Source organism: Erpetoichthys calabaricus, chromosome 13, assembly GCF_900747795.2.
Source record: "Erpetoichthys calabaricus chromosome 13, fErpCal1.3, whole genome shotgun sequence".
Classification (NCBI taxonomy): Eukaryota; Metazoa; Chordata; class Cladistia; order Polypteriformes; family Polypteridae; genus Erpetoichthys; species Erpetoichthys calabaricus.
The window spans coordinates 130,568,728-130,640,816 of record NC_041406.2 but is presented as its reverse complement, the minus strand read 5'-3'; the positions used below and the strand labels follow the sequence as shown (position 1 = coordinate 130,640,816).

Below are 72,089 nucleotides of genomic sequence, written 5' to 3'. Positions count from 1 at the left end.
ATGGATGGATAAATACGCTTTTTTGTGGGGTCCACAACAATGGCCAAACTAGATACAACTATTGAGATTTTTTTTTTTTATTGAGGGATCTATTTTTTTAACATAATGGCTACAAAGAGTGGAAACTTTTTTTATTTTTGACCATTAAAAACAAATTGGCTAACAAACGAGCAGAGACTGGATAAAATGATTGTTTTACCGCTAGCATTATTTTTGATAAGGGGTACCCCCAACGAATCAGGCCTAATATCCCATGAGACACTATATTTGGGTTCCCTAAGTAACTTAAAAATTACAGATTGCAATTCTCAATAATATGGAACAAAACTTTTAAGTCTTTGCACCTTTGCACCTGCAGGTAAAAGCTGTTTTTCCTAGCACATTTTTTATGACAGCGCTTGAATTTGAGCTGTGCTAAAGGTCTGCAGACAAATGAATCATCCGACTCCTAAGGAGAAACAAGCCATACCAAAGAAGGGATCAAGCCGTGGACCAGGCCGTCGACCAATTGACTACTGGATAACATTCCAAATTCCAGTCCAAGGGATCACAGGTTCCTGCTGCTAACAAGTCAACTGTGCTGGTGACCACTGACTTCAAAAGATAATCGTGGGTCCAGAATCGTAGAGGGCAGTCTGCATGGCATCCAGACCAGAGCCTCATTCATTAGTTGAAGAGTTCCAGGATATTGATATCCTTTGCTTTGGGGTATTGGACCCCAAGATCTGATTCACACATTTACTGTGCAGGGTTCTATGTTCTTTGCCAGAGCCCACTTTAACTGTGTTTGATATTCCTTACAATTCGTCCACTCAATTTTATGACAGTTGTTGACCAAGTACTTGAATTCTTCTTGCCCTAGTATTTGGAACCACAAACTAATCTGTGTTTTCTGCAGCAACATCTTTTAAGGAAGATATGAACCATGGAGTTGTGGATGGTATAGAAGGAAAGGCTAATTATCTGCAAGCACAGCAAAGCAAATTAACTCCTTTTCATAAGCAATATGTATTTATTGAATATTTTTGTAACTATTTTATTAATGGAAATACTACACAATTATTATTTAAATTGTTTAACCTGTATAGCAATTGGGGTAGTATAACTGAACAAGTTTAGAAAATGTGATTAGCATAATATAGTCAGCACTTAGAGTAAAGAGTAAATATTTTTAGATAGATGTTTCTAGTACATCTGAGTCTATTGATACTTAAAAAGATTTTAAGGAACATTGTTTGTATGTAATTTGGACTGTTAATCAAATTTTAACTCATGATTTGCAGCATTACCAGTTAAAAGTCAGTCCAATTTAAACTTTCTTGGTTATTGGTTTTAATAATTGAATGAATAATAGAGTTTATCATAAAGAGAAATTTGTTAAATCTGAAGAATGGCAGTAAACCTGAGGGACTGTCAAGTGTTTTGGGAATAGAGACACTCGGGACAAAATGTCTAAATCTATTGATATAAGGTGAAGATAAAGTTTAAATTATTGTTTTTTTTTCATGAAGGATGTGAATTTTATTGTGTAAATAGTAATTGATACAGAAAGATGGAACAAATACGAATATTAATGTACTGTATTCGGAATTTCGCTTTAGGATTAGATGCAACATCAGGACAGATTTTATATTGGGTTTTAAGATTTAAATGTGCTAAATTAGATGCAGGGTATAGTACAAACCTTTAAATTTTGTAGAACATGGTATAAGGGAAAAAACGTTTGTGGGATAGTGCTAAGTGTTTTTAGGAACTGGGGTAATTAGGGCTACATAGACAAATATAGTTGGTGGTAATACAGGACAAATAATTATTATGACTTTTTGGGCCTAAGTAATATAGAAGTTAGCAAAACAAAGCAATAATTCAGCACAACAGATATGGAGTGTCTTATGCAAGGAGTGGTGAGTGAGCAGTTTGTGAAATTGGAAAGCCCAGATACGATACAAACCAAAGATCCCAGCTGGTGGCAGAAGACTTTAACATCAATAAGAAGCTTGAGTACAACCCTTGCAATTTTAACGTGATCTTGACATGAGCCAGAGGCTTGCATTAATGAGAGTAGTGCTGACATCTTCTGAAGGGAGGATTGACACCTTCTTTTAGCAAGATAGCAAGATGCAGCAAAAGTCATCATCTAATTTCAGGCCACAGCAGGATGTAAATTGGGAAACTTTGTGAATGAGAGCATGAGGATGCGAGCATGGTTGTTTGTATAAGGATTCTATCTCTGGTTATTGTTGTACACATCACTGGCACCATAATCTAGGGACTTTGGATGTTTTTAAAGAAAATATTTGGGCTGTCTGTATCACCACCAACAATAACATTGATGAAAAATATAGGACTAGGTACATTTCTGTGAACCATGATAGCTAATATTTGTTGGATAAGAAGGAAATCAAACAGTTGTTGACAATGTTTTTATCATTCTACATGGAAGTTATGACGTTATGGGACACAAATCTGAGATTTATAGGGGAAAACATGTAATGCCAGTACACTCTGAAGAAAAATAACTTTGATACATGTTGTTTTTGACTTGATTTTCTATGTTCACTATTATTGATTTTATTAGTTGTTATTGATTTATGTGATTTATCTTTAGGTATTAATGATTTGCACTGATTTCTGTTATTGCACAAATGCAGCCAACCAGGAATCTTTTACTTCCTTTTAGCCTCTACGGGGGGACATATTCAGTACACATACATTTTACAAAGATTAGGAATAGGGTTATAAACCCAGCCACAGAGGATGCACAAACCAGTGTGTCCCAAGCCCGGATAAATGGGGAGGGTTACGTCAGGAAGGGCATCCGGTGTAAAATTTTGCCAAATCCATATGCGGACAATGATCCTCTTTGGCAACCCCTAACGGGAGCAGCCGAAAGAAGAAGAAGAAGGAATAGGGTTATAATAGGAAATTATTTCTTACAGTTTTAGTGAGACTTCATGTAGTCTCAAAGGGAGGAATGTGGAAGAATAATTTTAGGGTAACATGGCATTCATCTTTAAGAAATAGCATAAAGGTTTAATAAATGTTGGAAACGAGATAAAGGTCAAGTGAACAACAAAATGTACACTGAAATATAAGAATTGGTTTAGGAAAAATACTGAGATGGTCAAGTAAATAAAGAATGTACCAGAAGAAGGTTTGATGTAACATACAAAATGTACTGAAGGATGACTAAGAGATGACTAAGAAATCAGCAGATGTCTTATAAACTACAATGGACAGTTGTTATATGCACAGAAATTGCAAGGGTGGTGTCTCATCTCAAATGGTATAAGAAGAACAAGAATATAATATAATAGACTTTTATTTTATATAAATCATTTGGGTGTAAACCAATGAACCAACCAGAGTAAAATGTATGCATTGATTGACATCCATCCAGTTTCCAACCCGCTGCATCCGAACACAGGGTCACGGGGGTCTGCTGGAGCCAATCCCAGCCAACACAGGGCAGGAACCAATCCCGGGCAAGGTGCCAACCCACCACAGGACACACACAAAGGACAATTTAGAATCGCAAGTCCACCTAACCTGCATGTCTTTGGACTGTGGGAGGAAACCCACGCAGACACGGGGAGAACATGCCGACTCCACGCAGGGAGGACACGGGAAGCAAACCCAGGTCCTCAGGTCTCCCAACTGCGAGGCAGCAGCGCTACCCACTGCGCCACCGTGCCGCATTGATTGACACTATATGCAAATTCAACAGTTTATAAAATGAACCTCTATTCTTTGTTTCTCTGACCATTCTGATCATTCTGACCATGCTGTAACGGACTGCTTTTAAAGAATGCTCCCACCAAGGCATTTTGCCGAGGAGTAATTAAAAGATACAATGAACAGCTTTTCTCCTGCCTGATTAATGAATTGTCCTTTTAGAGGATGTTACTTTCTTTAAAAAGATGTTAAATTTAGACCACAAAACACCACTGCAGGACAAGTGATGGGATGTGGTCAAATGTAGGCTGAGGTTGGATGACCGAGTATTAACATATAAGGAAAGTATGACATTAGGCGGGCATTTAATTATGCAATTTGCTAATAATGATATTGCTTATGTATTCAATAAATTAGTAATGATATTGTTTCTTTATTCATCACCGTATCATCCTTTATTATAACAGAATTCAGGAGTAGATCTTGTAATACAATGACTGTCTCACGACTGCCTCTACTCCATCTCGCTCTCATCTCTGTGAACCTCAGTCACAGTAGGACACTTCGCCTGCTCCTTGCAATCGAAGTGGGTAAGTGACATGATTTTCATGTCTGTAAAAGTAAAAAATAAAAGATATTTAAACTACAGCTAGCCTCAGACCCTCCGCATCCAACAGCAACTAACAATAGTGCATGGAGCTTTTCATGACTTGAGTTGAAATCTGTTACCTATCAAAGCAACTTCAGCTACATGAAATTGTAAAATGGACTTAAAAACATGTTTCATTCACACTAATAACAAATACTGTATAATTACATTATATTTTCACTGTTACTTTTGAATATGACTCACTGTTACAAAAGTGTGTATTAAACAATATTATGATAAACTATGAATTGATTCCTTATGGTGTAAGATAGGTTCACCAGCCTGTTACCTGTGTTCAGGGTAAGGAACGTTGGAGAATATCTTAAGCTGTCGCCATAAGGCTCTGGGGTAGGGCTGACATCGATGGCAACATGATCAAGTGCCAGTATATATGTCCACCAAAGTGGTGGCGTTTATCAAAGAGTGAGAGCAGCCAAGGCAGCCATTAAAATGCATTGAGACTAGTCTGCCACACACAGCACAGGATGGCATGATATCAGTTGACCTAGAAAAGCAACATAGAGTAGCATCTCACATCATCCAGACCACACTAAGACCTGACATCCTCAGCAGTTCAGATGCCACAAAACACTTCATCTGTGTTGAACTTATGGTTCCATGGGAGGAGAGGATGTAGGAGACCTGTGAGAGGAAGAAGCAAAGTACCAGGAGCTGGTTGAGGGTTGATGGCAAGGACGGAAAACAGGGTGCTTGCCTGTAGAAGTGGGGTGCAGGGGTTTTGCTGGGCAATCCCTGTGGAATGCCTATAGAACCCTTGGCATCATTGGGACAAGCAGTGCGATAGCCAACAGGAATAACTTGGAGCCTGCAGAGAAAGTCTCCAGATGACTCTGGCTCAAGAGAGGAGACCCATGAGGCTATAGTAAGTCACTTGGACACTGGCTGAGGCCTGCTCAGCCTCAATTAGATCGCTTGGAAGAGGGTGTGTTATAGTTTGAAAGACCCAAAACACTCAGTGACGCCAGGTTCTTTCACTGATGATGTGTCCAAATACATGCATCAAATGATGTATCATGTAACTGAAAAAGTAAAAATGCTCTGACTTTTAGAACAGCTAACCAGTCTCTAAACGCACCTGAATGCACAGTCATACATTTTCTTCCTTTTTTATTTTCTGCACAATGAGCTGGCGACCTACCGTTGTTACAGGTATCCAGGATCATTACTATATCACTGCATCATGGGCTATGCTCAGCAGGATGTTAGCGTGTTGTTAAAAGCACAGTCCACTTGAAATCGTGAGACTCCATAGTTAGACGTAAACCCTGACTGTGTATCATTGCTGCAACCTACAAGTAGCATTTTAAATTCATCTGGGAGTTGAAATGGCATAAATTGCACCCCAGGGTCAGGCGTTTGCAACATAACAAATGGTCAACAGTGTGGCTTGCTGTAAAAATGTTGGACTTGGAAACACAAATCTGCGGATTTTAACCTATCCCTTACCTTATTTTATATATGATGCTTACTGAGCAAATATATATACAGTATGTAGGGAAAGGTGTTGGCTGAAAGAGAACAATAAGTATGTGTGTCAGAAACAAATGCGCTTTTATACAGCAGATCTCACTAACACGAAGTAATCTGCACCGCAGCAGACATACAATCTCATCAACAGACAGAAAATGAAGGGCCCCATCTTAAGAAATTATGTATAAAGTATGATTGATAGGCAATGCTGGGCTAATCTGCATATTCACAGAGATTTCCAGCCTTCTTCTGATGGCCCTTGGCAGATAATAACTTGAAAATGCTAACTGTACAAGCACTCAGACACAGACAGATTTCAAGATTGATTATTTCCAGCAGTGAATTTCTATTGAAAGGACTTAAGCTGCTTAACTTCTTACACCTAATATGTTGTGCCACCTTGTGGCGCTGATAAAAGCTCCAGGATCAGTTTACAGATTAATGTCCATTTTGGAAAGGAACAAAGTGGTGTTATTTTGTAAAAGCTCATAAGAGACTTCTAATTTGTTTACTTTCCATTGTGAATGGTTAACAAAAGAACTATTATTAGTGACGCAAACAGGTCTATAAACTGTCAACATTTTTGAGAAAGATTGGGAATTACTGTTTAGCTTTTTAACATTTTGCTTCATCCATGAGTTGAAAACAGAATGCATGAAGAAAGCCCCCCTCTGTTTGCCTAAAGAAAAATCACTTTAGACTCATTTAACTGTTTTAATAAACGGAGGGGGCACTCTGGGCCATTTCTGTGCATATGCTGTCCAGGCAAGGGTGTAGGGTGCCCTCTAGTGAATAGGATACATTACTGCAGCCTTCTGCAGAGATGCCTATCTTTATTTTGTTTAGAAAAATTTGTCCGGACTGGACTGGAGCACAAAGAAGTGTTTATGTTGTGCGCCTCAGCAGTGTCTGCACTGTCTGCACTACGCACAGCGCAATCTATCAGGCATCTCGTGCAACGTGCGGCCTCCTTGCTACCTGTGTGCTGTGCCCATGGCACATCAACCCCAGCAGTTAGCTGCTGCCAGGACCAGGAGTCACGACTCGCCCCCTGGTTCTCCTATATGACGTGCAGCCTGCCAGACAGACACACAGCTGAGTCCCGGTCCCTACCTTCTTATCTTCAAGTGCAGTGCCACAGGATGAGTGACGGCCAACCCGGGTGCAGTCCAGACTCCAGTGAGTGAGTCCAGGCGGCCTCCACTTGTCAATGCTGCCACCCGTTTGTCTTTTTCCTTGGGTCGGGAGGTACTAAGGTGAGAAAGTGAGCCAAAGGAGAGGAAGTCTTGGAGGCAACAGCACTGGCACTGCATCAGGGGCTCAGTGGTCACCACACCACCGGGAATTTTTAACCAATACATACACACCAGGGGGACATTACGCAGGGACACATTGAGTACTGTAAATCATTTAAATGCAAAGTGGTTCTATTTTGTTATTTTATTGTTTACGTTTTGTATGTTTTAGTACATACACAATTTAATTGCAAAATACTTCTATTGTTATATTATTATTATTTTATTATTCTGTTTACATTTATTTTTAATTAAATAAGTGATTAACCTGTGTTAGTAGCATATTGTGTGTGTGTCCGTGTATGGTTGTGTGAAAGGAGTAGGGGTACAGATTTTCTTGCCGCGGCAACAAATTCAAAAAAGCGTATACCATCTATTTTTCTAAAATCAGATTCTGAGAACATACCTTATCACAGCAGCAGCAACCATCTTTAAGCAGGTTGCGATGATTAGACTCTCCAAACACAAATGACGCGTGTCTTGTTCCCGACTGGCATCATCTCCAGTTCTTTTGTTTTGACCAATAATTCTGGAATAAATACCTCTCCACTTACTTATACTGGAAAAATCTGGTTCAGAAAATGAATGGATGAACTATGTCAACAAACAGCTCAAAATCCCATCGTTGGGATAACAAAATCAAATGGAAGAATAGATTATCTAGAGATATTGCCCATTAGTCCCTGATCTTAGAAAAATGGAAGAAGAATGGATGGGTGTTTTATGTAGACAACAAGCTCAATACACTATGATTTTGTAGATTAAATAAATATTTGGATGAATCACAGTATTTAGACAAACCGCCTAATCTACTCCCCATGATTCTTGGTATTAGATAAATCATCTGGATGGATTACTCGGAGAAATAGCCTGATGTTCTCTGATTAAGGAGATTAAATAAAGTGTAAGGAAGGATGAATTATCCACACAAATAGCCCAATACACCATATAGTTGGGGATTAACTAATACAGATCGGCGGATGGAAAGATTATTCAGGAGAAAAACTGAATGCTCCGTGACGCTAAGGATTATCTCACCATAGTTCCTTGCTCCTCATACTGAGGTGTCATTTCCTCGGCAGGGGGAGATGTCCAAGGCTGCAAAGCAGCTCTAATGAGGTTAAGGATGGAAAACCTACACTGAAGGACCTCTGCCTATAAAGAGATCAGGTAGCCAGGGTCCAGCTTTTCACTGGGAGGTCTCCGGCAGCACAATGACTTATTACTGATAGATAGTGTATACGTATTTAAACCTAATAATGAAAGAGCTTATATTTCACACAACTACTAAACTAAAGCCAGTATTCAACTTCGATTCGTGGGGCATTTGGATTTGCTTATAGCAGCCACTGATCTCATCGCCAGGTTGTGACAATTTATGCAACTGAAAATCGCCCCATGTCACATTTGCTAACTGAGTGCTGAACCTTCCAGCACACTCATGCTCGCCCCTTTCTGTGACAGCCAATGACATGCTGCCTGGTTTAACAGATACGGTGAGTTCAGTTGCAACCTCTGCAATTTTTGTTCTTTTTTTCCAATCTGTTGAGGTATGTAAAATACAAGACAACAACAGACGAGCCTCTCTTCTGTTTGTGAGGTCACAAATATGTGCCTCCCTTATTCCTCATCTCTGAATTTTATGCGTTAAACTCCCAGATAAGCATTCATTGGTTGTCAGCTCTGATGTGCACAATACTGTACCTGCCCCTATAGCTAAAGACAAAACCAGGCTGATTTTGTTGGGGTGAGTCAGGGGGCATGCCACATTACTTGACCAGCTTCACAGGAGTGTGCTGCCGACAGCCTCCAACTTGCTAAATTTATGTAAATGAAGTCTACGACTGAATATCACTGGAAAAGTCTTGTAATGTGATATGGACTGAAGTGGTCAGAACGGATGACTTCATGGAGATACCGCATTCATTGTCCACAATTGTCTACCAACTGGATAATTGACATGTGGATTATGAGATACAAGTAATTTCAGATTTACTTTTTATTATTGTTTTAATATTGTTTTCTGTTTAATGGTGTTTGCACCCACTGGTTCCAATTGAAGCCCATACTACAAGAAACTCTGTTACCTCTGTTCTTCATGATGGCATGAGACTGGACAACCAAGTGACCTAAATAGCTAATATAAAAAAAAGCTCTTTGGTAGCCTGAGTGGCTCGCCTTGTGGGTCATAACTGTACCATTATTGGTTCTCGCATCAAACTCTGTCTTAATGTTTGAAACTGATCTGCTTAACTTATCATTACTACAGTGATCGGGTCTGGCTTCCCACAGTTTTTTGATTCGTTTAAACACTGATGAAATTTTGTTTTATATAACAGTCATTTGCCTGACTGTACACCGATTCGACCATCCATTTCCTGAGCCTGTGTTTTACAGTACCAGGTCATACGGAGTGGCAGTCTATTCCAGAAGCAATAGTTTCCTAGGCAGGCAGCAAGCATATAAGCTGATACACTCAGAACCACACTAGGCCAGTTAATGTCACGGACCAGTGTTTCCCAAACTCGATCCCAGGGACCCACTGTGGCTACAGGTTTTTGTTCTAACCAGATTCCTAATCAGTGACAACACCTGACAGCACTGATCTCATTTAATTAGCTGGTGTTTTTTTCTTTTATTCTACATGAGCTGTATATACCCGGCGTTGCCCGGGGCAGAAGTAACCTAATCGGTCAAACACTTACATATATACCAAAGTAAACCTAATCGGTCAAACAGTTACATATATAAAAAAACCGAACCTAATCGGACAAACAGCTTCATATATACAGAAGCGAACCTAATCGGACAAACAGCTAATCTATATACATAAGCAAACCTAATTGGTCAAACAGTTACATAAATACAAAAGCAAACCTAATCGATCAAACAGCTTCATATATACAGAAGCGAACCTAATTGGTCAAACAGTTATGCATGTGCAGAATGATTTTACAAACATTATGCGTGTTAACAATCATTAAAAAGAAAAGATTGAGGAACTGTTCTTCTATATGTGATGAAGCCACTAATAAGACAGATTTTTTTCAGGACCCAGCTGTTTCATAACTAAACTACTGCCACCCCAAAGTAATGCCTAATAGTGGTTTTTGGGGTAGCTGTGGAATAAAAAGGGTGTTTTTTAGTCAGTAAGAATCTGACACTACCCTTCAGTACGGGCTGAAGGGTGCCTATGTAAGGTTTTACATCCTTCCCGTATGGACAAAAAACATACGAAACTTTTTTTTCATCATTACAGATAATCTCAGTCAAATCGAAGTACGCATTCTCAATTTATTTTTATCTAATTTTTACTTTTTCACAAAGCCATCCCATGCCAATTTGTATGAATAAACTTTTGCTAGAGACTTAGCAAAAGTTTATTCATGCACATATTTTAATACGGATAATCTATCTCTAATCAAGGTTCTCATTTTCATTCTAATTTAAAATAATAATAGATACTCATTTTTTTCTTCTGTTTTAGAAAAACCAATCTATGCCACCTACGTCTTCGTCAAGTCAGCTTCATCCAGCTTCATCACATATAGAAGAAGAGTTCCTCAATCTTTTCTTTTTAATGATTGTTAACACGCATAATCTTTGTAAAATTATTCTGCACATGCATAACTGTTTGACCAATTAGGTTCGCTTCTGTATATATGAAGCTGTTTCATCGATTAGGTTTGCTTTTGTATTTATGTAACTGTTTGACCAATTAGGTTTGCTTATGTATATAGATTAGCTGTTTGTCCGATTAGGTTCGCTTCTGTATATATGAAGCTGTTTGTCCGATTAGGTTCGGTTTTTTTATATATGTAACTGTTTGACCGATTAGGTTTACTTTGGTATATATGTAAGTGTTTGACCGATTAGGTTACTTCTGCCCCGGGCAACGCCGGGTATATAAAGCTCGTATATATATATATATATATATATATATATATATAGCAAAATACCCGCGCTTCGCAGCGGAGAAGTAGTGTGTTCAAGAGGTTATGAAAAAAAAAGGAAACATTTTAAAAATAACGTAACATGATTGTCAATGTAATTGTGTTGTCATTGTTATAACTGTTGCTGTCTTTTATATATATATATATATATATATATATATATATATTATATATATAATATACACACACACATAAACATTTATATACATATACATATATATACATATCTACATATACACATGTACATATATATACACACACATACATAAACACACACATAAGACTTACTGAGTGAAACGGGCTTTCATTGACAATCATGTTACGTTATTTTTAAAATGTTTCCTTTTTTTTTCATAACCTCTTTAACACACTACTTCTCAGCTGCGAAGCGCGGGTATTTTGCTAGTATATATATATATATATATATATACAGTGGTGTGAAAAACTATTTGCCCCCTTCCTGATTTCTTATTCTTTTGCATGTTTGTCACACAAAATGTTTCTGATCATCAAACACATTTAACCATTAGTCAAATATAACACAAGTAAACACAAAATGCAGTTTTTAAATGATGGTTTTTATTATTTAGGGAGAAAAAAAATCCAAACCTACATGGCCCTGTGTGAAAAAGTAATTGCCCCCTTGTTAAAAAATAACCTAACTGTGGTGTATCACACCTGAGTTCAATTTCCGTAGCCACCCCCAGGCCTGATTACTGCCACACCTGTTTCAATCAAGAAATCACTTAAATAGGAGCTGCCTGACACAGAGAAGTAGACCAAAAGCACCTCAAAAGCTAGACATCATGCCAAGATCCAAAGAAATTCAGGAACAAATGAGAACAGAAGTAATTGAAATCTATCAGTCTGGTAAAGGTTATAAAGCCATTTCTAAAGCTTTGGGACTCCAGCGAACCACAGTGAGAGCCATTATCCACAAATGGCAAAAACATGGAACAGTGGTGAACCTTCCCAGGAGTGGCCGGCCGACCAAAATTACCCCAAGAGCGCAGAGACGATTCATCCGAGAGGTCACAAAAGACCCCAGGACAACGTCTAAAGAACTGCAGGCCTCACTTGCCTCAATTAAGGTCAGTGTTCACGACTCCACCATAAGAAAGAGACTGGGCAAAAACGGCCTGCATGGCAGATTTCCAAGACGCAAACCACTGTTAAGCAAAAAGAACATTAGGGCTCGTCTCAATTTTGCTAAGAAACATCTCAATGATTGCCAAGACTTTTGGGAAAATACCTTGTGGACTGATGAGACAAAAGTTGAACTTTTTGGAAGGCAAATGTCCCGTTACATCTGGCGTAAAAGGAACACAGCATTTCAGAAAAAGAACATCATACCAACAGTAAAATATGGTGGTGGTAGTGTGATGGTCTGGGGTTGTTTTGCTGCTTCAGGACCTGGAAGGCTTGCTGTGATAGATGGAACCATGAATTCTACTGTCTACCAAAAAATCCTGAAGGAGAATGTCCAGCCATCTGTTCGTCAACTCAAGCTGAAGCGATCTTGGGTGCTGCAACAGGACAATGACCCAAAACACACCAGCAAATCCACCTCTGAATGGCTGAAGAAAAACAAAATGAAGACTTTGGAGTGGCCTAGTCAAAGTCCTGACCTGAATCCAATTGAGATGCTATGGCATGACCTTAAAAAGGCGGTTCATGTTAGAAAACCCTCAAATAAAGCTGAATTACAACAATTTTGCAAAGATGAGTGGGCCAAAATTCCTCCAGAGCGCTATAAAAGACTCATTGCAAGTTATCGTAAACGCTTGATTGCAGTTATTGCTGCTAAGGGTGGCCCAACCAGTTATTAGGTTCAGGGGGCAATTACTTTTTCACACAGGGCCATGTAGGTTTGGATTTTTTTTTTCTCCCTAAATAATAAAAACCACCATTTACAAACTGCATTTTGTGTTTACTTGTGTTATATTTGACTAATGGTTAAATGTGTTTGATGATCAGAAACATTTTGTGTGACAAACATGCAAAAGAATAAGAAATCAGGAAGGGGGCAAATAGTTTTTCACACCACTGTATATATATACATATACACACATACATGCAGTTTTAATAACACAGAAATCAATATAAACATTAACATCATTATCATATGAGAATATGAAGTAATATATAAGAAGCACATTTAATATAAATATAAATTATTAAACAGTAAAATCTTCTTCTATAATTTGCTACCGTGGCAATTTGTGTGTCTGTCCAGGATTTTAAATGACCTGTAGCTCGCAAACCGTTGCACCTATACACTTGAAATGTGGTACACATATAGTACGTCACGTCTACTATCCGCTTTATGGGTGATTATTGTTTTAGTCTTTTTATCTTTATTTTATTTTATTGTACAATCAAGTCCTATCTGCGCACAGCAGGGCAGCCGTGGGCGGATGCGTATGGTGTATTCACTCGATGTTATCGTGCATTGCGCTGTCAGTGGTATATTGATAAAAGAATTTGAACAACATATAAGAAGCGTATAAATTATTAAACAGTAAAACATTAACATTTAAGAAGTAAAGTTACATTAAGTACTACTGCTGTGCCTTCGGGTATACCTCATTTTTTGTTTGCCCATTACATGCTTAAATGTATACATTTTTTGGTGCACCTACCTGAGAATACGCGACATATAACCGAGCGTGGGAGAAGCATGGATTTTAAACACGCGTTGAGTTGATGTGCTGGTCTCCCTCGTGAAATAACTGGTAATGTTTGACTAAAATCTACAGCGAGTAAAACGACATTAGCTCCTATTTTTTTTTTTACGATCTCTGAGATGTTGCTTTTTTCGGTTCAAGGCTTCATAAGCTCTTTTATGTTGTATGGTGTACTTATCCCAAACCATCATCTTTGAATGTTGCAAGACTTTCACCTTGTATGTAGATCGGGGTAATTACATTCATTGCATTCCTAGTCTGAATCACAGTGTGATTGTATGGGTGGTTACCTGGCACTGTAGGGTTGCCACCCGTCCTTTAAAATACGGAATCGTGCCGCGTTTGAGAATGAAATTGCGCGTCCCGTTTTGAATCAATACTGGACGGGATTTATCCCGTATTTTTTTTATCATTTTTTTTTTAAAGCAGCGTCTCATGCAAATCATCCCACACGCATTTTATGAAGATGCCTCCTTTCCTACTTTTGATTGGGTAATACTTGATGTCATCGTTAGTTTGATTGGTGTTTTTAACTGTCCAGTGAGTAGGGCATGTCTTTCAACCGTAAGCAGATTTTTTGCACTGGTATCACTGACCTTGACGACGGCGACGTTATACGTCAAAAATAAATTACGATAAATGACGATTTTAGCGATACTTTATTACGACGGCGGCTACATAGACACGATCAAATAAAAACAAAAAAATCAAATAATCATTCTACATTTTCAAAACGTCGAAAAAACGACGGAATGAAAAAAAGGCCCACCCGACGACCCACCCATTCCATTTTTATATATATAGATTCAGAAAAGCACAGCAGCACGATTTTTACATTTATAAGACATTTAGAAATATTTCTGCTTTTGCTATAGATTTAAATGCTTAACTCTCTTTCGTTGACTTCATTATACTTTGCCCTTTCTCTGTGCAGTTTTTCTCCTTCTTTGTATCTTAATAATGACAATTAAAAACAAGCAGAGCAGACACCCAGGCAAACAACACTAAATAATCAAAGTCTGCAACTATTTTAGCGTCAGACCCACTAATTAGTAAATAATGGATTAATTAAACAATTACAACACCTGGAAAACTAGAATGAAAATCAAAATGAAAATGTTGATAAAAAACATTATTCCCATATAACTACTTGGTACATTTATTTATTTATTTACCAAACTTAGTTTTCTAATTTCTATATCGTTCCCAAAACACAGAACTTGGGAAATAACAGTTCACTTAATTAGCCCAGGAGTCCAATTAAAAACAGAAGCTGATTGGAACAAAAACCTGCGGCCACAGGGGTTCCCCAGGACCGAGTTTGGGAAGCACTGGTACAATCTTTGGACTGCAAAATGCAATCCACAAGCGCCCGAGTGTAATACGTTTATATGTTTAATATCTCACTGTGCTCTATACAAAAATTATTTTATAAATCTGGTTCTTCTCACATGTACAGCTAACACAAGGCCAGATTTAACACACAGGAGCTCATCATTTAGAACTGCTAGGCAAGCATTAGAAGACAAGAATGGGACAACTACGGAAATGGGCATTGTACTATTTCTGTGTGACAGAGTCAGCATGACATTGGATCTTCTTTTCCTTGTTTGGAATGGCATGATTTACCTAAGTAGGGGTCTGCACATGGACAAAGAGTATAAAGCCTTGGAACATTGCCTGGCACACCTTTGAAGCCGACGGACGGATGGGAGATACCATCATCCGATCCTGAAAATCCTTCCAGCACAGCGACGAAAATGGCAGACTGTATACATCGAGACCCCACTTCAGTGAAAAAGTCTGGCTATGGCTTCCTTCATCTGTAATGCTGCGTAAATCGTCATTAAAAAAAGCTGTTATTTCTCCTATGAGATTTCTTACTGCCGTATCACTAAGGGAAGTGTATCGCCTTTTTATATTATATCTATATAGTTTTGGGTTACTTAAGACGTCGCAATTAAAAAAGAACTTATTCCAACCAGGGAGCTAGCACCCCCTATAGGAAAACACAGAAGAATTCAGCTTGAACAACAATAGAAGATGCAAGAAACCTCCTGGACAGAAGCTGAAATGGGACCTGGGCACTGTGAGGTAGCAACAATACTTGCTACACCTTCAAGTCACCCATTACTATATTTTCATTCATACTATTTCAGAACTTATGCTCCTCACTGTAGGATCAGGAGAAGCAACAGTATTCCTGGAAGCAAAAGGTGGCTGGTAGGAACCAAGCAAACCAATGTACTCTAGGACCCATGGACACACTGACACGGAGCTTCTCCATTAATGGCCACATTAACATGTTTATCTGTGGGACATGTGAGAAGAGTCATGAAGATATGGAGAGAACACATGAACTTCACACAGACAAGAACTGTGATTCTTCTGCCTTCAGCACTTAGCCACCCATACCTACACATGTAAGTAAAACACACAACGTCACATTTATTTATCTATTACAACATGCCACAATATCCATTCATCCATCATCAGCACTTGCTTTTCCCATCCAGGGTTCAGAGTCAATTCTGAAAGGAAATCAGGAGACAGTAAGCTACAGTATGATGGGAAATGATTCCAGTTATCTTCTGCATCAAGATATTTCATAAAATGAACTTAATAACATGCAAGTATAAAAGGCACCCTCAGGCCTGTAAGTGATAAGAGGAAGCCAAGTCTCTAAAAGGAAACTTCAAGGCGAAAAAGAGTTTAGGAGTTAAATGGGCTCATAATAATGAGGAGGGTACACTTCTATGATTGGTTAAGAATTCATTTCACTTCTGGGATGTTCCTAAAAATACAAATTGCTGAAGATTATTTTTACTTTCAAGTGTGTCAGACACAAGTGCTTAGGGGACACCTTCAGGGCTCCACTAAGGTAAGCAGCGCCAGTTCACACCAAGAGGGTGGTGCGATTGGTAACACCTTCACCTTTTTCCTCTTAGCTGTTTTCAAGACTGGCCAGAAGCTGATTGATTTCACTTCCTCCACTTTTGGACCCACAGGGGACTGAGGAAGACGACAGCTCCAACTCAGGGGGTTGTTTTATTCAGTGGATGACACTGTTGGAATGTGGCTGATGCTGATTTCTTTTGAATTTTCTCTTTTGTGCCAGTTTTATTTATTTTCATTCATTAAAAGGGACTTTTTTTGTACATAAATTGTTTATAAATACTGCTAACAATGATGGGAGTTTTGTCCAGTTTTTGGGGCCTGAGAGTATGATTGAACAAATGGAAGCAGGAAAAAAGGATACATCAAGTTGTTTTGGGGTTGTATTAAATAATACATTTGTTTTTTTTATTATATTCTTAATTATCCTAGCAGCAGAGGTTAGGGATGAATTGCAATTGTATTATCCAATTGTTTTCATAGCAAAAAAAAAAAAAAAAAAAAAGAAGCTGGACATAGAGTGCCCTCTGGTGTCCAAAGTGTATGGTTCTTATTTAAAAAGTTTGTTGTACAACAACAGAACAAGTATGATTTTTTCCTTAAGTGTTAAATACTCTGTTTGGTTTTAACTAAATATAATGTATTTCACAGTTATTACTGATTCCATTATGAGCATAAATCTCTTTCAAAACATTTTGCACATATGAAAAATGCAGTGAAAGATGGTGCGCTACAATATGTTAAAATTTTGTCATCCAAAAAAAAATAAAAATGAATGTTACTGCATTGAGCCAGTTAACTGTCTGCCAGTACAGACCTACAGACCTATAGCCACTGATTAAGTTTTTCATCCTGACCTAAGGTGAAGAGATACCAAGATCACCAGTGAGAGACGTAGCATCAGATTCTCCATTATAAGCCATGAGCAGGTACAACAACCCAGATGTCCTGTAGAACAGTGGTCCCCAACCTTTTTGACAGTAAGGACCACTTTACTAGAAACAAATTTTTCCAGGGACTGGTGGGGGTGGGTTAGTTGAGGATTCGGGTGGGTTCGTAGGGCAGTTTTATACACAATTTACATTACATTTCTATTATTATTAAGTTATAATATTGTAATAGAAATTATACAACTTACCATAATGCAGAATCAGTGGGAGCCCTGAGCTTGTGTTCCTGCAACCAGACGATCCCATTTGAAGACGATGCAAGACAGTGACACATGAAGTGTGTTGCTTATGTTCAGTCTACTTCGTAATCTCGTTTTGGTTGCTGTCACTGCAGAAAACACTGCCTTACAAAGATAGGATGTTGGAAATGGAAGCAGACTTTTCAGGGCTTTTGTGGCAATCTCAGGATATTTCGCCTTGACTTTAATCCAAAACGTATGGAGATTTGAAGTTGTCTCAAATATACTTTTAAGGCCACCATCATTTGCAGCCTCAAGCAGTTGATCCTCTTCAAGCACTGACAAAAGTTGATTCACCTGGCTTATTCACAAATGGGTCACAGATCTGGCCTGGAGGTGGGGCTCGATGGTGAGCGCCTGGTGGCCGGGCCTGCACCCATGGGGCTCGGCTGGGCACAGCCCGAAGAGGCAACGTGGGTCCCCCTTCCCATGGGCTCACCACCTATGGGAGGGGCCAAGGAGGTTGGGTGCAGTGTGAGTTGGGTGGTGGCCAAAGGTGGGGGACCTCGGCTACAGAAGCTGGCTCTTGGGACGTGGAATGTCACCTCTCTGAAGGGGAAGGAGCCTGAGCTAGTGCGTGAGGTCAAGAGGTTCCGGCTAGATATAGTCCGGCTCACCTCGACGCACAGCTTGGGCTCTGGAACCAATCTCCTTGAGAGGGGCTGGACTCTCTACCACTCTGAAGTTGCCCGCGGTGAGAGGCGCCGAGCAGGTGTGGGCATACTTATCGCCCCCCGACTTGGAGCCTGTTCATTGGGGTTTACCCTGGTGGACAAGAGGGTGGCTTCCCTCCGCCTTCGGGTGGGGGGACGGGTCCTAACTGTTGTTTGTGCGTATGTGCCGAACAGCAGTTTGGAGTACCCACCTTTTTTGGAGTCTCTGGAGTGGGTGCTAGAGGGCATACCTTCTGGGGACTCCCTCGTTCTGCTGGAGACTTCAGTGCTCACGTGGGCAATGACAGTGAGACCTGGAACGGCGTGATTGGGAGGAATGGCCCCCCCGATCTGAACCCGAGTGGTGTTTTGTTATTGGACTTCTGTGCTCATCACGGATTGTCCATAACGAACACCATGTTCAAGCATAGGGGTGTTTATATGTGCACTTGGCACCAGAACACCCTAGGCCTCAGTTCGATGATCGACTTTGTGGTCGTGTCGTTGGACCTGCGGCCACATGTCTTGGACACTCGGGTGAAGATAGGGGCGGAGTTGTAAACTGATCACCACCTGGTGGTGAGTAGGCTTCGATGGTGGGGGAGGATGCCCGTCAGGCCTGGTAGGCCCAAACGTGTTCTGAGGGTCTGCTGGGAACGTCTGGCAGAGTCCCCTGTCAGAAGTAGCTTCAACTCCCACCTCCGGCAGAACTTCGACCACATCCCGAGGGAGGTGGGGGACATTGAGTCCGAATGGGCCATGTTCCGTGCCTTTATTGTTGTGGCGGCTGACCAGAGGTGTGGCCGTAAGGTGGTTGGTGCCTGTCGTGGCGGCAATCCCCGAACCCGTTGGTGGACACCAAGCTGAAGAAGGAGTCCTACAGGACCTTTTTGTCCTGTGGAGATACTGCCCTTTTCCCTGTCCTTCCCTTCTTCCAGCGTCCCGGTGGGGCAAGGTCCCTGGACATCTGTCACAACCCTTATCCTGCAACACTTGTTCCCAAACACTCCCTAAGACTGATATTTTCTTGATTATGTTGACCTCTTCTGTAACTCACTTAAAAGCTTCTCAGATAAAAGCTTCTGCTAACAAATGTAAATGCAAATGATATAAGCATATCCCGTGGTGCCTGCGGTTCACAAACACAATCCGTTCCTGAAGTCTGTTTGTGAACCAATTTGTTCGTAGTCCAAAGTCCAATACATAAGAATGTATTGAAAAGTAATTAATTGGTTCTCAAGCCCACCTAACCCTATTTTATTTAATTATTTTTTGTTTTTTTAATAGTAAAAAATCTGAAAAAAAGACATTACAGTATTACAGTATACGAAAATAAAAATAAAGAGAACACTTAGCTCACCTTTGTAAGGGAGAGTGATAGACGAGCATTAGCTTCACTTTTAAGTCCCCGCTCGAATTCGCGCACAACAAAACGGTCATTGGCTTGGGCCCGGCAATGCTTTCTCCTCCTGCATTATGTATGTCCTCTTCAGCATCTTCTTCCAAAACAAGCCTGTCTCATCACAATTAAACACTTGATTTGGAAGATACCCTTCCTTATCCACAAACTTGCCGAACGTTTTCACCACAGCTGCCTTGTCTGAACTCACAGACTCACCATGCCTTACCACACTATGAATGCCACTTCTACATTTGAAAATTTCAAACCACCCCCTACTTGCTTTAAACTCTTCAAGTTCAACACTCATACTGGGGGTTTTATCCTTCAAATCAGTGTGCAATTGTCTGGCTTTCTAGCAGATCATTGCCTCACTAATGCTATCACCAGTCCTCTGTTTTTCATTAATCCACACTAATAACAGTTTTTCAACTTCCTCTAACACTTGAGGCCTTTGCTTACTTAAAGCTGTTACCCCTTTTGCCACATGAGCTGCTTTGATGGCCTTTTTATTTTTCAAAATTGTCGAGATGGTGGACTTTGCCATCTTGTACTAGGATGTGATATCTGATAAGTGAACACCACGTTTATGCTTTTCAATGATTTCTTTCTACACTTGTATGGTGATTTTCCTAACCACCTTCTTCTCCTGTTCAACACCACTATCGCTCTTCACTTTCTTAGGGGCCATACTGAAATAGTAACAGGAGTTACTGTAACAAAGAACACAACATGTGTACAGTAAGAACTTGTATGTACAGTACTGCACGCACGTCTGACCGCGAACAAAGCCTGGGAGAGAGTGGACAGGATGCTCAGCTAGCGGGGATTTTGTTCGTCAACCAAATTTGTTTGGCAACTTTTTTTACAAAATTTTTGGGCATGAACAGGGGCTTTCGTGACCCACAGGCATGACTGTATATGTATATATATATATGTACATATATATGTATATATATATACAGTTGTGCTTGAAAGTTTGTGAACCCTTTAGAATTTTCTATATATCTGCATAAATATGACCTAAAACATCATCAGATTTTCACTCAAGTCCTAAAAGTAGATAAAGAGAAACCAGTTAAACAAATGAGACAGACATATTATCCTTGGTCATTTATTTATTGAGGAAAATAATTGAATATTACATATTTGTGAGTGGCAAAAGTATATGAACCTCTAGGATTAGCAGTTAGTTTGAAGGTGAAATTAGAGTCAGGTGTTTTCAATCAATGGGATGACAATCAGGTGTGAGTGGGCACCCTGTGTTATTTAAAGAACAGGGATCTATCAAAGTCTGCTCTTCACAACACATGTTTGTGGAAGTGTATCATGGCACGAACAAAGGAGATTTCTGAGGACCTCAGAAAAAGAGTTGTTGATGCTCATCAGGCTGGAAAAGGTTACAAAACCATCTCTAAAGAATTTGGACTCCACCAATCCACAGTCAGACAGATTGTGTACAAATGGAGGAAATTCAAGACCATTGTTACCCTCCCCAAGATCTCTCCAAGAGCAAGGCATGTAATAGTCGGCGAGGTCACAAAGGACCCCAGGGTAACTTCTAAGCAACTGAAGGCCTCTCTCACATTGGCTAATGTTCATGTTCATGAGTCCACCATCAGGAGAACACTGAACAACAATGGTGTGCATGGCAGGGTTGCAAGGAGAAAGCCACTGCTCTCCAAAAAAAACATTGCTGCTCGTCTGCAGTTTGCTAAAGATCACGTGAACAAACCAGAAGACTATTGGAAGAATGTTTTGTGGATGGATGAGACCAAAATAGAACTTTCTGGTTTAAATGAAAAGCGTTATGTTTGGAGAAAGGAAAACACTGCATTTCAGCATAAGAACCTTATCCCATTTGTGAAACATGGTGGTGGTAGTATCATGGTTTGGGCCTGTTTTGCTACATCTGGGCCAGGACGGCTTGCCTTCATTGATGGAACAATGAATTCTGAATTATATCAGAGAATTCTAAAGGAAAATGTCAGGACATCTGTCCATGAACTGAATCTCAAGAGAAGTTGGGTCATGCAGCAAGACAACGACCCTAAACACACAAGTCGTTCTACCAAAGAATGGTTAAAGAAGAATAAAGATAATGTTTTGTAATGGCCAAGTCAAAGTCCTGACCTTAATCCAATCGAAATGTTGTGGAAGGACCTGAAGCGAGCAGTTAATGTGAGGAAACCCACCAACATCCCAGAGTTGAAGCTGTTCTGTACAGAACAATGGGGTAAAATTCCTCCAAGCCGGTGTGCAGGACTGATCAGCAGTTACCGGAAATGTTTAGTTGCAGTTATTACTGCAAAGGGGGGTCACACCAGATACTGAAAGCAAAGGTTCACATACTTTTGCCACTCACAAATATGTAATATTCAATCATTTTCCTTAATAAATAAATGACCAAGTATAATATTTTTGTCTCATTTGTTTAACTGGTTTCTCTTTATCTGCTTTTAGGACTTGAGTAAAAATCTGATGATGTTTTAGGTCATATTTATGCAGAAATATAGAAAATTCTAAAGGGTTCACAAAGTTTCAAGCACAACTGTATGTATATATATATATATATATATATATATATATATATATATATATATATATATACAGTGGTGTGAAAAACTATTTGCCCCCTTCCTGATTTCTTATTCTTTTGCATGTTTGTCACACAAAATGTTTCTGATCATCAAACACATTTAACCATTAGTCAAATATAACACAAGTAAACACAAAATGCAGTTTGTAAATGGTGGTTTTTATTATTTAGGGAGAAAAAAAAATCCAAACCTACATGGCCCTGTGTGAAAAAGTAATTGCCCTCTGAACCTAATAACTGGTTGGGCCACCCTTAGCAGCAATAACTGCAATCAAGCGTTTGCGATAACTTGCAATGAGTCTTTTACAGTGCTCTGGAGGAATTTTGGCCCACTCATCTTTGCAAAATTGTAGTAATTCAGCTTTATTTGAGGGTTTTCTAGCATGAACCACCTTTTTAAGGTCATGCCATAGCATCTCAATTGGATTCAGGTCAGGACTTTGACTAGGCCACTCCAAAGTCTTCATTTTGTTTTTCTTCAGCCATTCAGAGGTGGATTTGCTGGTGTGTTTTGGGTCATTGTCCTGTTGCAGCACCCAAGATCGCTTCAGCTTGAGTTGACGAACAGATGGCCGGACATTCTCCTTCAGGATTTTTTGGTTGACAGTAGAATTCATGGTTCCATCTATCACAGCAAGCCTTCCAGGTCCTGAAGCAGCAAAACAACCCCAGACCATCACACTACCACCACCATATTTTACTGTTGGTATGATGTTCTTTTTCTGAAATGCTGTGTTCCTTTAACGCCAGATGTAACGGGACATTTGCCTTCCAAAAAGTTCAACTTTTGACTCATCGGTCCACAAGGTATTTTCCCAAAAGTCTTGGCAATCATTGAGATGTTTATTAGCAAAATTGAGACGAGCCCTAAAGTTCTTTTTGCTTAACAGTGGTTTGCGTCTTGGAAATCTGCCATGCAGGCCGTTTTTGCCCAGTCTCTTTCTTATGGTGGAGTCGTGAACACTGACCTTAATTGAGGCAAGTGAGGCCTGCAGTTCTTTAGACGTTGTCCTGGGGTCTTTTGTGACCTCTCGGATGAGTCGTCTCTGCGCTCTTGGGGTAATTTTGGTCGGCCGGCCACTCCTGGGAAGGTTCACCACTGTTCCATGTTTTTGCCATTTGTGGATAATGGCTCTCACTGTGGTTCGCTGGAGTCCCAAAGCTTTAGAAATGGCTTTATAACCTTTACCAGACTGATAGATCTCAATTACTTCTGTTCTCATTTGTTCCTGAATTTCTTTGGATCTTGGCATGATGTCTAGCTTTTGAGGTGCTTTTGGTCTACTTCTCTGTGTCAGGCAGCTCCTATTTAAGTGATTTCTTGATTGAAACAGGTGTGGCAGTAATCAGGCCTGGGGGTGGCTACGGAAATTGAACTCAGGTGTGATACACCACAGTTAGGTTATTTTTTAACAAGGGGGCAATTACTTTTTCACACAGGGCCATGTAGGTTTGGATTTTTTTTCTCCCTAAATAATAAAAACCATCATTTAAAAACTGCATTTTGTGTTTACTTGTGTTATATTTGACTAATGGTTAAATGTGTTTGATGATCAGAAACATTTTGTGTGACAAACATGCAAAAGAATAAGAAATCAAGAAGGGGGCAAATAGTTTTTCACACCACTGTATATATATATATATAGTGACAATAGATGGCGCTATACCAGAGCTTAACCCGACACAGACAGATGCAGGAGGCACACTAATAAAACACAAAAGTTTTATATTCTTTTTCTTCACCTGTGGGCATCACCTTCCCCATTTCCCACAGGCACAACACAGTCCCAAAGCACCAACACCACAATACACAATAGTTTTCTTCTTCTCTCTTTCTCCTCCACTCCTCCTCGGCAAGCTTTGTCTCCCTCCTCCTGACTCTGGCTCACCAAGTACTGTCCCGCTGGCCCCTTATATAAGGCACAAGGAAGTGCTCCAGGTGCTCATTGCCCCACTTCCTGCTGCACTTCTGGGTGTGGCGGAAGAACCACCCACACGGGCTCAGGAAAAATCTGCTGCAGCACCATCTGGCGGCGCCTCTGGATCCCAACAAGGCTGTATCCAACTCCATTTCCCATGAAGCTCTGTGGGAAGTCCACTGCCACACAGGGGGGCTGCCATCTAGCGTTCCGGGGGAGGTAACGCCCTGACCAGGCTTCGCAGCGGAGAAGTAGTGTGTTAAAGAGGTTATGAAAAAAAAAAAGGAAACATTTTAAAAATAACGTAACATGATTGTCAATGTAATTGTGTTGTCATTGTTATGAGTGTTGCTGTCTTTTATATATATAATATACACACACACACACACACATAAACATATATATATACATATCTACATATACACATATCTACATATATATATACATATACACATCCACATATATATACATATATATATATATATACACATATCAACATATATATACACACATACATAAACACACACACATATATATATATATACACACACACAGACACATATATATATATAAATATTTACATATCTACACATATACACATCTAGATATATATACACATATATACACATATGTACATATATATACACATATATACATATATATATGTACATATATATATATATATATATATATATATATATATATATATCTAGACATACATACATAGATAGATTGACACATATATATATATACATATGTACATATATATATATGTAATTGTGTTGTCATTGTTATGAGTGTTGCTGTCATATATCTATATATATATATATATATATATATATATATATATATATATATATATATATATATATATATCTATATCTATATATATATATATATATCTATATATATATATATATATATATATATATATATATATATATATATATATATATATATATATATATATATACAGCAAAATACCTGCGCTTCGCAGCGGAGAAGTTGTGTTTTAAAGAGGTTATGTAACTATATGTATACATAAACATATATACATATCTACATATACACATATCTACATATACATACGTATATACACATATACACATCCACATAAACATATATATATACATATACAAATTTACATATCTACATATATATATATATATAAATATAGACATACATATATACATACATACATTCACATATATATATATATATATATATATATATACTGTATATATACATATCTACTTATTGGCTCTTGTATTTAGCATATAGCGGGTTGGATAATGGATGGATGGACATTTGTATGCATAGCCCTATTTGCCTGTTTTCATTTTTTTTCTTTCTTCAGTAATATTTCAGTAAACCCGGAGCTTGTCAGTTCAAATCCTGGTACTGACACCACTGTGTGACCCTGAGGAAGTCACTTCACCTGCCTGTGCTGCAAAAAACAAAAGTAATGTAACAAATTGTACCTCAGATGTTGTAAGTTGCTGGAATAAAGGCATAAGTAAAATAGATAAATATGTATTATACACATAGGAACTATTCATTTATTTTCACTTAAGTCATCTGCAGCAAACTTTTATAAATGAGGGTTTCTCCTTTTTAGATAGTGCAAACTGTTTCTTCTTCATTGACGTTTTCTCTTGGAGAGCTTTTTTCATTTCATTGAAAATGAAAGCAGCAGCTGCCAAAATATGTAGCTTTCTTATTAATTTTTCAACATTGTGTAAAATAAATGTATAAAGTAACATAAAAGGTTTAAATACTGGTTATCCTTTTACACTAAAATATTACTAAAGAGATACAAAAAAAGTAAAATGGATATGTTCTTTTTCTTTAAGGAGATTAAATATTACTGAAGAAAGAAAAAAAAAAAATTAAACAGCCAAATGGGGCTATGCATACGAACTTAAAAGGTTTAAATAAAACAGAAATATATATTTTATTTTTACTTCCTTAACTTGTGGAGGGTGTATCCTGTAGCAAAGCCCTAACTTTTTTAGTGAAAGCCCGTTTCAGTCAATAAGTCTTAAAAAAACGTGTAAAGATACTGACAATAAGCTACGCAAACCCAGGAAGACATGGAATCGTTTAAATCAAGTATCATTACATCTTCCTTTCTTAAAGAGAAGTAAGGCAGTACTTATAAGCTTACATATTTATATATAGACATACATACATATATATATATATATCTATATCCGAAGCCGTGCAAGCACACTCTTGAGAATGCAACGTATAGTTGTACAGAAGAAAAGCAATCTTGCCTCAAATGAACGGCAACCTTTTGTAGGTCTATGAACTTAATTTAAACTTTAGGTTTACACGGTGCTTTCTTTCCGAAGTACCTGCACTCATGAATATGTCTGTATGTGTCAGTCGGTCAAATCCACGCGCTTCGCACCGGCGAAGTACCGCTTTTAAATTTTTATTAAGAAGAAAATAAAACCTTTTTAAATTGAGGGAAAATATACTAATAACAGTTTGTTAAGGATCTGTTTTTTTGTGAAGCTGCCTTTACTCGAGTGATCACTTCGACCTGACTTGGTGGCCAACTAAAAGCGTTACCTGGTAGGTAACCACCCATACAATCAGATTGTGAATCAGATTACGAATGCCGTGAATGTAATTACACACTCACTGCACTTGCTTACGGTAATCGAACCTCGGACGTCAGCGCTAGAGGGGCTTAGCAGCGGTGAAGTATTGCTTTTAAATTTTAATTAAGAACAAAAGAAAACCTCAGAGGTTCGATTCCCGTAAGGGAGTGAAGTGAGTGGCCGGTTACCTACCAGGTAACGCTTATGGTTGGACAGCAAGTGACGTAACATCAGCCACAGTGCCTTCAGTTGTGAGAAGCAGATCATAGAATGATTGAAAATAGTTTTGCATTTACCTTTTTAGTAAAAGGCGAGCTTTTAAGCCTGAGAAATCACCCCGTAAATGCACACGTTTAATTGCACATGTGTTAATATGTATGCTTACACAGTATTAAAAGACAGTGAACAACGTGATTTACCTTTGTTCCCGCGCTTGATAAAAGGCGAGCTTTTAAGCCTGAGAAATCACCCCGTAAATGCACACGTTTAATTGCACATGTGTTAATATGTATGCTTACACAGTATTAAAAGACACTCAAAAATTAACGTCATTTACCATCAGCCACGGTGCCTTCAGTTGTGAGAAGCAGATCATAGAATGATTGAAAATAGTTTTGCATTTACCTTTTTAGTAAAAGGCGAGCTTTTAAGCCTGAGAAATCACCCTGTAAATGCACACGTTTAATTGCACGTGTTAATATGTATGCTTACACAGTATTAAAAGACAGTCAAAAATTAACGTCATTTACCTTCGTTCCCGCGTTTGACTCGTGCTGTAAATCTCTTCCTTGTTTTTAGTTCACGTGATTACGTAGGAGGCGTGATGACGCGATACATGACTCCGTCTCCTCCATTAGAGTATATGGACAAAAAACATGTTCCAGTTATGACCATTACGCGTAGAATTTTGAAATGAAACCTGCCTAACGTTTGTAAGTAAGCTGTAAGGAATGAGCCTGCCAAATTTCAGCCTTCCACCTACACGGGAAGTTCGAGAATTAGTGATGAGTCAGTCAGTCAGTCAGTCAGTGAGTCAGTGAGGGCTTTGCCTTTTATTAATATGTATAGATATATATATATATATATATATACATATATATATATATATATACAGACACACACACACACACACACTCCCCGGCTACTGGGATTTTCACGCACGACCATCGCTAGGATTTACACAGAATGGTCCAAAAAGGGAAAATACCCAATGAGGTACAAAAATACCTTGTTGATGCCAGAGGTCAGAGGAGAATGGCCAGACTGGCTCAAGCTTACAGAAAGGCCAACAGTAACTGACATAACCACCCATTACAACCAACGTAGGCTTGGAATACACAACATATTGAACCTATAACATATTTAACATTAAATTTATATATATTAATATTAATTAATAACATATTTAACTAAATTTAACATTATACAAAGTTATTGTCTGTTTTTTACCTGCATTATTATCAATCTTTAATTTAATATTGTTTATTGTATCAGTATGTTGCTGCTGGAGAATGTGAATTTCCCATTGGGATTAATAAAGTATCTATCTATCTATCTATCTATCTATCTATCTATCTATCTATCTATCTATCTATCTGTCTGTCTGTCTGTCTGTCTGTCTGTCTGTCTGTCTGTCTGTCTGTCTGTCTGTCTGTCTGTCTGTCTGTCTGTCAGCAGATTGGCCACTCCTGTCAGCAAAGAACAGGCAGCTGAGGCTACAATTCACACAGGCTCACCAAAATTGGACAATATAAGATTGGAAAAACATTGCCTGGTCTGAGGAGTTTTAATTTTAGCTGTGACATTCAAATGGTAGGGTCAGAATTTGGCATCAACAGCATGAAACCTTGTTATCAATAGCTCAGGCTGGTGGTGTTGTAATGGTGTGGAGGATATTTTCTTGGCACATTTTGGGCCCCTTAGCACCAACTGAGCATTGTTTAAATCCCACAGCCTACCTGAGTATCATTGCTGACCTTGTTCATCCCTTTATGACCATGTACTTATTTTCTGATGGCTACTTCCAGCAGAATAACGCATCATATCACAAATCTCAAATCAGCTTAGAATAGTTACTTGATCTTGACAATGAGTTCACTGTACTCAAATTGCCTCACGGTCACCAGATCTCAATTCAATATAGCACCTTTGGAATGTGGTGGAATGAAAGATTCACATCATGAATGTGCAGCCAACAAATCTGCAGCAACTGCATGATGCTTTGTTAATATGGAGCAAAATCCCTTTGTAATGTTCCCAGCACTTTGCTGAATCTATTCCACAAAGAATTACAGCAGTTCTGAAGGAAAAACAGGGCCCAACCCCGTACTAGCAGTGTGTACCTAATAAAGTGGCTGTTATAGAGTACCTGTCAAGTAATACAAAGAGATTGCGACATGTGCTTCACCCTAATTGAGGCTCATCAGGTTGTATGCACCTTTGCTTCCTCTTGCAGGGATCAAACCTCGAACATCAGCGACTGAGGTAAAGCCTCAGATGTTACGGTACAGCAGCTGGTTTGCTTACTTGACAGGGTGTAGATCGGAGTATTATATCCATAGGGCTGAATTGCAATCTGATTATTTGGGTGGTCACCTACCAGGCAACGCTTGTGGTTGGTCGCCAAATATCTGCCACACCCTCTCAGCTGTGAGAAGCAGATCATACAGTAATATATATATATATATATATATATATATATATATATATATATATATATATATATATATATATATATATATATATATATATATATATATATATATATATATATATATATGTGTGTGTGTGTATGTAGTTTCCACACAGCTACATGGCATGTTTCAACAGTAAGCAAATCGACACCGGGATACCTCCAGAGTCGTGAATTTTCATTTCAAAAGTACCAATGTTCCTTGATAATGTACAGTAAAATATCTTGTGTTTAACCTAAGAGCTGTCTTGTTTTGTGGTTCATCACTTTATGTTTGTAAGAAGCCATGTCTTAATAGCTTATAAATGATCCTTATATACAGTAGTGTCTGCATTATGTGAAATACTTTTCCTAGAACAAGCTAAAATTCTTAAATTGGTGTTTGTTTAAATACAAGATCAGTATGTCCAAATATGTAAAAATATAAGATTTAATGTGTCTGCATGACCATTGTGACCAGTAAGGGGGGCATTGCAGCATCACAAATCCCAACCACAACCACATGTACAGAAGTCATGGGTTCAAATAAAACAGGTTCATTAACCAAAGTACTTTACAACAAGGTTCTTACACATTGTGTATCCACATTCTCTCTCTCTCATTTTATTCCTTCACTCCTCCTAGGCAAGTGTTGTCCAGCTCCTCTCCCGACTCCAACTTGTCTGGATGAGGTTGAGTGGCTTCCTTTATCTTAGACCAGAGAGTACTTCTGGTGCATAGGGCAGCCGGATGGAAGCCTTTCCAGATTGACCAGAAGTCACTGAGAGTAGGCATCACAAATTCTCACAGCACCTCTGGAACCCAACAAGAGTGCCCCAAGGGACTACAGCTCCCAGAATGCCTTGTGGATGTCCATGCTGGTAGCATCGCTCAGGGATGCTTCCGACTAACGTATCAGTGTGCATGCAGCCCTAACCAATTGTCTCCCCTGGTCCTTCTTTCACACCGGACTCCCAGCTGGTTATGGATCCTTGATCCAACCCTGCTGGGACAAGTTCTAAACTGCCATTTTCTGGCCTAGGCAGGGAATACCATGCCTTTTTTCTTGAGCTCCTGATGAACTGGCCTCCCATCCTGGCCAGGTTATCTGTCCATGCTCACTGCCCTTTACGCCATCCTTTACACCAAAGTAAATAACCGTGAAATACAAATTGGCTTGTTTACCTTCCACTGCAGAGGAAGCTGCAGTATTTATTGCTGAGCTTTATTCTATTCAAAGTAATCTGACAAATAATGCAGTGTGTACAGTAAGCACAATCTCACCCTCTGTGGATCTTTAAAGATGAAAAGCAAACAAGATTTGAGTCTAAAGTGGTACTGAAATGGATACTAAAGACACTGTGTGCCATCACCAGTCATTTTAAGTTCATTATTATTAAAACTGATGTAAGAACGACTGGGAAAGATCATTGAAGCCAATTACCATATTTTAACTTCTGAAGAAATGATAAACAGCACACAGTTCTAGCATAGTTGGGATGTTTCATCCTGTAAATGCATACAGATTTTGTATTTAAAGTATTTTGCATACCAATTTTATATTTAAAGTATTTTTTATTTTTGTCACAGTGATTAATGCTGTTGCCTCACAGTCCCTGAGTCCTGGCTCCAAATTTTGCCTTAGGCATTGCCAATATGGACTTTGTACAATAAACCAGGGTTTTTGTTTTTCTTCCATGTTACAAAGACATGCACTGTAGGAAAGTAGGAGTTCCATATTGGCCCTCGATGCACCAGCCTTATAGACTTGCACCCAATTCTGGCACCCTACCATGCTTCCAGTGCTGTGAGTGCTCCCTGAAACTCAGAACTGAAAAAATGGACTAGAAAATGGAAATAAGGATGAATTCAATAGACAGAATTAGTAAAAGACATGTTACCATACAGGTGCTGTAGACTAACTCGCAAGAGCAATAAGTTGTCATTTTTGGAGTGGAAGTTCTGATGGAGTCTTGAGTGGTAGAAATACGTACGCCTTCTTCAGTGTTTTGTAGTGAAAATAGGCATGGCTGATGGCAGGGCAGTTATGGAATGAGGTGATTGAGAAAGAGTATGTAAAATGAAAATGTAATAAACACGGAATTATAAATTGTGAAGGGACAAGCTAAAACAGAATTTTCTAGCATAACCATGGAGTAATTGAAACAGATCTATTAAATTAAAATTGGCAGTGAAATTGCATAAAGATGATATAGAATGAGGCATGCACTTGGCAAGAGATGACAGTCGAGTCAGTCTAGCAATGGATTTCATGCAGTGTCCACATCAGTGCCAAACAGAAACTTGCAATCACAGCAGATAGCCAGTGAGGTCAGAAGAGAAGGAAGGATGAAATGGGGCAGTGCTGTAAACAGAATTAAAAAGTAATTTACTCTTCCTGCAAAATCTGTTATAATTCTGTTTTCATATTAATGTTAGTTTGACTTTCCTGTGGTACTTTGGTGGGCTTTTCAAAATCAATATTAAGTTCTGAGACATGAAGATTGCCAATTTTCTAATGATTTTTCTATTTGGAATTTATTTAATTAAGTTAAAATATTTTGGTGTCTTCAACTTCCATTTTGTGGAGCTTCTGCATTACTTAGGAAATGACCTGGAAGATTATTGTGTATGATGACCAGTGGACACACCATGCACTTTCTAAATCACCTGAGTTTAGAGAGAAAAAAACAAATAGTTTTCATTTTTGTTTAGCATTCCTGGCAAATAGTTTTTTTGACTTCAAGTTTGGGGTTTGATTTTTGTTTTGCTGATCAAGTAGTTTTGAATTCCCGGCTGCAAATTCTTGTCCATTTTTTCTGTTTATGTCATATCTTCTGGTCCTTCCAAAATACCTCTGCCTCTCCCTGAATCCGTACGAGCAAAATCGACTCAGGTCATCATTGGAATGTACACAAGTTAATTGAATTATCAGTAGCAAAAAGGCAAATAATTGGCAATTTTTATAGCAGTCACAAAACAACCCACCAAGTTACGTCTGTTGGAGCTTGAAGATATGTGACAAAGTCAATACTTTCATTGCTGCTGAAAGAATTCTTTCCAAAACATCATGGTTATTAGATGGGTAGCAACCATCACTTGTTGGTTGCTCCGACTTATTTTGTACGTGGCAGATGCAGCAAAGTGAAGCAATATGAAAAGATCAATCAGCCTGGAATAGACAGAAGTGTATCAAGCCAAATTCAGAGGAATGAAGGAGAACGTCAGGCAGGAGGACACAGATGTGCTTGCTGAAGAGGACCATTCTTCAGATAAGTGATGAAATAAGCAGGCGGAAGAAGATCAAACCAGATAGGAAACATTCAAGATGATGGGATGATGATGTGAAACAAGCTGTGAGACAGAACAAGCCATTGAAGACATTCCTTAGTACTGGAGATACCAGTGATTAGTAGGTTTATGTACAGAAAAAGGGCTGTCCAGCTGTGAAAAAATCACAGACAAGAGGGTGAAATTCCACAGCGAGCCTCCAAAATGAAAGAGAGGAACTGGCAGAAGGGAGGGTCCTACACAGGCCAATGTGAAAATGCAGGAGAAACTTGGTGGGACCATGCAATTCTCTCCGAGAATGCTATGCGGAAAGTGACCCAGTAATTCCCTGTAATCTCCAGGCTACAAAAAAAGACTTAACCACCTCTAGCAAAAGTCAAGAGGAGAGCAGCTAGGCTGATTCCAAGACTGTGGTGTATAAAGTATGCATTTACAATTGTAATTTAGCTATGAAATCATGATCATAATCAAGTCAGAGCCCCAAATCAAAAATATTTATACTGTAAATATATAGTCCATCTTACCTTTGTGACATTGCTCCTGTTTATTCAGAGAAAAGGCATACTAAATTAATCAACACACATTTCAAAAAGTATCCTAAGAAAACAATTGGAACAAAGAGAACATAACACAGTGTTAAAATGTGTGTTCCAACTTCAATCTTTGCAACCCCCTGCATTTCCTGTCACGGAGTCAGCTGGCAATACAGCTTGCTCCCTTAGCCATTTTTTTGCCTGGATGCATGTTTGCAGGGTCTTATTCTCTTAGAGCTCACTAGTCAAGACTTTCCTACAAAATGATTACAGGAAACAGGAAATCCTCCAGACAAGGAGTAAACTCAGTATACTGGAAATACTGTATATTCTACTTTCAAGCAACAGTATTTATTAGAATTAAGCGTTTTCATAATGTAAAAATGAAAAGAAAATCAACACCTGTAAATAAGCATGTTTTATTACTTGTTTTATAATATATAATAATTTATCTCTTGGCAAAATAAAATTAAAAGGATGAAAGACAGTACATGGTTTACAATGGCATATTCAAGCATCTCAAACTGGAAAAATTCCATGACACATACTGTAAACTGGAAATACATATATATATATATATATATATATATATATATATATATATATATATAAATATGTATTTCTCAATTCTTAAATAAATATACAGTACTTTTATTATTTAAATAATTTTCAATGTCTTCAACGCGTTAAATAAATACACATTTTTAAGAAATGTAAACTGGATGATATTGAAATGCAAAGCAAAGTAAATTTAGCCAGGCAACCATTTTAGGGTAAAACTAAAACCTATTTGATATATTATGTATTAAGTGTGAAAAGAATCATTTCTGCAATTGATAAAATGTCTGTTCAAATGTATATGTTGACTCTATTAACACAGTGCCTCTTATTTGTTCACTATAATGCACAGGAATTTCTTAAAGCTGTTCTCCAATGTTTGCTACAAATGTCTCTGCTTTCAGGTTTCAACACAACTCTGCCCTTAGATTTAAATAATAGATCTCCTCACAAACACATGGTACAATGGGCAGTGATGCTGCCTCATGGACACAGTGTCCTGGGTTTATAGCCCCACTGTCTTTGGAAATGGATTTTTCTACAGGCACTCTGGTTTTCCCCTTGCATTCTCAAATTGCAAATTGTCTCAGCATGCAGTTGGTGTAACTGTGAGCAGGCTATGTAAGGTACAGATGCCATTTGCACCAAGGGCTGCTGTGAAAGGCTTCACCCCCTCAAACACAATAGTTTTTTTACCTTCTAATACAATAATGTAGCATTTCTATACCAACTTAAGTGTCTAGCTCTCATAGTGCAATTTACTAATAGAAATCTTGTTTTATTCAATCTTTTTTAACAATTTCTCAACATGCAAACTTTTAGTTAAGAGTACAGGAATGTTAACATCCATACTTGCTTAGAAACTGTAAAAAAAACAGGCACTGTAAATACAGGCTAATGTCTCCTATAGAGAGATGAGTCTCTGCCCTCACTAACTAGAAAGTGCACAGTAACATAAGGGGATAATGAAATGGATGGCACACTTTATGGTTGTTACATCTGTACACAAAATCATAATATACTATACATATAAGACAGACAACCTTACATTATACTGAGAGAAATCTCATTTGAACTGGATAAAAAATTCCCCCTTAAAAAAATCATATATTATTCCCTGTATAGTTTCTAAAAAAGAATAAAAATATATTCAGAATGTGCTTTCAAAACAAGCAAGCCAGGAATCATTACTGTTATGTATTGAAGTGTTCTAATCCAAAAGTGCACTAGCTAAATTATTAGATTATTAAATTAAAAACCAGGCAAGAAATTAATATAAATATAAAAAAAATTTCCTAAAGCAATTCTATGTCACTTCACTGGCTGGACTTCTTTAGTTGTTTTTTGATAAAATACCCCACCAGTTTCTGTGGACGTAGCTGGTATTCTGTAAGAACATCGTGTGAGCTAGTAATCTGGTCTCCCTCCAGTCGGTTTAACAATGTCACACACACCACAGCAGCTGCAAAACATTATAAAAAACATTCAGCAGTTTATAGAAAAGTATAAAAAAAACAAACAGTCCATCTTTCATAAATAAAAAATATTCAAAGTCTTCCTATTGTGACACTCAGTATACTACTATGTCTGGTTCTGGCTCCTGTCTGTCTCTTTAAACCAGCAGCCTGCGTTTGTGGATTTTGTACATTCTCCTTGTGTTTTTATGGGTTTTTCCATATATGTGTGTGCCATGTGGTCATTCTAAAATGGACTGGAAAGGACTGATTTTTTTACAGTGTTGAAGATGTTTGCTGCTATGGTGAAAATAATCTGAGATTTGGTAACTAACTGATAAATCAGTTTTAGCAGCTCTAATTGAGTCAGCTGGCATGAACATTTCAGACAGACAAGGAATGATATAGAAATTCTGCTTTCAAAAACCAGGGCTTTCATGGTAAATGGTTGAGTCACACTGTAAGAAATTAGAAGAATCTGGTAACTTGTTAATGACTGCTTCAGTTGGTATCCACTTGCAATAAAACAGGCGGAGTTCTGTTCATACATTTCCTAAATGTGCTTACTTCCATTTCAAACACATGAGGAATTAATTCAAGACTGTAAACATGCAAAGAACCAACAATGAAAATGGTGTCAGTCCAACAAAAGACAGACTTATCCTAACCCACATGTGTTTGGGATGTGAAAGGAAACCTCACTGACAGTGGCAATGTACAAACTCCACACAGGTAGCTAGCATCCAGACTCCCTGGAGCTGTGAGGAAGCCCCAGGCTCTACACTGAATTTTGACATGAAAATAAATTTGTTCTGGTGTTTACCTGAAAATGTCACCCCATCTAGGGTTGGATACTACCTTGTGTTCTAAGCTTCTGAGTCACATCTCTACTTCTCATAACAAGATAAGCCAGTGAGAAAATGCATAGATTGGTGGATGTCACTTGAACAAAACTGTTTTGTTTTCAGATAAATAGTATTGTAAAAAATAAGAGTACCTTTTATTCCTCCCATTTTGCACATTGAGGCAAAAACAGATGACTCCATTTCAATATTTCTGACACCAGCATCATAAGCTTTTCTTAGGTAATTGAACTTTTGATCAGGAGTGTAGGAGCAGAATGCACCATCCAGACGGGCTTGTCCTGCAAGGGGGTATAACTGATTAACAAATAACTTTTTAGCATACCTTTAAACCCTAAACCAATGATGTATATCTATGTATACATTATTACATTTAAGTTTCACAAGTGTATCTTTATTAAAAATTTGTAATAATATTTTGACATCATCCTCTATGAAAAAATAAAAATGTTAGCATCTTGTTAAATCTTGTACCTATACAGTATATAATAATTGTAAAACAAATGTATTTAAGATTCCCTTTTATAATAAAGAAAATGTGAAAACTGTACTGAGAAAAGCGCTATAAAAATGTAATGAATTATTATTATTATTATTTTACTGCTAAATGTCATTTTTAATTTAATTTTGCATTAAATAGTAATGATGGCCTTGAACTGTAGTATTTTATTCAAGCCCAATCTTCTTTGTCATGAAAATCAGTAAAGGGACTGATGTTGAAAATTTTCATTTTGTTAATGTGTGTTCGATTTCTGATTTTGACACAGATAAATTATACTATCTCCTAAAAGGTATAGAATTCGAATAATCTATTTAATACAGTAAAAAGGTCCAACAGTATAAGAATGGATTACCTTCATAAAAATCTAGAGTGCACATAGTTTTGCCTATGACAGTTTCAAATTCATTTAGTTCCTTGCTGCAGTGCAGGAGTTCTTCTGCAAGCTCTTCATCCAAGTCAGTGTGGCGAAACACAGATTCACCCAGAATGATTTGTTCAAACTGTGCTTTGAATTTGGGATCAACTGATTGCTTTGTAACAACAACTGTGCCTGGCTGAAGCCCTGGGGAACAAGCCACAATATCAAAGCAATAAGATTTCAAGAAGTGATATTTGAAGTTTCCATGTTTTTTAGTTACATTTGTGCCAGAGTGTAAGAACTATAAGATGATAAAAGTCACCAAATACTTACCAGATAGCTAGTTAGTGCTTTACTTATCCCAAGGGAAAATTTAGCTTTTAATAGAGGCTTAAGGCTGCGGTGGGTTGGCACCCTGCCCGGGATTGGTTCCCTGCCTTGTGCCCTGTGTTGGCTGGGATTGGCTCCAGCAGACCCCCGTGACCCTGTGTTCGGATTCAGCGGGTTGGAAAATGGATGGATGGATGGATAGAGGCTTAAGAAATATTATAAAAATACTATAAAAATAAGTTTTTTTCTTAAGTTTGAAATGTTGTTACTCTCAACACATATATGGATGTTTGCACAGATGCTAAAAATGGATCATCATTCTTTCCAGTTTGGATTTCCTACCCCAAGGAGAATCCAAAAAAACTAAAAAAATAAATGACTTGTCCATGCAAATGTTAATCTTTTACTCAACTACATATATTAGTGTACCCTAAGTACAGTATAAGGAGAGGTTAGGATGAAATCAAAATATTTTTGATACGGTTGATACTGTAGAAATAAGAAAATAAAATATTTTGACTAATAGCAGCACTGTTTGTTGCATGTGGTCTGCTTGTGAGTCGTAAACACTTATCCTGTCCTGTACACTGATTTATTACACTGATTTAAAGTGGAACAGTCATGTTTCTTTATCTTTAATAGTGAAAAATACTTTCTCATGTGGGTGCCATGGAAGAAACACAGCAAGAAACGATGCAACCCTCTTCGTATAAATCACCAGAAAAGAAAGGACCTGTGATGTCACTGGATATACTGTATACTGAGCAGAAGCTAAAGATCGAAATCCCAAAAACCAACCTAGTGCCGTAAGCTTTGCTGTGCATACAGCAGTAATATCACTGGTCCACTTCTCTCTGTTGATTTATACAAAAATGGCTGCATTGTTTCACAGAGTAATGTTTACATTAAAGAATTCTTTTTCCTATTAAAATATAGAAAATTGTGACTGATCCCTTTCAGCTATGACTTTTCTAAGGTATTTTACATACACTCACCATCCATTTTATTAGGTACACCTGTTCAACTGCTTCTTAACACTAATATCTAATCAGTCAATCACATCGCAGCAACTCAATGCATTCAACCAGCTGAGGTGGGGGACATGTCACTTCCCTCTTCAGATCACTGCACTTGCTTCCCGTAATGGCATGTATTATTTTCAAATCCTAGATGTTTGCCTACATAGTAGTCAATGAGTCAACACATATATATATGGAGACACTTCTGAAATCCTATGCTCCTTCTCAACCATTCAGGTCTGCTGTTAAGAGTGCATGGTGATGCCTCCTCTATGTAGTATCAGTTCTCAGTCCAGACTCTTCTCATGTGTAGCTTGTAGATGGTGGAACGAGCTGCCCACTTACATTCAAAATTCTAACACCCTCAATGTGTTTAAGCAGCATATGAAGACTCTGTCTGGTGAATTTCTTAGGTTTTATAACCTAGGCATCATAAGTGGCTTGTATTTTGTTCTGAGTTCTTCGCTTGAGGTGATCAGTTTTGTACCCTTGTCCTGCAACAATTGTTCCCAAACAATCCCCAAGACTGATATTTTCTTGATTATGCTGACCTCTTTTGTACAACACATTGGAAAAAAGCGTCTGCTAAGCTAACAGATGCATGCATATACAGTATATACACACACACACACACATATATATATATATATATATATAGATTCACACGTGCACATGGGAGGCAGCTAAAGGGCTTGAATAAGAGTAATCACAAGGCAGACCGTGAGGTGGCGGAGTGCACTAACTCTTTTTCTTGCTTTTCTGCACACCGTTCACAGGAAATTCTGCCTGGCCCTGATAACATCAATTCCGGTTCCGACCCCTTTGATGTCACTTCTGGTTCTATGCCTATGGATGAAGACCCTTCCGGTTCTTGCCCCTTTGAGGTCACTTCCCATACTGGCCTTTAAAGCCACCACCTTTCCTCTAACCCCTCAGTTCTGTTCTGGACTTCAATCAGTACACATCAGTGCAAATCTTTATCTATTTTGCAGCCAGGAATAATATACAGGTGGCTGCCCCAAACTTTTCTGTGGCTCTTTTTAATTTTTGTGACAATATATATATACATTTATACATACATTTATGTTTATATATATATATATATATATATATATATAGTAGTGAAACGGGACAAACTTTAAAACTAATAAAAAACAAGTATCGCTAGCTAAGCAGAGGCAAGGTACATTCCAAAACGCAAATATCTAAATAGCCAATTACATGGCAGCAACTCCATGCATTTAGGATGCAGACATTGTCAAGACGACCAGCTTAAGTGCAAACCAAGAATCAGAATGGGGAAGAAAGATGATTTAAGTGACTGTGAACATGGTATGGTTGTTGGTGCCAGACAGGCTGCTCTTTTTCAGAAACTGCTGATCTACTGGGATTTTCATACACAACCATCTCTAGGATTTACAGAGAATGGTACAAAAAAGGGAAAATATGCAGTGAGTAGCAGTTCTCTGGGCAAAAATGCCTTGTTGATGCCAGAGGTCAGAGGAGAATGGCCAGGCTGGTTTGAGCTGATAGAAAGGCAACAATAACTCAAATAACCACTCGATACAGGTAGGCATGGAGAGCATCTCTGAATGCACAACATGTCGGTCCTTGAAGCAGATGGGATACAGCAGCAGGAAAACACACCAGGTGCCAATCCTGTCAACTACCAACAGGTAACTGAAGCTACAATTCACACAAAATTACCAAAATTAGGCAACAGGAGACTGGGAAAACATCGCCTGGTCTGATGAGTCTCGATTTTGGCTGCGACATTTAGATGGTAGGCTTCACAATTTGACATCAAGAACATAAAATCATGGATACATCCTGCCTTGTATGAACTGTTCAGGCTGCTGCTGTTGGTGTAATGGTGTGGGGAATATTTTTGTGGCACACTTTAGGCCACTTAGTAGCAACTCAGCATCGTTTAAATGCCACAGCCTACCTGAGCACTGTTGCTGACCACGTCCATCCCTTTATGACCACATTGTACCCATTTTCTGATGGCTACTTCCAGCAGGATAACACACCATGTCACAAAGAGTTCACTGTACTCAAATGGCCTCCACAGTCACTACATCTCAATCCAAAAGTGCACCATTGGGATGTGGTGGAATGGGAGATTTGCAGCATGGATGTGCAGCCAACAAATCTGTAGCAACATCTGCGTTATGTTTTCATGTCAGTATGGGCCAGAATCCCTAAGTAATGTTTCCAGCACCTTGCTGAATCGATGCCACAAAGAATTACGTTAATTCTGAAACTTTCAAATAATTTGTTAGAAGTCTGATGTGGTAATACTTCAAAAAAATATGACATTTAGAAAATGTATTCACAAAAATAATACCAAATAAAATACTTTAAAAAGTTTATACATCTATCCATTATATATAATGTATAAATTTACTTTAAAACTGTAAATTGTATAAAAATATACTTCCACTCAGATTCTACAGTAACTTAATTTAGTATCTAAATTATGATCACAGGCCAAAATTTTAATTAGATTTAAAAAGACTAGATGTAGATTTGAAACAAGCTATCCACAAATTCAATTTAGCTTCTGCAATACGCTTTATGGGTTTTAGGATGGGTGTGGGCTTTCCTTTTTCCTTTCTGCTTGCGAAAGAGTAATAAAATGTTTTAAAGAGTTTTTCCTTTGAGTGTGCATTAGACAGAGATTCTGCAATATGAAATGAGGCATAGGGTGTGGTTCCTTGACAAATAAATATTCACTGAAAATAATGGTGACTTCGGAAGCAGAAAATGATAAATAGGTTTACACAATGTGGTGAGTTATATCAGCTATTTTCTTAGAATCGTTATACTCTTGAGGAAACCATTGTGAATTGACAATCATTGATGTTTTTGTGAGGTAACTTAATAAAAACTAAAGAGTCCATTATAAGAAGAGGGGTGTGGGGGTGAGGTAATTTACTCAAATAAATGGAAAACTTGCTAAGCAAGTTACTTCCTGCAAATACTTTGGAATAGAGGTTGATAGTGAATTGAGATTTGTGTGTCCTGACTGCGGCTGGAAATTTCTTCTGTAAAATTAATAATTTCAAAGTTGCATGCTGTATTGTATTTGTTTGGCGGGATGTTCTATCTTTTGTCTTGATCTATGGTTTTGGAAACCATTCCTGTATTGATCTACCCAACTCAAAAGATAGAAGTAATTTTTTTACAATTTTTTTTTATAAAAGTATTACTTTTTTATTGTATCAATGTTTATGTTTATTCCAATGTTACATAGTGTTTTCACAAGCAAATAAACACCTTATTGCTAACATGTCATGTCATTTCCTAACCCGCCTAATCCAGACAAGGGATGCAGGGTGCTGGAGCCTGTCCCATCTACGGAACAAGGCAGGAACAAACCCTGGACAGGGTGCCAGTTCATTGAAGGGTGAACACACACACACTCATACACTCAGCCCAATATAGTGTCGCCAATTGAACTGGAGCAACCAGAGGAAACACACTCACACATAAGGAGAACATGCAAACTCTATGCAGGGAGGACCTGGGATGCGAACCCCAGTCTTTTTACTTTGCGGCAGCAGTACCACCACTGTGCCACCTTGCTGACTTTATTGCCAACATATATAGCTTTAAATAAATTTTTACTGGGTGGCCTAAGACATTTACACAAAACCGTTTATGTGCTCAACCTAAAATACAAAACATGAATAAAGAATGAGGAACAATGATTCAACTGTGCAGCTGTATGCAGACTTTGTCACAATGTTGATAAAAAGCCCTAATGATCCAGCACTTTACATATCATTTTACAGCTTGCCAAGAATAGAATTCTGAATAAAAGTAATGCAATATAAGAGATAATTTATACTATTAGCTGTTGGGATCTTTAATGGTACAGGCTAAATTACCAAGAAATCTGTAGATTCCATGCATAGTGCAATAAACACAGTATTATTTACAGTATATTTAATTTGTACATTTCATTTGTCAGTTATATTTATTAAGAAATTGTACTTCATATGAGTACCAGATTTTTTTTCCCAGCCATAATACACCTTATCTTGACCTTGATGTGGCCTTTAATGGACAGTAATGCTACCATCTCTGCATTATTAACAGAGTTAATCAGTGCTTACTAAACTACAAAAATAATATGACTACTTGATGCAGGCAATTAATCAAACATTTAATTAAATGTCTTCAAATCTGTATATGAAAAATAAAAAAATACGCAAACATACATAGGAGAACTCTCGCAGTACAAGTAAAATGGTTATTTCAGCCTAATCCCAAAATGGACCCCTACTTGCACACAATAATAAAGAATACAACCACTGCCGTATATGTTAATTATAACAAATGTAAAATAAAATTACCTATGCCCCCTGATGTGCCAATCCGAATGATTGTAACATCAGAACATTTTGCATGATACAGCAACTTGATGAGTTCATGTAACATTATTGCAATTGAGGGAATGCCCATGCCATGCTGAAAGACAACAACAACAACAATTATTTATATGGCACATTTTCATACAAAAGATGTAGCTCTAAGTGCTTAACAAGGTGACAAAAACAAAAAAGCAAGAAAAACAAATTAGAAATAGATAAAAAGAATACTTAATATAGCATACCAAAAATATTAGATAAGAATAAATTAGTATGCATTTATCTAAAATAGATAGGACAGAAATTTTTAAAAATTTAGATAGGGTGGAGAAAAAAGGGACTAATAGTTAAAATAATTTAAAGCACTGTATATAGTATATATGTTACTGGCAAAGTTTGAAATCCGGCATTCTATAGAATGCCCAGGCATTACATATAATGCCTAAAACTAGCCGGCAATGTATGAAACGATTCATATTTCACACATTTCCTAGGCATTCTATAGAATGCCAAATGAGAAACCGGCAAAGTATGAAATACATCTCCGATTCGTTTCGAATATCACGTGGCAAGAATTTGTCAGTTGTACTTTGCGGTTTGTTCGGGAGTGTCAAAATACACAATTTTACTTAAATTTGTTCAACAAAAAATGAGTTTTTTACTGTGCTCCATGAAAATGGAGGAGCAAGCTGTAGTGTTGGAGAAGGAGTCATGGTCTATAGACATGAAACAACGATTCGACAATGAACTGTCCAAAATTTGAGTTAATGCTGCAAAAAACAGTATTTTCTTAACCGAAACTACTTACCAGAAGTTAATAAATGATGTACAAAAAGCCAAAATGACTACTAAGAAGGAACCCAGAGACTATTGGTTGCTGAATCGCTATGATGTGATGATTGTAGAAAACAGAAGTAAACTCATTTATCCTGTTAAAGAAGGCGTCAGTACTATACAGTATTACGTCACGGACTCAAGAGTTATTTCACGTACTTCATGAAGCTCATTTGGCTATTGGACACGGAGGACGTGATGGAATGTTGAAAGAACTTTCAACCAAATACAAAAACGTTACACGTCATGATATTGAACTGTACATCCACCTTTGTGAACCTTGTCAGAAAAAACAGAAAGGTATTAAAAAGGGCATTGTTGTGAAACTTATGATTTTTTCCGAATTTAATTCCCGTTGTCAGGTAGATCTTATTGACTTTCAGTCTCAGCCAGATAGAGAATACAAATTTATTATGGTGTACCAAGATCATCTCACAAAATTTGTGATTCTTAAGTCTCTAATGTCAAAAAGAGCTGAAGAAGTAGCCTACAACCTAGTGGACATATTCTCGTTGCTTGGAGCGCCATCTATATTACAGTCTGACAATGGTAGGGAATTTGCCAATAATGTGGTGACCAGCTTGAAGGAGTTTTGGCCAGCACTGAAGATTGTCCATGGGAAGCCTCGCCATTCACAAAGCCAGGGTAGTGTTGAAAGAGCTAATCAAGATATCGAAAATATGCTCTGTACTTGGATGCAGGACAACAAATCTGACCGCTGCAGTGAAGGACTACGTTTCGTTCAATTTATGAAAAATAGAGCTTATCATTCTGGGATCACACCATATGAAGCTCTTTTTGGCTGCAAACCTAAAGTAGGGCTTACAACGTCTTTTCTACCAGAAGATGTTTTAAAAGACATAAATACAGAGGAGCAGCTAGAAAAAGTAATAGAAAGCGTCCAAACAATGGAAAAAGGTGAGACCAATCAGATTATGCAAGAAAAAGAGCCTGTTTTAAAAAACATGGATGAGATTATAGTCGATAGTGGATTAAACCAACATGATGAAGAGATGCTTACCGAAGAGATTTCCGTTTCTGATACCTGTTGTGTGTGTTTGAAGGAAATGAGTGATGCACTTGCATGCAAAAAGTGTCGTCAAAAAATTCATACCTTCTGTGGCCATGCTAGTAAAGATGATGAAATGGATATTTTGTGCACCCTTTGTTTCAAAACTGAAAATGCTATTGAAGGTAAAATAAATTCTAAAATCAATCTGGAAATACAAGCTAAAAAAATGAAAATGAATTCGGAAAAAAAATTTCCCACTGCTTCTTTGGGAACTACTGTGCGAGTTTCTATTCCTGACGTCGAGAAGGGGTGAGGTAATTCGCGCAATATATTGGCAGTTGTAATGAGTGTGACAGAGGATGGTTTCTACCGACTTGGAACTTCTGAAGGAATTTTAAAACAAGTATATGCGAGATCACAATTCACTTTATGCCCTAAGAACTTGCTTAGAATTGAAGATATTCCTGACCATGAAATTCCTCTCCGGTCAGTTGCAATTGCTCAGTCCAGTGGAAGCGGCCAAGGATTCGTCAAATGTATGTGTAAAACAAAGTGCCAAAATATGAAATGTCTTTGTGTGAAAAATGTAATGAAATGTAATTCAAAATGTCATTCAAGCCTACCATGTTGCAACAAGTAGGTTAATTTTAATTTCTTATTTTTTATATGAAAATTTTGTTTCCCTTAATAAGAAAGGCATAAATTTTGTTTTGTACAACTTTCATTTTTCTTTACGTATTTTGAATAAATTTTTTTTAATGGCACTCTCATTATTTTTTCAGAATAACATTTGTATTTTTGAGGAATGCATGGCATTTATATAATAGCCTTATCAGGACCTTTTTTCATACTTTGCCTAAATAGCATTTGTCATTCTATAGAATGCCTAGGTATTATTTACAATGCCTAGGGAAAGTGTGTAATAATTCTCATATTTCATACATTGCCTAAAAACGCCGAGCATTATATACAATGCCTAGATATTCTATAGAATGCCGGCTTTTCATACATTGCCGGTAACATATATATATATATCAACCATCAACTTTTTTTTGGCGTTGCTGTCAAACTATGGTACGTAATCATGCATTTGATCAAAACCATTTTTACTGTTTACAAATATATATGAATAAAAGCAAAACCACAACCACCAATATTAAATAAGATCATTGATGCTTACACTCACTGACAGGACAGAGCCCACTTTGTACATGCAGTACCGATCAGTTCCTGCACAAATGTTTGGATAGTCTGCATTCGGGTCTCCAATTCCCAGCTCACCAGCAATGTACTGAGTAAATCCTTTCATTCTCCATGGACTTCCACCAACACATACAAACTACAAATGAGTTATATAGGACACTTTAGTTAAAATCCACTATAGTATGGTATGCGATAATGAACAGTTTCTGATAAACTACTTCACTTACCTTTACATCACCAAACATTGCGGGCAAATCATGGCTGCGGGTTCCAAGGTCAAAATGATACAGTATGTCATCTTTCAGTCCATCCAAATAAGGATTTGACAAATGAACCATACAGCTGCTGTAAAAATATATATTTTTTTAATTATTGATTTGCTTATTCATTTAAATAAATCTTATATGCATCATGAAAATTCAAAGGTTTAATATTTGAAGCATGTAAAATCTATGCTGATATCTTACAAAGTAGGATAAAATCAAATATCTAACTAAGCATTACAGTAATTTAATATGTTCTGGCAGTTCATTTTGATTCAAACTACACTACACCATAAAAAGTGATCATACTATTTCTGTGCTCGAGTCTCTTTCAAATTTTTATGTTAAATCTTTAGTTACAGGAAAACCACAGTCATGGATCATTTATCCCCACAGCTCTTTCCAGTGTCAGTTATGGATCATTAACGTGTCTAGATTTCTTATGTTTATCGAACATTACTTTCACAGAATCACAGAATTACATCACACTGGAAGGGAAACCCTCACTGTTAATAATAAATATTTAAGGTAAGGTAAACTACTCTTGGTAATAATTGCTTCATTACATATAAAAACATTATAACAGAAAAGTCTCTTGACAATTGTGATTTTACTACTGAAAAGATGATTTTATTTAGTGGAAAGACATTATTTCATAAAAACGGTAAAAAGGAAAAAAGAAAATGTGGCAAAACCAAACATAGCAGGCAGTATACACAAATGGTAGTGTAAAAGCCAATCTTAGAAAGTTAATGTTAATGGTAAATTCACGCAAGTATTTGCCTAAATTGAATAGAATGCAAGTTTCAAGTTTCTATATAGAAAATGGAAAGATCTTTTTTAGCCCCCTAAGCTAACTTGCCAATAGCATATTCTCAATACTCTTATATATCATTTCAAGTGTGAAAATAGAAGATCTTATTTATGTTAGATAGACAGTTACATAGAAACATGAAATAGTAGATGGATTATATTGTTTGCCGGTAAATCGAAAGACATGAAGGCATACAGTTCTCTGACCTTATGTCTCAGCATTTGCGATAACATATAGAAACTTAAAGAAATGTAACTATGATACATAAGCCTTAAACAGAAACATAATAGAAAGGAAGTTTTTCTTCTTTGTGTGTATTGTCAATTTTTCTTCTTTATTTTTTGAGTGAACAGTTGTGCCTTTAATTTTACTAAAACTTTTAAAAGGAAGACACCTTAATTGTACAACTTTTTGTATTTTTTAAGTCATACTTAATGCTTTAAGCTTTCCAGGAAACACAAAACCACGTAAGTAATAGGATTAACTGTGTAATACACCACGATTTTATTACTGTGTAACCTATGAGCCTTGTAACCTATGAGACACCTTATGTTGAGAGGGGTAAATATATTTAAAAAGTTGTTCAAAGAGGTAGGGAAAATCTTTGTCCTGTTTTACCTCTTCTTCAATTCAATGAAACTAAAAATTAAACATAACAAGCAGATATTCAGCAAAATGACAAGTAAAATAATTACATTGAACGTTGCTGGGCACAAAATGAATACCCTTCAAAGCCACTCCCATTTATAGAACACAAACAAAAACATATATTAAGAAAGGTAACTGACAGTACTTTCTGCCACCCCACAACAAAACTTTCCAACAATAATCCTACAACAAACAAGAAATGTCCCCAAGATCCCCCAATATAAGAATTACCAGATTAATTAAAGATCAGAACAGTGTAGCTTCCAAAATACTCTCCTTATTAAATATAACAATAATAAGAAGCTTTATTTGTGTTGCACTTTTCTCATGCTCAAAGCACATTAAATGCTTCACTGGTTTGATAATATCCTCCTTCCTTAAATCGATACACTTCACCTGGATAAACGTTGCACTATTGACTTTTTTTTGGCAATGATGCCAGAAAATGTGGTCTGGCAAAGGCAGCAATCACACAACCATCTTCAGACTTCTCTTACCCTTCCATCTTTACCCTTTCTTCCATTATGAATGACTTCTTATATCTAGCTATTGTGATGGACGACCGGCTACAGACTCCGGTCGCCACCCCCAGGCCGCTAGGAGGAGCCTTCCGGACAGCATGATGGTGCCCCGAGTTCCAGCAGGGCCTCATGGACTTTGTAGTTTATATACACAGCCCTGCTGGATACCTTGGGGACCACCGGGAGGCGCTGTAGGGGGGCAAGTGGGCTCTTGTGTGCCCTATAACCCGGGAGTGCGTCATCATCACGTGACCGGAAGGAACGATGTGCTCCCGGGGTGAAGAAAAGGACTGTTTACCCTGACCCGGAAGATAGATAGATAGATAGATAGATAGATAGATAGATAGATAGATAGATAGATAGATAGATAGATAGATAGATAGATAGATACTTTATTAATCCCAATGGGAAATTCACATTCTTCAGCAGCAACATACTGATACAATAAATAATATTAAATTAAAGAATGATAATAATACAGGTGAAAAAAACAGACAATAACTATGTATAATGTTAAATATTAACGTTTACCCCCCCGGGTGGAATTAAAGAGTCGCATAGTTTGGGGGAGGAACGATCTCCTCAATCTGTCTGTGGAGCAGGACAGTGACAACAGTCTGTCGCTGAAGCTGCTCTTCTGTCTGGAGATGACATTATTTAGTGGATGCAGTGGATTCTCCATAATTGATAGGAGCCTGCTGAGCGCCCTTCGCTCTGCCACAGATGTTAAACTGTCCAGCTCCATGCCAATAATAGAGCCTGCCTTCCTCACCAGTTTGTCCAGGCGTGAGGCGTCTTTCCTCTTAATGCTGCCTCCCCAGCACACCACTGCGTAGAAGAGGGCGCTCGCCACAACTGTTTGATAGAATATCTGCAGCATCTTATTGCAGATGTTGAAGGAAGCCAGCCTTCTAAGGAAGTATAACCGGCTTTGTCCTTTCTTGCACAGCGCATCAGTATTGGCAGTCCAGTCTAATTTATCATCCAGCTGCACTCCCAGATATTTATAGGTCTGCACTATCTGTACACAGTCACCTCTGATTATCACTGGGTCTATGAGGGGTCTGGGCCTCCTAAAATCCACCACCAGCTCCTTGGTTTTGCTGGTGTTCAGGTGTAGGTGGTTTGAGTCGCACCATTTAACAAAGTCATTGATTAGGTCCCTATACTCCTCCTCCAGCCCATTCCTGATACAGCCCACGATAGCAGTGTCATCAGCGAACTTTTGCACATGGCAGGACTCCGAGTTGTATTGGAAGTCCGATGTATATAGGCTGAACAGGACCGGAGAAAGTACAGTCCCTTGTGGCGCTCCTGTGTTGCTGACCACAATGTCAGACGTGCAGTTCCCAAGACGCACATACTGAGGTCTGTCTTTAAGATAGTCCACGATCCATGCCACTAGGTATGAATCTAATCCCATCTCTGTCAGCTTGTCCCTAAGGAGCAGAGGTTGGATTGTGTTGAAGGCGCTAGAGAAGTCTAGAAACATAATTCTTACAGCACCACTGCCTCTGTCCAAGTGAGAGAGGGATCGGTGTAGCATATAGATGATGGCATCTTCCGCTCCCACCTTCTCCTGATATGCAAACTGCAGAGGGTCAAGGGCGTGTTGAACCTGTGGCCTAAGGTGGTGAAGCAGCAGCCTCTCCATGGTCTTCATCACATGTGATGTCAGAGCAACAGGCCGAAAGTCATTCAGCTCACTAGGACGTGATACCTTTGGGACTGGGGTGATACAAGATGTTTTCCAAAGCCTCGGGACTCTCCCCTGTTCCAGGCTCAGGTTGAAGATGCGTTGTAGAGGACCCCCCAGCTCCGATGCACAGACCTTCAGCAGTCGTGGCGATACTCCATCTGGACCCGCTGCTTTGCTGGCACGAAGTCTCCTCAGCTCTCTGCTCACTTGCGCTGTTGTAATTATGGGTGGGGATGTCTTTCCTATGCTGGTATCAGCAGAAGGATGTGTGGAGGGTGCAGTACTCCGAGGTGAGAGTGAGAGTTGGTTATGGAGGTCAAACCTGTTAAAAAAGTTGTTCATTTGGTTTGCTCTCTTCACGTCTCTCTCAATGGTGGTACCCCGCTTCGAGCTGCAGCCAGTGATGATCTTCATCCCATCCCACACTTCCTTCATGCTGTTATTCTGCAACTTCTGCTCCAGCTTTCTCCTGTACTGCTCCTTCGCCGCCCTGAGTTGGACTCAGAGTTCCTTCTGCACGCGCTTGAGCTCATGCTGATCACCGTCTTTAAAAGCCCTTTTCTTCTGATTCAAAAGGCCCTTGATGTCACTTGTAATCCATGGCTTGTTGTTAGCATAGCAGCGTACTGTTCTTACTGGAACTACAATGTCCATACAGAAGTTGATGTAGTCAGTAGTGCAGTCAACAACTTCCTCAATGTTCTCACTATGAGATCCCTGCAGGATATCCCAGTCTGTAGTTCCAAAACATTCTCTCAGAGTATTCTCAGCCTCCGGAGTCCACTTCCTGAATGATCGTGTGGTTACAGGTAGGACTCTAACTTTTTGTTTATAGTGAGGCTGAAGCAGAACCAGGTTATGATCTGCTTTCCCAAGCGCAGGCAGCGGGGTAGCGCTGTATGCATCTTTAACGTTTGCATACAGTAAATCAATAGTCTTATTTCCCCGGGTGTTGCAGTCCACATACTGGGAGAATGCAGGTAATGTTTTGTCCAGCGTCACATGGTTAAAGTCTCCAGCGATTATCACAAGTGCCTCGGGGTGCTGCGTTTGTAACTTAGCAACAGCGGAATGGATGATGTCACTCGCTGACTCCACGTCTGCCCGAGGAGGAATGTATACAATAACAACAATGACATGTCCAAACTCTCTGGGCAAATAGTAGGGACGTAAACTTACGGCCAACAGTTCGATATCCCTGCAGAAAGTGGAGATTTTGACGTTAACATGTCCAGAGTGACACCACCGTGTATTAACATAGAGAGCGAGTCCTCCTCCTTTGTGCTTACCACAGGTACTTGCATCTCTGTCCGCTCTAACTGTGCTAAACCCGGGTAGCTCCACGTTGGCATCTGGGATGGTGTTATTTAGCCACGTTTCGCAAAAACACAACAAACTGCATTCTCTGTAGGTCCTTACATTTTTCACCAGCGCAGCCAGTTCGTCGATCTTATTTGAGATTGAGTTTACATTCCCCAGAATCACAGAAGGCACCGAAGGCTTGAAACGCCACTTTGTCGCAAGCCGCTTCTTTTTTAGCTTAGTGCCGGCTCTGCTGCCACGATACCGCCTTCTTACCTCGTCGGGTAAATATGGAACCACACCGGCACTGGCATTTGTTCTCAGCGCTCGAAGTTGAGTACTTGAATAGGCGAGTCTCGGCGTTTTAAAATCCATGCCCACGTTGTAAAAGTAAGTGTGTCCAGGGAAGGAATCCACATAAAATAAAGTAATAGGAGTGATCAATAAATAAACATAGAAAAATAAAAGTAGAAAAGTACACATACAAATACAGTCATACACGGAGCTGCTGAAAAGGCTGCCACTCACGGCGGCGCCGGATGCAAAGAAAGGAATACGGACTTGTGGGTTTTGCCAGGAACCACTTCCGGGTCAGGGGATATAAAAGGACTATGGGAAAGCCCAGACACTGAGCTGAGCTGGGAGGAAGGGTGGCGAAGTGTCTGGGAGTGTGGAGGATTGATTATTGTGGTTTGTTATATGAGTATTGTGGAGTGGAGGGTGCTTTGTGCACATAATTGTCTAAATAAAAGTAATATTTGGACTTTTACCTGGTGTCTGGAGTCGAGTCAGAGGGTTCAAGAGGACGGCAAGGGCCGTAATCTGTCACACTATCAAAACCTCTTGGATAATAATCAAATGAAAACACTTAGGACAATCTGTCTTTGGAGAACTCTTGGATAATTTCACTCCATGCTAGTCTTTTAGTGAAGCGCATTCTAAAACATGGTGAACCTCCATTGCAAAACAAGTGCTAAAAAATCTTGTTCATTTGCCTGCTTCTTATTAAACTAGCATTAGGAAATAACAAAAGCCCCAAACGCACAGCTGTGCACAACTCAGATTCCCACATGAATTACATGGCTCCTCCTCCCCTTTAAATCGATATTATAATTTTTTCACTTAAACTAAAAGCATATTAAAATATACCCATAAAGAAAAAGAACAGAAAACAGAACATATTTCAGACAATATTTATGTAGCAACCACTACAGTTGTACTGGACAATTTATAATATAGCAACAGATTTTGTACAATCTCAAGAACTAGGGGGCTCCGCCCCCTGCTCGCTTCGCTCGCCAACCCCTGGCGTTGGGACATGAGAAAGAGTCAGATGTATGAATTAGATATAGAATAGTGTGCAGCTTTGGATGATGCCCATAGAAATAACAAATAGAGTGTTTGTCATATATTAATGTTTTATTGGAATATTTCTTTGTATACAACATTAGTAGTAAAGATGGTGTCTTGTCCTTGAATGAGTCTTCCTTGGCATGGATTATTTATAATTTTAACTTTAACGTTAGATGAACGGCGAACACGTGAGAAGGCAACATAAAGTTGTCCATGTCCAAAAACGGGTTCAGAGAGGTAGATGCCAACCTTGTCCATGGTTTGTCCTTGTGATTTGTTGATGGTCATGGCAAATGCAGGTTTAATGGGGAACTGTCGGCGTTTCAATGTAAAAGGTAATTCTAGCTCAGAACTTGTAAGGTCAATTCTAGGAATGAGAACAGTATTGTTAGCATGTGATCCTGTAAGAACTGTCGCTTGAATAACATTGCGTGTCATGGTGTTGACGACTAACCGTGTGCCATTGCATAAACCCTGTTTTGTGTTAAGGTTTCTTAATTGCATGATTATTGTTCCGTTTTTAAGGGCAAGGTCGTGTTGTGGTAATCCGGCAGGGTTAATAGTGTTCAAATATTCTAAGGGGAAATTTATATGTTCATTGTCGTCATCAGAGTCAACTTTGTCTGAGCTTAGAAAGATCTGTGTCTCTCCAGGAAGTAATGAAATGACTTGGTTATTAATGTGATTAACATTAATATTTTTTGGACATAATATAGTGTGTTGTGTTAACAGGGGTATTTGGTCTAATGTGATTGCTGTTCCAAATATCTCTTTTACTAAGTCGTCTGAGATAAAGGATTGTGGAATGGAAATAATATCTGGGTGAAGTCCATCTGTATTTGTGAGTGTACCATTTCCCAGTTGTATTAGCCAACTGTTATATTCTGGATCTGGATATCGCATGTTTTGTACCAACTGTATTGTTTTAAAGCAATGCCAATTGTCTGCGTATTTTAAGGTGGACTGAACAATAGCTGAGCGCATGGCATGTGGAACAATAGCTAAGCATTGTCTAAAATCTCCTCCTAATAAAAGAACTTTTCCTCCAAAGGGAATATTATTATTCATCAACGTTTGTAGAAGTGCATCAATGGTGTTGAGTAAGTGACTGGATGCCATTGTACATTCATCAATAATTATCAGTTTTGCAAGACGGATGTCTCGGGCATTGCTACTGTGAATGTTCATAGTGGATACTGATGTCTCTGTGATTGGGACCGGTATTTTGAATATTGAGTGACATGTACGACCATTTATTAACAGATTTGCTGCCACTCCGGAGGATCGCAGTCACTGTTAATATGTTTCCTTTTCTGCAGTTGAACGGTTAATAGTGCTTTATTGTAAGGAGATCCACCTATGCTGACACCTATGCTGTCTAGTGTGAAGGTGTTGACGTTCACTTTAGAATATGTGGCTTTGGGTGTCACTTCTTATGGATGTGTGTGTGTGTGTGGGGGGGGGGGTGAGGATTGTTGTTGTGCGAGCGTCTTCTTTCTTTTTGTGTTCCTGTGTCTTGTTTGAATCCCCCTCTTTGTGTGTGTCCCGTCCGTTGCTTGTAGGGTCTGTGGGGTGGGCTTCGCTCGCCAACCCCTGGTGTTGGGAATGACAAAGAGCGTGATGTATGAATGAGATATAGAATAGTGTGACGGTGTAGATGATGCAAATAGAAATCAAACAATAAAGTGTGTGGCACAGTGTAAAGGTTTATTTGAAAATTTCTTTGTACACGCCGTTTAAGTGTAAAAGGTAATTCCAGCTCAGAACTTGTAAGGTCATTTAAGATGGTTATTGTTGTGATCAGAGTCAAGTTTGTCAGAGCTTAGAAAGAGTTGTGTCTCTCCAGGAAGTAATGGAATGACTTGGGTATTTATGTTTTCCACATTAATATTTTTTGGACATAATATAGTGCGTTGTGTTAAAAGGGGCATTTGGTCTAATGAGATTGCTGTTCCAAATGTCTCTGTAACTAAGTCGTCGCAGATAAAGGCTTGAGGAATTGTAATAATATGTGGCTGAAGTCCATCTGTATTGGTGAGTGTACCATCTCTCAGTTGTAATAAGCAATTGTTATGATCTGGTTCTGGACATCGTATCTTTTTTACTAACTGTATCTTTTGAAAGTAATGCCAATTGTCTGCGTATTTTAAGGTGCACTGAACAATAGCTGAGTGCATGGCATCTGGAAGAATAGCTAATCACTGTCTAAAATCTCCTCCTCATAAAAGTACCTTTCCTCCAAATCTAATATTATTATTCATAAACGTTTGTAGAAGTTTATGAATGGTGTTGAGTAAGTGACTTCATGTCATTGAACATTCATCAATAAACAACATTTTTTCAAGACGGATGTCACGTGCAGTGCCACCGTTAATGTTCATAGTGGATACCGATTTGTAGGATCTAATGCAGTTGATAAAGATTTAACTTTCAGGTACATTGTCAGTTATAAGCTTCTGTAGATATTCAGTATATGAATGTAAAGAAGGCAGTCTAATTTGACCCTTTTGACAACAACGTGTAAATGTATTACTTGTATTGCTAGTTGTTTCTTCAGGGAAGTGAACTGAATGACAATGATTGCAAATGACATTCATTAATCCGAATGAATTTTCCTGGTGTATGTTTTCCTTGTGCCGTTTGAGAGGCGCTTTGTTGCATGTGTAGTATTTGGGACGTGTTGTTTTGGAGCTGTAATCGATTTGCCTGTGCTGTGTGAGAAGCCCGTTGTAGCCTTCGCTGCCATTAACGTATGTCTGAGACGGGAGGTGTTTCGTTTTGAATCCGTGCTTGTTGCGATGCAACACTTTGATTGATAGATTGCGTAATGTGGATCTAGGATGTAGATTTGTGCATATTTGCGTTGTTGATTTGTTTCAGGGTGCACTGTTCCAATGCGATGCAGTATTTGTGCACATATGCGAAAGCAGTATGGTCCATTGCCTTTTGGTGGCCTGATATTTACTCCGGTATATGCAAAAGCAAATGAACTATTGTAGGATCTAATGCAGTTCATAAAGTTTTTACTTTTAGGTACATCGTTAGTTAGAAGCTTTAGTTGAGCTTTGCGTTTTTGGAGTCGAGACATTTTTTCTTATGGATGTGTGGGGGGGATCGTTGTTGCGCGAGCGTTGTTTCTTTTTGTGTTCCTGTGTCTTGTTTGAATCCTCCTCTTTGTGTGTGTCCCGTCCCTTGCTTGTAGGGTCTGTGGGGTGGTTTTGTGTTCTTTTTTTTGGTCTTCCATGGGCTTGTTGAATCCCCCTCTTGGTGTGTGTCCCGTCCCGTCCCGTGCCTGTAGGGGGGGGGGGGTATGGTCGTGCCTTGCTATTGGGCGCTCGTCTGTTCTTTTTTTTTTGGTGTGTTTAGTTTCGTGTGCAATGTGTTTCGTGCTTTCCCCTCGTTTGAGTACTCTTTTATGTGCCTTTTCCTTATTTTGGTGCTTGTTGAGCCTCATTTTTGTGACTCCTTTCTGTATGTGCTCACTCCTGTTTTCTGTGCTCTTGTCGGACTCTTTTTGCGCCTGCGTCTCTCGCGGCCCCTCATCCGCCTCTCTCCCCCTCTTTGTGTGTCCCGTCCCTTGCTTGTAGGGTCTGTGGGGTGGTTTTGTGTTCTTTTTTTTGGTCTTCCATGGGCTTGTTGAATCCCCCTCTTGGTGTGTGTCCCGTCCCGTGCCTGTAGGGTGGCGGGGGTATGGTCGTGCCTTGCTATTGTGCGCTCGTCTGTTCTTTTTTTTGGTGTGTTTAGTTTCGTGTGCAATGTGTTTCGTGCTTTCCCCTCGTTTGAGTGCTCTTTAATGTTTTTTTTCCTTATTTTGGTGCTTGTTGAGCCTCATTTTTGTGACTCCTTTCTGTATGTGCTCACTCCTGTTTTCTGTGCTCTTGTCGGACTCTTTTTGCGCCTGCGTCTCTCGCGGACCCTCATCCGCCTCTCTCGCCCTCTTTTGTCCGCCTTTCTCGGGTCCTCAGCCGACTCTCGCGGACTGTTTGTTGCGCCGGCGCAGTACGTCTTTTTGCAGCTACGGCCCATGGCCGGATGTGCCTGCGTCCATCATCCGGTTTAGCATTCTCGGTTAGTAATATGGATAAGGTGGTGGCTCAACTCCAGGGTATAAAGAAGAACCAGAATATAATATAATAGACTTTCATTTTATACAAGTCGTTTGGGTGTAAACCGAGAAACCAACCAGAGTAAATGTATGCATTGATTGACAATGTATGTAAATTCAATAGTTTATAAAATTAACCTCTATTCTTTGTTTCTGTGACCATTCTGACCATGCTGTAACAGACTGCTTTTAAAGAATGCTCCCTACCACGCATTTTGCTGAGGAGTAATTAAAAGATACAATGAACAGCTTTTCTCCTGCCTGATAACTGATTTGTCCTGTTAGGGGATGTTTCTTTCTTTAATAAGATGTTAACTTTCTACCACACTCCAAACAGCAGAAAATGCAGCCCAAGACAGAACCAGTACCGAAGTGTCATTGGGCAGAAATGCAACTAAGCAAGATGACGCTGAAGTATGGCAAAATTACGTGTGGTGAACTTTGCCCTGCACCCTCAAACCTTCAGTATCCTAGGCAGCATGAGAGTGTGCATGAATGTGCTCTGACTGACTCCCTCTCCATGTTTGGTTCTTGCCTTGTGTCCAATGCTGTTGGGACCAATCAAGCTCTAAAACCAATGGACTGGAATTTGTTGGTTCAAATACAACGGATGTGTAACTTTTTCTCTATTTTCAAATTAAAATAACTTACAATACATTAACACAAAAAGTCTCTTGTGCAGCTTTTCATGAATAACAATGGTTTTGCTTTCAAAGCATTCTGCTTTGATCAAGTATCCCCACTGACAGAGAACTGCCAATTCCTATTCTCATGCTGCTTTTGGAGTTCTCTGGAAACAGGTACAGTATTTAAAAAAAACAATGAGGCATGTATGGTTTGGTTTAACAAAAAACAAATACAGTGAGCTCTGAATGAGCCCACAATATAAATTAATTTTGGAAGCAGAGAAGCATTTGTTTAAAAGTTGAAAATCAATGAATATATATAATATGTCAAGAGAAATTATAACAACTTGTAAACTTTCCCCTAGTACTGTTCCACTTTTGTTGGTGTGTCAGCAGTTCTACAGTAGTAAGTGTGAAGGGCTGAGGAAATGCAGACAAAGGTACAGCAGACACCACACAACTTACTCATACAAGGGATAGCTAAACTGTGGGATTAAGTGTTAGTATTGGAATGGACATTTTGGCTCTTTTTCAGAAGATGCTGGATCTATCAAGGATCTATCAAGTCACCTTTTAATTATGGACATGTAGAACATTATTTTTGGCAAATGGATTATTCTTCACATTTTCAATTTCTTGTGCTAGCTACAGACTATCAGCTAAATGAGTTTCAACAGAATTACTGTACTCTGGATTTATTTACTCACATTCAACTTTTAACTTCAGTAAAACCATAAATTCTATATTCTGAAACAGAGGTCAGTATTTTATATTCTTATTATTTAGATGAAAGTTGTAAGTAATACTTGTGCATATAGTTTAGTCTGATTACAGTATCAATATACAATTGATTTAAAATGCTGCCATCACAGTCTTGACTCAACCCAATGCTATAATCACATCACCACACAGGCTCATGCTTGATGTACAATCATCTTCACTTATCTGCTACTTTCATGACCCCCGTATCTCAGCCACCACCATTTTTCAATAAATGGTGTCTCATGTTACTAAGCAACTATGATCAAAGCACATGCTGGTTTTTATGAATTTCCATGGCCAGTAGAGAAAGATAAATTTTATAGGATTGCCTGATGTTCTCACTGTTGTCCTCATCTTGACTGTTCATCAAGTCTCCCATTGTGTTGCTACAACTCAACTACAACTGTTTCTCTCCTTTTCTTTTTATATCTTCCCAACCATGATCTGCATTTGTGCCCATGTTCTTGTTGTAACCCTTGTCTGAATTATCATGTTTCACTTTTATCAAGTTATTATTATTTAAGATCAGTCAAACCTAACTGGTCTTCACCTTCTAAAAAAATCCTAATTGCCACTCTGAAAAAGCAACTTAAAAAAATAGTCAATACATGAATAATTAGTTAATGGCGTTTACATGAATCTCGTGTCCCGCATGAGCACTAGAGGAGCACCTTCTGGGCTAAGGTAAGAGGGGCTGCTGTCGCTAACAATTTTGTTTCCTTTTTACATCGCAGCCTCAAGAAACCAGCCCTTAAGGGCAATGGAGCCAGCGAAGCTCTGCCCCTTCCAGTCTGTCTGGTATTAAAGGGAGACACTCAAGGAAGGCGGTGTCTCATTTGGACCTGACCTCTCATGAGATCTATTTAAAAGCAACTAGCCAGTCACTGTTGGACCATCGAGCAAGTGTTTTGTTTGAAGCTTTTGTTTTTGTTAGAATTAAATGGGGTTTTACCCGGTTGGCATCCCAATCATTCTGCTATTAATGGTTTCACAAACAGCTTTGCACTTCAGTCCATCTGCTCTTCTGACAGGATGGCATCTTCCCAAGCTGAAACAGCCAGGCCAGCTTATCCGCAGGAGAACTCACAGCTCCTCCACCATGTCCTGAACATGTCCCTGGATCTTCTCACAGTGGCAACTGCTTGGTCAACTTCTGTGGAAGGCACCAGGGCTGTGGTTGGCATCTTACCAACATATCCAAAACATTAACTTTTAAAGCACCTTTTTTATAGCGAACAACATCTGAAGGCAATTCATAAATGGTGATCTGGGAGGTTAAGTGACTGGATAAGAGCAACTGCTGGGGAATGAATAAGGGTTGTGGTTTAAAATGTAACTTGCTAGGCACTCGATCAAATTGTGCGTGTGTGCATAGATATTAAAAATGTCATCAGATTACTTCAACAGCTAGAAAGATGAAACACTGCTTATTTAGAATAGCACACAGTAAATATTTTAGCACACAGAAGAATATTGTTTTGAGTTTTACTGTAGTGCAACACAAAAGCCAAAAAGAGATGCATTAAGAAATATCATTAATATAAGAGACAACATCTCTTTGGACTGGTTGATGAAAGCTACAAGAGCACAGGCAGGTCACACACAGCCAGAATTAAATCAGGTATAAACAATAAAACAATAATGATGGCAAAAATAAACAGCATTATTCGTTCATTGATTTATATGGGACCTTTCATGGTTATAAATGAACACTTTAAATACTGTGCAATTAAATTTGCATACAGCATGGCTCCTTAATATGTCAAGACACTCTTTTCACCATGCCGCTGTAAAAAATAATTATTAAATGCAGCTAACTACGATGTCTTACTTGACGTCTGAATCCTCCCTTTTCTGCTTTTTGGGGCTTGCTGACAACATAGTAAATCTGACCTGAAAAAAACAAAATAACCAGTTTAAAGAAGTCACTCACAAGGTATATAATTCACATGAGAGTAATTTTAATATATTACTTATTAAACCAATTTTACAGCACCTACACAGAGGACAACATTTTTTCACAAGGGTTAACAATTACAGTCAAAGCTACAATACAGCAATAATTTGCACAGATATTGTATTCAAAAGAATTACTTATAAACACTTTGAAATCACTTCAGATTTTTTTTTGTCCATTGCCTCCTGATGCACTGGCATGAAAAACCCACATATGATATACTGTTCAACTCACCTTGATGTCTAATTATGCAAGACGTCAACAGGTTCACCCCTATTTTTTAACATATTTACATATTTTGTGTAGAAAATTACACCATTATGAAAATCAGAGGGAGAAAATGACAAATTTCTATTACAATAGAGAATATTTAGACTTTAAACATTTAAATTGAAGCAAATTCTGTAATATTTCAAATATCTGATGCACCTATACATGGTTATTATGTACAGTGCTTACATCTCATGAAGTAAATCAGTACATTTCTTATGAATGCGGTCAGCTTATGTGAATACATATAGTTTTTATAAAAGTATTTTGATACCTCAGGCTTGATTGACACTACTTGAACCAGTAGAACTAGAAACAAATCCTTTTCATTGTACTATAGGGTATAATGACAATACACCTTGCACCCATAGCTTGCACCCTTATACCAGCACCATGTACTGTATGAATGTTTACACCTTGTTCCCATAGCTCTGAAAGGACATTGAATTTTTTTTTAAGTTCTCAAGGTAGTAATGTCTACCCCTTTATTTTGTAGTTTATTCCATGTATCAGTTACTCTCTATGTGAAGAAACACCTTCTAACAATTTTGAAGATGTTTCCATCTTTGTCCCTGTGTTTTTCATGAAACATGGTTTTCATGTTTTTCAGGGTACATCATACTCATTTTCTTCATAGTTCTAAATAATTCAGTTATTTCACCTCTAAATGTTTTTCTTAAATAAAAAGCTCCTTCAATCTTTTCTCATAGCTCATACCTTGCAGTCCTGGAATCTGTCTAGTCATTCTTCACTGGACTTTCTACAGCACTGCTATGTCTTTTTTTAACGTGGAAACAAAAGCTAAGCACAGTTTTCCAGATGAAGCCTCACGAGAATGTTATACAGGTTAAGTATAACCTTTCTTGGCTTTTTACTCTAAACACTGTGATATACAGTATATAATATAACATCTTCTGAGCCTTCTTAATTGATTCTGTATATTGTCTACACATAGATACTCACAAGGTGCACTTTTAAGTTAAGAACCACCCATTGTGTATTCAATTGTAATATTTTTATTTCCTTCATGTTTACAAGCATTAAATTTCATCTGCCATAAATCTGGACTGAAATAACTTACCTGATTCTACATTATCTACTGTCCACCTAGTTTAGTATCATCTATAGACTTAACCAGTGTGTCACTTACATGTTTATGCAGATCATTTATATATCCTAAACAGGGCAGTGGCCACAACATTAACCCTGAGGGACACAACTTTCAACAACACCAAATTTTGAAAATTTGGTCCTCTGACCACAGCCCTTTATGACCAAAAGCTCTGACCAAAGCCAATTTTACAATCATCTACACATTGCAACACCAATTTCCACTTCTATAAGTTTGATACCTAGTTTGAGCTCATGTGTTTTACGAAACATTTTATGAAAATTAAGATAAGTAATACCATATGCACCTCTCTGATCAGATGCTTTGTTGCTTCTTCATAGAATTCCAGCATGCTACTCAAACACTATCTTCTCTGTCTAAACCTATACTGACTGCTCAATAATACACACCTTTTCATGATATAAGATATGCAATCTTTTCTGTAATAATTGCTTTCATTAATTTAGCCATGGTGCACGCTAAGCTTACTGTCCTATACTTACGAAGTTCAGCCAAATGGACTGAAGACACAAAAAAGGATCATGTTATGTTTAAACTGAATTGTCCTTTTTTTAATTACAAAAGTCCTTTGTTGTGTCCAAGTGTGAAATTCAACCTCATCTTCCTTACAAAAAATTGTATTCTATGGACATTTTGTGAAATTTCAGCTCATGTTAGTCTAATTCTTGCATTTATTCAAATCTTTATTTACTTCTGTAGTAGTAGTATTAGTATTAGTGTAAACCAAACTACAATGTTTGTCTGTAAAAGTTAACAGAAATTGGATACGAATAAGGACACTTACAGTACAAACTGATGCACACGTTAAAAAAAATGCTATTAATAATAATAATAATTCTTTGCATTTATATAGCGCTTTTCTCACTACTCAAAGCGCTCAGCAATTGCAGGTTAAGGACCTTGCTGAAGGGCCCAACAGAGCAGAGTCCCTATTGGCATTTACGGGATTCGAACCGGCAACCTTCCGATTGCTAGTGCAGATCCCTAGCCTCAGAGCCACCACTCCGCTTGCATGTTATTAATGAAGCAGTAATATTAATACCACACTTTTACAATATCTAAGGCTGCTCAACATTTTCCAGTGATTTTACAATGCTTATGTTACAATATTTACAAAAAGGCTGAACTGCAGAGACTGTTGCTCATGTAGCAGCTTTGGAATATCTTTGTGTCCCAAAGAGATTTGCTAGAGTAGGACAATGGAAGAAACTCTGCATATCAGTATATTTTGCATAGTGACAGCATCTGTAATTCATTCCATTGTCTCCAACACAACTATTGTGCCTCTGAAACACCCGAAAGTATTTTATACATTGACCTTCTCCCCCAAATATTCCAACTCCCTTGAGACTATATACCTGCATCATCTTGTCAAACAATTTACACAAGTTTTGGGTTCTATGGCCGTTTCTATGTTATTCTGTTTATGTATTTGTGGAATTAGTTGTTTTTCCATTCTTTGCCTTAACTTTTCATTTAACATTTGTGCAGCACTCCACTAAAGGTGCAACTTGTGTTCTTCATAAACACAATACTGAGCTGCAGTCAAGATTTAAACAGGACTGAATCTCTCTGTTCGTGGATGTTGTTATCCAGTTGGTCACATCAAACTATAACCAATTCCAGCTAAGTGGGATGCTGTTAGAATGAGAATTATGCCCAAGTTTATATTATCATTGTTGGATATCCTCTCAAAGGGCTGCCAAAGGAATTAACCTTACACAAAAGAGATCAATTACCTCAAACATGCAGGGTGGAAGAACTCTGATTACCTTCAGCTTAAGCGGCCCTCAAATTTTCCAGCACAGTATTACTTTTAAAGCACCATATACTGGGAACCTCGTCACTTCACTACTGTTTAACAGCTGAATTTGAAAATTCTTCTCATGATGCAACTTCCTGCTTTAGACCACTACTGCATGACTTCTAGTCATGGAATGTTTCTAATGACTTTACAAGAGTGGAGTCTCCAAAGAACAGGAAGGCTTATTTGAACACTATGTCACGTCCTGAACCAATCACATGATCAATTAACATGCAGAGAGACACGGCCAGAGAGACAAGTTTAGTCCTGAGGACCCACTGTGGCTTTTGTTCCAACCAGTTTTACAATCTGTGAGTCATTTTTCACTTGAACTGATCTCATTGTTTGTTAGCTGGATGTTTTTTAAGTTCTCTTATTTTGCCATCTGAAAACCAGAGTAGTGTGATATACTGTGAGAGAAGTAGAACTATTTGCATTTTCCTATTGCTTTAAATGTTTAACTCTCTTTCTTAATTCAACATTTTTTGAGAAGTATGCTCTCTTGATTGTATCCTAATAGTAACAATTAATAATGAAAAGAGTAAACATGGGGGTAAATGCCAAAGAATGATGCCAAGCTGCAGCTAATTCAATGTCAGACCTGCTAAGGTTCATTACAGTAAGAGAACAGAACACCTAGAAATGTACCTTAAAAGTCATGAGGAAAACCTTTAAATCCAAGATATAAATGCTAAATTATTCTCTTGTAATATACATTTATGCTTGCTAATTTTTCAACACAAACATAGCAAACAAGTTTGTAATGTTTGGACTAACACTGAAACATAGCAAGTCTGAAATAACAGGTTGTTTTATGAAGACAGGTGTCCAATTATATAAAAGTGCATTATACCCTTAGACTGCAGTATATCATGTGTGAACTACTAAATTACATGCTTGGGCAGAAAGAAATGACTGAATGATGGTGCTTGTGACATATCTATCTTAATGAAAAAGCAGATTTAATTAACAACCTCAATCCTATGAACATCTAAACTCACTTAATATGCAATTTTGCAATTACGACACTCTGTCATTTGCTGCACTTATTTTGGAAAGGTTCTGAGATGTTCATTCTGTGATTGTGTTATTAAGGTTATATACTGTAAAAGTTGAAGTTGGTTGCAGTCAAAGCTTATAGCCACATGGCCTCCACGACTGAACTTGAGAACTACTGGGCTAAGCAGCAAGGTAGTACAGCAGAATCTTTGCTTATGTTTTTGTATCATACTTTAAATCATTTCATCTTTTAGGTGAATCCACCTTGGTGATATAAGTGCAATCGCCAGAGTTGCAACCCGCTGCGACCATCTTCCATTATAAAATATACCAGCTCACTACCCACTAGCGGCAGCCAATGACAAAAGTGGGTTGCAACCCACTGGTTCAGAAACATTGACCCAAAGATAAACTCCAGAAGGGGAGAATGAGAAAACAACCTACAAAAATGATTATGCAGAAAATTAGGACTAGGAACACCAGTCTCAGGAGGCAGTACAACTGGCCACTGTGCTACTTTAAATGCCATATACTGTATATCCTCAAATTAGAATTCTGTTTAAGCCTACACGTGCATTTGCCCTCCATCATCACTTGTAACATGCTGAGGCCAGAGTAAAACAAAAACAGCAGGAACCACAGCAAGTTCTATTATATAATGAGCTTAAAGTCATGTCAACTTATATAAAAGCTTATTATTTATTTTATTATTATTTATAAATGTCACAACACCACCAGTGTAGACCCTCTTTAAAGCATTAAAGTACAGACCTCAGGAAAAACAAAACCAATAAATCAAGCTTTCATCATTCTAAAAGAAAAACTGAGCTCTACTTTGGCTGTCCTCTCATCACAAGTCTGTAACAGCTCGAGTATTTGCTGGCAATTACATGACAAATTTCCCCCTACGTGACAAATTTCCCTAATACATGGAGCATAACGTAACAACTTCTACCTCTTCTCCACCCTGTTTTATGAATTAGGCCTTACAGAACAGTATTGTGTAATTAGCTTTCACCTAAAGTTATCCATGAATGAAAAGAAAAACATGACCCATGTGAATGTTCTTGTCCTCTAAACTATGCTTATTCAGTTTTCACCACCAGTTTATGAATTAGATATATTTGTGAATTTCCCCTTGGGATTAATAAAGTATCTATCTATCTATCTATCTATCTATCTATCTATCTATCTATCTATCTATCTATCTATCTATCTATCTATCTATCTATCTATCTATTTGAATTTGCATTATAGTGAGGGCAGCAAAATGAGAAAAACAAGGCATTGTGAACATCTTAAATAAAACGGATGTAATTTACTGATAATAATAAGTATCAGTAGATTGAAGATCAATTATTAGGTAATATGAACATTTGTTTAGCATACACGCATGCCCAAACAAAATGTGGCGAAACAAGCATCTTGTACTGTACTTCTAGTCTTGTGCTCATTTAGCAGCAAATTGGAAAGAAGGCTGGCTGGCTTACCTTCTGATGTTAAAAAGGAAGAGGAGCTGTAAATTAACTCCTACAAGTAGAAAAGCACTGCTGAAAGACAGCATAGAAAGAAAAAATTCTTTGCGTTTATATAGCACTTTTCTCACTACTCAAAGCGCTCAGCAATTGCAGGTTAAGGGCCTTGCTTAAGGGCCCAACAGAGCAGTGTCTCTTTTGGCATTTACGATCCGATTGTCAGTGCAGATCCCTAGCCTCAGAACTATAAATGGCACAGCTCCTTACAATTAACAATCATGATGGCTGCACAAGTGCACAACACCTTTTTTGGCAGCACATTTAATGTACAAATAGAGAAAACAGCTAGTGCGCTCCACATAAAGCCATTGCATAATAGATCATAACATAAAATATTAATTCTTTATCTGATCAGACCTCAAATTCAGCAGATCACGAAATTAATACATTGTGATATTTTCCTGTTGTTGATGATGAGTAAACATCTCTTTCACTAGACTCTCATATACGTAATGTCTGAATCTATCAAAAATCATAGGGTGCTCAGGAGCAAAATCCATAAATCATGGCTGGCTTTCATCAAGATGAGGTACACTCAAAAGACTGACATTACCAATATATGCTTGTTGTGGAAAGACACTTAAGTTTCAAGTGCTTCCTGGTGATTAAGCAAAAATCAACTGAAGGTTTTTTGTGGAAGATGAAGACAGACTGTTTAATTTTCAAGTTTCATGTAAATTCAATTATGGATAAGTTGTCTTCTATATTGTCTTCCTAGTATCCTTGTCTGGCACACGGTGACACTGCTCTACTGGCAAGTAGTTTGCCTGCCTATGGAAAAGTCATCTCAGATAAAGGAGCAAAGGAATCATTGGCTAGAAAAGCCCCATCATCTGACTGGCTGGCCCAGCACTGAGGAGGTAGAATGGCCAGCAGGGAGGAGGTGGCTAGTTGACCAAGGTCTCAGGGACTCTGTCAGGCTTGTCTGACTCCATTTCTACCATCTGGCCACAGTTCTACAATTAACTGATAATAACATTAGAAATTTGATAATATCTAAGCTCTCCCAATATCTCTGATGGGACAGCTGTTTTCATTTATTTTAATTACTTTCTACTTTGTTTTTGATGTATTTGAACAAAACTGTTTTCTCATAAGTGGTAATTCTGTATTTAGTGAATAGTATAATCTATTCTTGCATTTTGCCTTGACAGTTGCTACGGTGTTTTCTGCCTACCCTTGGTGAGGATGAAAAGCTGTGCAAGAACTAAGTAGTTTCTACTGTTGTATTTCTGAGGTGGCAATGACAGACTGGCCATCTTACTCTGAAGAGGAATATTTGTACTGTTTTATGTTTGTATTTACCCCCATTTTTCTGACCCTCACTTAATGCCCCATCTACCTGGAAGGGGTCTCTCTCTGAATTGCCCTTCCCAATATTTCTTCCATTTTTATTCCTAGAAGTATTTTGGGGGAGTTTTGTCTTCCTGGAAAGTCAATGTTGTGGGGCTGTCAAAAAACAGGGCCTATTAAAGCCCACTGAGGCAACCCTTGTGTGATTTTGGGCTATACAAGAAATATACTGCTGTTGTCCATCCATCCATTTTCCAACCCGCTGAATCCGAACACAGGGTCACGGGGTACTGCTGTTGTTATAGTCAAAATTAGTTTGCCACATTCAGTATTCTACCTCTTACTCACCTTTCACTTATCAATCCAAATGGCTTATGTACAGACCAAAGGATATCAATTCTGTTCTCACTGGCCCCAGATGCATATAGAAGGCATATGACAAGAGTAAGTTAACCTGTTGCTATCAGTAGTCAGCCACTGAACAATATATAGACTTCTTTTTAGTAGCAATTGAGAAAAAAGTGACTCGTTGGTATCTGCTGGTAAGTGAGTGACACCAGCTATGGTTTTCTTCAAACACGCTCATAGATCTTCAGTAAATTTTATCTGACACTGCAACACTTTTCTTAACATTGCCAGGTATGCAGTTTGGCTTCCACACCGCTAAAATGGATTCAATGGTTTCATTAAATGGAGGGATGATATTAAATGGAAATATCAAGCATATGAAACAGAAAATGGAGATAATAAAACTCAATTGTAAATCAAAAGATATAAAACATTATGCAACAAATTAGTTTTATTCTCTTCAGGTAAGCATCGGCAAATTGATTTCTTCAGATCTCCTTCATCCATATCTTAAAACAAATTTAAACAAATTCAGGGATGAAAACAAATGGCAGCTAAAGGTTGGCGCGCAGTGGGTAGCGCTGCTGCCTCATAGTTAAGAGACCTGGGTTTGCTTCCCGGGTCCTCCCTGCGTGGACTTTGCATGTTCTCCCTGTGTCTGCGTGGGTTTCCTCCCACAGTCCAAAAACATGCAGGTTAGGTGCATTGGTGATTCTAAATTGTCCCTAGTGTATGGTTGGTGTGTGTGTGAGCCCTGCGGTGGGCTGGTACCCTGCCTGGTGCCCTGTGTTGGCTGGGATTGGCTCCAGCAGACCCCCGTGACCCTGTAGTTAGGATATAGCGGGTTGAATAATGGATGGATGGATGCACAACAAATGGCATCAATGGAGCTATCCGTTTTCTTGACTGGGGTACGGGACCAAAATGAGGCTATGCTGGTGTAAATAACCAGCACAAAGACATTCTCAGTAGAAAATCGGTCACTGTAACCAGCAGGGTAATATTATAGGCCCTGTGCATCTTTGATTTCTGAGATGTTTATTTTTCTTCAACTCTTTACAGCAGTGTCAAAATAGCAAAGCAAATATGTTTCCTGTCCAACCAAACGAAAGCGCCAGGTCTCAGCATTCACACCTTATTAATGCTATCGGTTCCACACATTTACCTTTGAAACTGAGGCAATACGCTAAACTGAAAGGGGACACACGGACCTGCGCAAGCAGGCAGTTCGTTTTCAACAGGACAACCGGTCTTGCGGTGGGGTTTCTTTCCTTACGCAGTACAATGTTCTCTTCACTACTTCTACCAGTATATGTGGTTTTAAATAAATCAGAATTAGAGCGCGCAAGTCTCCCCATAGGGCGGCACGGTGGCACAGTGGGTAGCGCTGCTGCCTCGCAGTTGGGAGATCTGGGGACCTGGGTTCGCTTCCCGGGTCCTCCCTGCGTGGAGTTTGCATGTTCTCCCCATGTCTGCGTGGGTTTCCTCCGGGCGCTCCGGTTTCCTCCCACAGTCCAAAGACATGCAGGTTAGGTGGATTGGCGATTCTAAATTGGCCCTAGTGTGTGCTTGGTGTGTGTGTGTGTTTGTGTGTGTCCTGTGGTGGGTTGGCACCCTGCCCAGGATTGGTTCCCTGCCTCGTGCCCTGTGTTGGCTGGGATTGGCTCCAGCAGACCCCCGTGACCCTGTGTTCGGATTCAGCGGGTTGGAAAATGGATGGATGGATGGAAGTCTCCCCATATTTTTTATTCACTCGTTTAACTTTACCTTGCGCGAGTTCCAGTCGGCCCTCAGAATCTCTTTTCTCGCGGAAGATTAAGATTACGATCCAATCCCGTGCTTCACTCTATTGTGTACAAAGCACTAAAGTATGAAACTGAGCACAGTGCACATGGGCAGGGATTTTCGTTTAGGCTCGCTTTCTACGAAGCTCTGACTTTTTAAATTAGCGTTTTAATCGTCGTAAAAGTTTTTTTTTTATATATAGTTCGCTGTCAAATCACCCGACAGGCACATGAAAAAAGAACCTCGTTTGCCTCTTAACACTCGCACAAACTCACACGACGAACGCTGAACCCCGCAGTGCTGCTAAATCATCTTGGAAATCATTACATTCAAGTGGGCGCGCCGGCATCCTTGTAGCTCGACAGGAGTAGGCGCATCCACGGCCTTCCTAACCACCCAGGCTTACTTACAGCGTCACCTGCTTGTTGACACGCACACCAAGCCGGCCGGCATTTAACTCGTCAAAAAGGTAAACGAGTGAATAATAGGCAAACAGAAATGAAATGTATTATATCATATTCCTTGTAAGTCAGCATTTGTGTTTGCTGAACTAAAGTGCAAAAAAAAATATAAGTGTAACGACTTTTGGACAATGACTAGTACACCGGAATCGGCGAATTGCTTCCTAATTTTAAAATGTGTTGCCAGAGGTGACTCTTCTTATATTGCCCAAGACTGACCGGCAAACAGATCGCCGAAGTTCCTTCTTTGTCATCTTTTGTCAATTTAACCATCCGCTGACTATACAGGTGGCGATCTCTGTAGTTGTTTAACTCCATCAAGATTTCTATCCATTTATTTTTTCCAAGTCCTTTTTTGCCGAGTGCCTCAAAGCTTTACAATACATGATTTACCTAGAAACGTTTACCACCCAGTATGTGTCAAGCTTGGACACATATCCTGTCAATTTTACATTATTTGTATCTCAGCTTCATCCCGTATTTTGTGAGTTTTCTCAGCCCCGAACGCGAATCCCGATCTGTGCCCCGTGTTAGCGGGCTACATCTCTGATACCAGAGGTTCTCCGGAAATTTACTTTAGATATTTTAATCGCAGGTGTGCAACTGTTCCCAGTCACTTTTCATTCACAGTGTGTTTATATCTCTCCCTAAGAGACAGAGAGAAAGCCGACAAACGAAATGCTCGAACACGTCAATTTCCTACCTGCAGCACCGTCACGAAGCCACACCGCTGACCGCCTCACAACCGTCTCACTACTGTAACTGTAAACGTCTTGTTTCCGGAATTTGAGGACGGCCTCCTGTGATGACATCGCTTGTCCATAAACGGCACTACACGATTCGGATTCCGGTATTCACGTCACGCCTGCCTTTTTAATAAATAATGTCGTTAGTTTTAGAGCGCGGTCACAGAAATTAATTTCACAAAACACTATTATTGCGAGAGCAGACGCGATTAATATTTAGAAGAAGCGAAACATCCCATTATAGTTTACAAGGAGAGAATGTTTAAAAATTATAACGCCCTTGGAATATGATTTAGATTACAGTGAAATCTTAAATGTTTAACATACAGACACGGTGGGACACAATAACACCACAGCAAGCAATCAGCCTCTTTGTGTGACTTGGGTTATGCTATTAAAACCTCCAATCAGGGCCGGTCCTCGGATTTTTGCTGCCCAATGCAAAGTTTGCTTTGAGAGGAATCATCACTGCCAGACCTGTACATTGAGTCCTGGAGATAGGATTGGGTACAGTGAAGTACTGTATTTAGGACCTCAAATTCACAATTTGTGAATGGCCAGTCATAGCAATGTCTGTTTAGAAGACTGTCTAGGAAAAATATACTCTTGAGGGGTGCCATTTCAGAAAATAAGTAGGAATTAGACTTTATAGTCTTTATTTATTGATTTTAATGTTAAAGGAAAATCGAAGAAAGACTTAAATACTTGCTTAAAACGCATTTTGTGTTACTATAGTTATCTATAGTTTAAACCACCTTCTAAATGTGTACTTTTTGATGATGGTGACTTCTACATATATAAATTGTTTTAATAATAAATTGAAAACTTAGCATAATGACAACATTCAGTGAAATTGAGAATATAGTGATTATCTTTAGATAGGAATCTTTACCCACAATTCATATTTGACTTGGATTTTGTGTCGAATGAGCACTTGCTCACAGAGTGAGAAGGGTCTAACTGCAGCCTGCAATACCTACGACATAGGTCAGGTAATGCCCACAACGTCAGTGACAAAATGCCTTTTGAGTCAGATAACCCTCCCACAACCCTAATCTTAACCATAGTGTAACAGGGGCCAGATGTTAACCATAGTCTAATGCAGCATTTCCCAAACTATGGGTCGCGAGCGAATATTGAGTGGGCCCTGAAACATAAGACGATATTCCGACCGATCGGGCTAACAGCCGGACGTCTTTTGTTTTTGTGACATTCTTTATCACGTTGTGTTGTGTTCGTTAGCGTACGCCCTTATAATCTTTTTAAAAACAATTATTAACGTTTGAATATAATAATGGAAAAGTGGTTGAAACGGATAGCAAAAACTACGTCCCCGCCACCGGTTGATTGTGATGAAAAGACAGAAGATGTTCTTATAAATGACAAAAGTGGCACTGAGGCTGACTTCCAAGCTCCCTCAACGAGTTCGCATGAATCGAAACGACGGAAAGTTGTAAGAAAATATGACCCTGAATATCTAAAACTAGGATTCACTTGGAATCATGATACGATAGATCCGCGTCCTCAATGCGTGATTTGCTACGAAATATTAGCGAACGAAAGTAGGCGCAGTGGTAGCGCTGCTGCCTCGCAGTTAGGAGACCCGGGTTCGCTTCCCGGGCCCTCCCTGCGTGGAGTTTGCA

The 72,089-nt window shown here is 38.6% G+C and overlaps 1 protein-coding gene across 2 annotated transcripts; it reads right to left on the bottom strand.

Annotated features, from left to right (window-relative positions):
- Nucleotides 1–35,247: 35,247 nt before the first annotated feature.
- upp1 (uridine phosphorylase 1) lies at nt 35,248–60,005 on the bottom strand. 2 transcript variants are annotated; one of them, XM_028817777.2, is made up of 7 exons: nt 59,948–60,005; nt 46,251–46,368; nt 46,001–46,159; nt 42,960–43,074; nt 37,241–37,450; nt 36,521–36,667; nt 35,248–35,531 (listed from the first exon to the last, which is right to left on the bottom strand). In XM_028817777.2, the coding sequence occupies exons 1-7, from the start codon at nt 59,995–59,997 to the stop codon at nt 35,386–35,388; spliced, it is 945 nt and encodes a 314-aa protein (XP_028673610.1). In that variant the 5' UTR covers nt 59,998–60,005; the 3' UTR covers nt 35,248–35,385. The 2 variants fall into 2 exon arrangements, with proteins under 2 accessions (XP_028673610.1, XP_051791472.1); XM_051935512.1 differs by having other exon boundaries at nt 46,251–46,365.
- Nucleotides 60,006–72,089: the final 12,084 nt, after the last annotated feature.

Excerpts from the sequence above, each read along its gene's own strand:
- upp1 (XM_028817777.2), bottom strand. The coding sequence starts at position 59,997 with ATGTTGTCAGCAAGCCCCAAAAAGCAGAAAAGGGAGGATTCAGACGTC. Across the intron at positions 46,369-59,947 it reads AGGGAGGATTCAGACGTCAA|CAGCTGTATGGTTCATTTGT; the intron begins GTAAGACATCGT and ends ATATTTTTACAG. Across the intron at positions 36,668-37,240 it reads CACTCTAGATTTTTATGAAG|GACAAGCCCGTCTGGATGGT; the intron begins GTAATCCATTCT and ends ACCCCCTTGCAG.